At 53.0% G+C, this 69,951-nt stretch overlaps 2 protein-coding genes across 2 annotated transcripts; both read left to right on the top strand.

The window, feature by feature from the left end:
* The first annotated feature begins 27,613 nt into the window (after window positions 1-27,613).
* On the top strand, window positions 27,614-36,836 carry AEN (apoptosis enhancing nuclease). Its single transcript, XM_080807392.1, has 4 exons — window positions 27,614-27,674; window positions 32,153-32,757; window positions 34,273-34,473; window positions 34,929-36,836. Exons 2-4 carry the CDS (start codon window positions 32,218-32,220, stop codon window positions 35,163-35,165), a joined length of 978 nt encoding a protein of 325 aa, XP_080663518.1. The 5' UTR covers window positions 27,614-27,674; window positions 32,153-32,217; the 3' UTR covers window positions 35,166-36,836.
* A 3,358-nt stretch (window positions 36,837-40,194) lies between these two features.
* Window positions 40,195-51,588, top strand: ISG20 (interferon stimulated exonuclease gene 20). Its single transcript, XM_080808051.1, has 5 exons — window positions 40,195-40,276; window positions 40,469-40,593; window positions 40,830-41,081; window positions 49,761-49,961; window positions 51,349-51,588. Exons 3-5 carry the CDS (start codon window positions 40,854-40,856, stop codon window positions 51,433-51,435), a joined length of 516 nt encoding a protein of 171 aa, XP_080664177.1. The 5' UTR covers window positions 40,195-40,276; window positions 40,469-40,593; window positions 40,830-40,853; the 3' UTR covers window positions 51,436-51,588.
* The last annotated feature ends 18,363 nt before the right edge of the window (window positions 51,589-69,951 follow it).

Genomic DNA, 69,951 nt, shown 5'->3' with positions numbered 1-69,951 from the left:
TGGGTGGCTCAGTTGCTTAAACCTCTGCCTTCAGCTCAAGTCATGATCCATGGGGTGCTGAGATCGAGGCCCACACTAGCCTCCTCCCTCAGCAGGAAGCCTACTTCTTCTCCCTTTGCCTGCTGCTCCCCCTGCTTGTGCACTCTCTCTCTCTTTCTCTCTCTCATCAAATAAAATAAACAGAATCTTCCTTAAAAAAAAAAAATATGACAACAAGCTTCAGAAACCCCAGAAGACTAATACAGTCAACCACCTCAGATTAAAAAAAAAAAAAATCTATGTGATAAACACAATGGGCAAAATCAAATGATAAACTAGGAAAGAATATTTGCAACTTAAATCACAAAGGGCTAATTTCCTAATATATAAAGATCTTCCATAAACCAGTAAGAATAAATACTAATTGGGGCACCTGGATGACTCAGGCCATTAAATGGCTGCCTTTGGTTCAGGTCATGATCCCAGCCAGGGTCCTGAGTCAGAGTCCTCCATCAGGCTCCCAAATCAGTGAGGAATCTGTTTCTCACTCTCCCTCTCTCCCTCTCCCCACTTGTGCGCTCTTTCTTGTTCTCTCTCCCTCTCTCCCAAATAAATAAATTTAATTTAATTTAAAAAAGGATAAGGGCTAATAGCCCAAGAGAAAAATGCCCAAAGGATATGAATCAAGAGTTCACAGAAAAAGGAGTTTAAGAAATGGCTTTTAAAACATACAATGTGATATTCCATTGCATGTACAATAAATTTAATTGCAAAATAAGACTACATTGAGATATCGAGTTAAAGAAAAGGACACAGTAGATAATGACCGTTATATTGTTACACGAAGTTCAAAAACAGGCAAAACTAATTGAAGGTGTTAGAAGCTAGTGGCTGTCTCAAGTGGTAGGGAGCTGGAGATATGATGGGGGCTGCTGGAATTCTATTTCTTGATCTGGGTGCTTTTCTACAGATGAATTCACTTTGTGAACCTGAATGGAGCTGTACATTTATGATTTCCACATACGTCTGCATGTATGTTAAATGTCAATAGAATTTACTTCGAAATACTACATTGAATATAACATTTTACTTATGAGTTTGGCTAAGATCAAATCATTTGATGATGCATTATGTTAATAAGGGTGAGGAAAAGGGGGCGCTCCTATGTATTGCTAATGGGAATACAGACTCACAAAGCTTTGACGGGAAGATGATTTATTAATATCTGTGGAAATTATCAATGCACATGCCCTCTACCTAGCATTTGCACCTCTAGAAATTTACCTTATAGATAATACTTGCATCAGGATGAAGATGAAATGCATTGCCACATTCCTGAGAGATCAAAAGATTGAAGGCTCCCTAAAGAGCCATCAACAGGGGATTAATTAAATAGTCCTTACAATGGAATCCTTACAACGAAATGCTCTACCATCATTAGCTCTAAGGAGGAGATTTTTTATGTACCAATATAGAATGATCTCCAAGGTGAATTTTTTTTTTTTTTAGATTTTATTTATTTATTTGACAGACAGAGATCACAAGTAGGCAGAGAGGCAGGCAGAGAGAGAGAGAGAGAGAGAGAGGAGGAAGCAGGCTCCCCCTGAGCAGAGAGCCCGATGCGGGGCTCAATCCCAGGACCCTGAGATCATGACCTGAGCTGAAGGCAGAGGCTTAACCCACTGAGCCACCCAGGTGCCCCATCTATGTAATTTTTAAAAATGTTTTAAGAAACAATGTGTCTGCCGTAATACTTATTGCAGACAAGATAGAGGCTAAAATCAGAGGACAAAAGTTTGGGAAGAAGCAAGTAGAAGCATCATTTCGGAATAGCTCCCCTAAGATATTTATCAATTACAAAGGGAAAAATAACATTATAGTGGCAAAACCTGGCAGCCACCACTTCATTAACATCACCAGGAGTAAGATAACATCATGTACTCTCAGATACAATGCACTGTGAAGGACACAATATCTCTTCTGTAGTATTCTCCCCAGTAATGCTTGACCTTCATCCCATCAAAGAGAAAACACCACATAAAGTCAAACTGAGAGATTTTCTACAAAGTTACTGACCAATGTTCTTCAAAAGTGTCAAGGATGTGAAAGTCAAGGAAAAAATGAGGAACTGCTACAGATCAGAGAAGACTAGGGAGTGATGTCAACCAAACAAGGTGTGAGATCCTAGAACAAGAAAAAGGGGCATTAGGAAGAAAACTGGTGAAACTCAAACCAAGTCTGTAGTTTCATTAGTAGTATTGTAAAGATGTTAATTTTCTGGACTTGATAATTGCCCTGCAGTTATAGAAGTAGTTGACATTAGGGGAAGCTGAATGAGATGCATTAATTCTATTATTTTTGCAACTTTTCTGTAAGTCTAAAATTATTTTAAAATGCAATGAAGGAAGGAAGGAGTGAAGGAAATGGAATGGAATGGAATGGAAGAGAGAGGGAAGTAAGGAGGAAGGAAGGAGGAGTACAAAGAAGGGAGATTGGGGAAATAAACAGAAAAGGAAAAGACCTGGAAAAGCAGAATTTGACAGTGGCTTAGGTACCTGTTGTTTGGTAAGCAATGTTCTAATTTCAGGAAATGACTCAGCCTGCTGGGAATTTTATTCAATTTTAGAGATAGAAATAGTTTTTTTAGCAAATGGTGCTGGAACAACTGGACATTCCCATGAGTGAATCTAGACACAGACCTTATATGCTTCACAAAAATTAAAGCGAAAATAGATCACAGACCTAAGTGTAAAAATGCAAAACTATAAAATGGCTGGAAGGTAACACAGGGGAAACCTAGATGGCCCTGGGCGTGGTGACAACTTTGTCACAACACCAAAGCCATGATCCATATGAGAAATAATTGATCCACTGGACTCCATTAAAATTAAAGTTTTTGGGGCACCTGGGTGGCTCAGCCGGTTAAAGCCTCTGCCTTCGGCCCAGGTTATGATCCCAGGGTCCTGGGATGGAGCCCCGCATCGGGCTCTCTGCTCAGTGGGTAGCCTGCTTCCTCCTCTCTCTGCCTGCCTCTCTGCCTGCTTGTGATCTCTGTCGGTCCAATAAATAAATAAAATCTTAAAAAAAAATTAAAATTTTCTGCTGTGCCAAAAACACTGTCGAGAGGATGAGAAGACAAGCCACGGGCCGAGAGAAAAGATTTGTAAAAGAAATATGTGACAAATATCTCATAAATGTCTGATAAATATCTGTATGTATGTCCAAAATATAAATGAACTCTTAAAAAGAAGAAAAGGAAAAGCCTCAGCAAAACCCTTCGCCAAGGAAGATACAGAGATGACCAATAAGATGTGGAAATATGTCCACATCATTTGCCATTAGGGAAATGCAGATTAAAACAAAAATAAGATACCACTGCGCATCTCTTTAAATGGCTCAAATCTGGAACACTGACACCACCAAAGGCTGGTGAGTGTGCCGAGCAGCAGGAGCTCCCATTCACGGCTGGTGGGAATGCAAAATGGCAGAGCCACTGTTTGGTGCTTTTTTACAAAACTAAACATACCCTTCCCATAAGATCTAGCAATCATGCTCCTCAGTATTTACCCAAGTGAGCTGAAAGCATAACCATGCAAAACGTGCCCACAGATGTTTATAGCAGCTTTATTCTAGCTGCTAAAACTTGGAAGCCACCAAGATGTCCTTCAGTAAGTGAATGGATAAATAAACCGTAGCACACCCAGACAATGGAAGAGTATTATCCAGCACGGAAAAGAAACAAGCTATCAAGCCATTAAAAAAAAAAAAAAAAAAGACATAGCGGAGATTCAAATGCATATTACTAAGCAAAAGAAACCAATGTGAAAGGTCTACATACTGTGTGAGTTCAACTACATGACAGTCAGAAAAGGTAAAACAGGCTAGTAGAGGCAGTAAAATGACTAGAGGTTGCCAGGGGTTGGGAGGGGAGAGGAATGACTAGGTTGAGCACAGGGGACTTTTAGGACAGTAAAGTTATTCTTTGACGATTCTATCATGGAAGATGCACGTCATTATACATTTGTCAAAATGTATAACATAGAAAGCTGTACATTCTATAGTTCACAGCAAGAGTAAACTGTAATGTCAACTGTGCACTTTGGGGGATAACAATGTATCAGTACAGGTTCATCAGCTGAAACAGATGTACCCTCTGGTGGGGAATATGGGCAGAGGGGAGGCTGTGCATCTGTGTAGGCAGGGGAGGTATGGGAATGCTCTGTACTTTCTACTCAAGTTTGCTATGAACCTATAACTCTAAAATATGAAATCAACTTAAAAAGAAAAACAATTAATGAAAAAATGTTTAATTTTTTTAAATTAAAAAAAATAAGACAAAACAAAAACAAAAAGTAAAAAAAAGAAAAACATTTGCATGTAATACAGATTCTGATGGTTGGATGGGAGTCCTTTTTTTTTTTTAAAGATTTTATTTATTTATTTATTTATTTGTCAGAGAGAGAGAGCGAGCGAGAGAGCACAGGCAGGCAGAGTGGCAGCAGAGGGAGAAGCAGGCTCCCTGCTGAGCAAGGAGCCCGATGTGGGACTCAATCCCCGGACTCTGGGATCATGACCTGAGCCGAAGGCAGCCACTTAACCAACTGAGCCACCCAGGCGTCCCTGGATGGGAGCCTTGTTAGTTATGACAGGAATCCCCACTTCACCCGGTAGGCCAACTAAGAGATTATATGTAAAAATCTGCCAGTTCACTCCCGGGCCTCCTGGAGTCAGAAGCTCATCAACGTCACTGAGCCCAAGAGCTTGGAGTAACAAGAAATTTTTCACCAAGGAGAAATCTTATTTTAGAAAGGATCCTGGCTAAGGTGCCCAGGGCTGTGGAACACAAACCCATAAAACCGAGGTCCTTGGAGCATTTAACAAGATTTCCACCTGATTTCTACCTCAATGATTTCATTGAAATTTGTCCAGGAAACTGGTTTCTCCCAATCAATCTGCTAAAAGGTTGAGATCTGCTAAAAGATTTAGAAATAATAATGTGGGAGGGCCTGGGTAGCTCAGTGGGTTAAAGCCTCTGCCTTTGGCTCAGGTCCTGATCCCAGGGTCCTGGGATTGAGCCCCACATCAGGTTCTCTGCTCGGCAGGGAGCCTGCTTCCCCCTCTCTCTGCCTGCCGCTATGCCTACTTGTGATCTCTGTCTGTCAAATAAATAAATAAAATCTTAAAAAGAAAAAAAAAAAGAAAAAATAATGTGAATGAGAAGTACTGGGTCAGCTTGTGCTGAGTCTCCCGTGCATATTAATTAACTCATCAATTTCCTTCCCGGAGGTGGGAAAGATTGAGTGCTCAGAGGCAAGTCTTGCAGGCCTTCCTGCCCCAAGAATGCCAAGAATTCACCTGTATCTTCTCCCACATGATTTGCCTCTGTGACTAACAGATCACTTCTCCAAGCTGCCTTTGGCTGCTGCCTCTGGCATTTTCCACTCTAAGTCTCCTCTGATGGATAGTCTGGTAGATTGCCAAAGGAGTGATTTACACTTATAGTTAAACCCAGGACCTTCTCACCTGCCTCCCCAGGCAAGGGGCCTTTATCTGCACTGCTTAGAACACCCTGGGGAAACATTAAGGTGAAATTGAGTACCTTCCTTTTATCTCTTACCTAATTTAAAATTAGTGTGTGCTCTAACTGTAAATCTCAGACTGAGCCAGTCTTAGCTAATTATGTTTTTGCCATTTCATTTTATGTGATAACAATAGTATCAGCTTTAAGCAGAATTTATAGTTTTCCAAGTGCTCTCCTGAGTGTGAGCGTATTTGATGCTCACCAAAACCCCATCAGGTAGCAAAAGAAGAGTTGCCATCCTCATCTGAGGAAAGAGAACTCATGACCCAGAAATCCAACAGTTCCCCCCTCCCCCCAAGGTCAAACATCAGTCTCTACCATCAAACAACCTTGTGCAGGCCTTGTGTCTACTTTAAAATGAGTCGCTAGCTATTTCAAAGATATGTAAAATACAGAAAATACAAAAGATAGCCCCGTATCTATCTCCTGGTTTTAACAACTGTTAACACACGTGCCTCAGATGCTTTTAAACAAGAAATAAAATGAAACAGGGATGCCTGGCTGGCTCAATCAGGAAAGCACGAGACACTTTTTTTTTTTTTTTTAAATGAGCATGTGATTCATGATCTTAGGGCTGTGAGTTCAAGCCCCATGGCCCCATGTCGGGTGCAGGTGTTGCAGGATTTCTGTCTTTACTGCCCACAGTTCTTGGTCATGCAGCTTTGAAAAATGACCAGATGAAAAGTGGTGGGCAATGAAGCGAAGTTTATTGAGCAACAGTATAAAGGTCCCAGAGAGGGAGGGGACCCAAAAGGGTTGCCCTTGGAGCTTCCAAGTTTAGGGGTTTTATGAGCTCTTTTGCAGAACTACCTTAAGCAATCAGGGTGTGCTGAGTAGTGCCAATCAGGGCACTACTGACTGAGGCAGCCAGGCATACCATGTCTTACTCTTCAAACAGTGCTGCAGTAACCATTTTTCTCATGCTTCCTTGTGACCATGCATGAGAATTTCTCTAGAGTATGTACCCAGAAGGAGGGTTACTGGATTGAAGGATATACATACCTTCGAATTTACTAGATGTTGCCAAATATTAGCAATTTATACTTACAACAAGTGTCTAAAAATTCCTGTTTATCTTCACCAACCCTTGGAATTATTACTCTATAATTATTATTATTAATTTTCCAATTTGCTGGGTGTGCTTGGTTGTCTTAATTGTTTTCACTGGAATACCCTCATGACTAGTCAGTCTGGGCAACTTTCATAAGTCTACTGGTCATTGGAATGCCCTTTTCTATGAACTGTTTGGTTACGTCTTTTATTCAATTTTCAATTTTTTTAATCTTTTTCTTATTTATTTTACAAGTTCTTTTTCAAAATTTTTTATTAACATATTTGTTATTTTACAAGTTCTTAAGGAATTCTAGATATTAATTTCTCATTGTTGATAGGTTTTGTAAATATCTTCTCCCACTTTTTAATTTGATTTTAACTTAGTACCTAACTTTTGCCTCCACTAAAGTTTCAAAGGTAAATGTCATTGAATATTTCTTTTTTTATTTGTGCTTTTTGGATCTTGTTTAAGAAATCATTCACTGTCATGAGTCATAAAGATATGCTCTTGTATATTTTTCTATTTTTTTCTAAAAGCTTAACACATTTTTGTTTTTAATTCTAAATGTAAATTACTTTAGGGTATGGTATGAGATTATGAACTTATTTTATGTTCCTTATAAATGTTTTCATATAAATGTTCCAACAGCCAAACACTCACAGACCAGTCACCCGTATATCCATAGGTCGGTTTCTGGGCTCTCTGTTTATTCTATTAGCCTATTTAATATCTCTATGGCTGTCCACGTAGTATTCATTACTACAGCTTTTTTTTAAAGATTTTATTTTATTTTTAAGATTTTATTTATTCATTTGACAGAGATCACAAGTAGGCAGAGAGGCAGGCAGATAGAGAGAGGGAAGCAGGCTCGCTGCTGAGCAGAGAGCCTGATGTGGGGCTCGATCCCAGGACCCTGAGATCATGACCTGAGCCGAAGGCAGAGGCTTTAATCCACTGAGCCACTCAGGTGCTCCTTAAGATTTTATTTTTAAGTAATCTCTCTACCTAACATGGAACTCAAACTCACAACTCCAAGATCAAGAGTCCCACGCTCCACCCACGGAGCCAGCTGGGTACCCCTCCTATAGCTTTGTTTTAAAACTTGATATTTTATAGGGAAGTCTCCCTCATTAATCCTTATAAGTCTCTTGGCTATTCTTGGCTGTCTTCATATAAAGTTTAACACCAGTTTGTTAAGGTCACACGGGAAAATTTCCAGGATTTTTATTAGAATCACAATAAATTTATAAATTAACTTAGGAAAATTAACATTGTAATGTCATTGCCACATCCACCAACAGGTCATGTCTCTCCATTTACTCAGGTTTTCATTTATAACCTTCAATAAAATTTTAGAATGTCCTCAGTGAGTGCCATCATTACTAGATTTATTCCTTGGTACCTAAAGGGTTTTCTTGTTATTCTGAGTAAGTTCACTTGTTATCTTTTTTAAAATTAGGCATTGCTTCGGAATGCGACTGATATTTTTGAATCGAGGAATTATTCACATACCATAAAATTCTTACCCTTTTAAGGTATACACTTCAGTGGTTTCTAGTATATTCTCAAGGTTGTGCAAACACTACCATCTAATTCCAGAACATCTCTGTCACCTGCAAAAAGAAACCCCATAAACTTTAGCATAATGTTTTCAGCGTGCACCCGCACTGTAGCGTGGGTCAATGCTTTGGTCGTTTTTACGGTTCTGTAATATTCCACGATATGGAGCTATCACATTGGTTCATTCATTTATTGGCTGATGGACAGTGGATTGTTTCCACTGTAGGGCTATTATGAATAACTCTATCATGACCATTTGTTTTGGTTTGGTTTTTTAATTTCTTTTATTTCTTTTATTTCTTTTTTAAAGATTTTATTTATTTATTTGACAGACAGAGATCACAAGTAGGCAGAGAGGCAGGCAGAGAGAGAGGAGGAAGCAGGTTCCCTGCTGAGCAGAGAGCCCGATGCGGGACTCGATCCCAGGACCCTGGGATCATGACCTGAGCCGAAAGCAGAGGCTTTAACCCACTGAGCCACCCAGGTTCCCTAATTTCTTTTATTTTTAAATATTTTTTATTTATTCACTTTTGAGAGAGAGAGAGAGAGAGAGAGAGAATGACTCTGGGGAGGGGCAGAGGGAGAAGCACGTTCCCCGCTGAGCTGGGAGCCCCTGGCAGGACTCGATTCCAGAATCCTGGGATCATGACCTAAACTGAAGGCTGGAGCTTAACCAACTGAGCCTCCCAGGCGCCCCTTTTGTGATTAGTAATATTAAGAGTATTTCTACGGGGATGCCTGGGTGGTTCAGCCCATGAAGTGTCTGCCTTCAGCTCAGGTAATGATCCTGGGGTCCGCGGATCAACCATGGGACCAGGCTCCCCGCTCAGTGGAGAATGTTTCTCTCCCTTCCTCTGCCCTTCTCCCCCCCCCCCCCCCCGCCAGCTCATGCTCACTCTTACTCTATCTCAAATAAACAAATAAAATCTTTAAAAAAAAAAAAAAAAGGGGAGTATTTCTACCATCTTATTTGTTGTTTTCCGTGTAGCTTGGTTTTTTTCCCTTCTTTCTTTTTTTTCTTTCTAATCTTCCCCTCGATTGATCTAGTTTTCCTCATTCCTCCTCTTTCCTCTGCTGGTCTGGAAGTGAAACTTATAATTTCTATCACGTTAGCTGTTAAGATTTATTTTTTTAAGACTTTATTTATTTATTTGACAGTGAGAGTGAGAGAGGGAACACAAGCAAGGGGAGTGGGAGAGGGAGAAGCAGGCTCTCCGCTGAGCAGGGAGCCCGACGCAGGGCTCCAGATCATGACCTGAACTGAAGGCAGATGCTTAAAGACTAAGCCACCCAGGCGCCCCTGAAATTTATTTATTTAAGTAGGCTCCAGCAGGGAACCCAACATGGGGCTTGAACTCACGACCCTGAGATCAGGTCCTGAGCTGAGATCAAGAGTTTGAGGTTTATGGGACGAAGCCACCCAGGCGCCCCTTTATTCCTTCATTTAAAGAACTTACCAAAATTTAGGTCTATTTATTTTTAGACTTTACTGCTTGTCCCACTGCCTCTGTGTGTGAGGCTCCTGCGTATTGTCTGGCACATACCAGGTACTCCATAAACATCTGTTGAACAAATCATTGAAAAGAGTGTAGCAGGGGCAGCTGGCTCAGGCTCAGTCAGTAGAGCGTGGGACTCTCGATCTCAGGGTTGTAAGGTCAAGCCCCATGTGGAATGCAGAGATTACTTAATAAAATCTTAAAAAAAGAAGAGAAAAAAAAATGTAGCAATGTTTAGCATTTGTCCTCGAGTCCTTTTTTGTTCTTTTTTTGCCTCCAAACAGAACAGTTCAAGATTTGCTAGACATTATAACTATAACCACCTCCTTTAAAAAGTTTTTAATTATAGGGTCTCTGGGTGGCTCAGTCGTTGGGCATCTGCCTTCGGCTCGGGTTGTGATCCCAGGGTCCTGGAATCGAGCCCCGCATAGAGCTCCCTGCTCAGTGAGAAGCCTGCTTCCTCCTCTCTCACTCCCCCTGCTTGTGTTCCCTCTCTTGCTGTGTCTCTTTCTGTCAAATAAATGAATGAAATCTTTTTTTTTAAGTTTTTCATTGTAAAATGCATATAATATGAAAAGTACCATCTTAACCATTTTAAGAGTACGGTTGAGTGACACGAAACATTCTCATTGTTGTGCCTACTATACCCACCACCCATCCACAGAACACTTTCATCTTGCAAAACTGAAACTCTGTGCCCGTTAAACAGGAATTGTTCACACCCCTCTCCCAGCCCCTGGCAACCACCATTCTAGTTTCTGATTTCATGCATTTGACTACTTGGGGTACCTCATATGAGTAGAATCATCCAGTATTTGTCTTTTTGTGACTGGATGGTGATCAATGAAAAATATGAATTTTTAAATGATTCCAATACCTGCATATTTTGAAATGTGAAAATGAAGAGGAAACAAAGAAACAACAACAACAAAAAACCCCAGCCTTATTAGCAGGAAACATCCTGCTCCCTGTGTTGTCTGAATGTGGACGGCACAGATGTCTATGTGTCTATCAAAGGTTGGACCTGCAGGGCACTAGCCTGTGAGTAGCGAAGCAAGAATTTCAGCCTGAGTGAAGCCCTTACCAGCTCCTGCTGGATGGGGGGTGGGGGGCACAAACTCACGTGATTATGTGGCCTGATAGGGGATATTAAGGAATTGAGCAAGTGAGAGGGAGTCAAAAATATTTCACTTCCCTCTTTACTATTAAAAGAATAAAAAAGGGGAAATGGTTGATGATGAATGGCCTTGGTGACACTGACACAAAGGAGAGGAAGGCTTCGATTGGACAGGACTCAGCCTTTTCTACAGGGATCAATGCTACTCCACTGCATGTAGAACGTGAGGACTACTTTCAAGGGACATAGAATGCCCAGATTTCTATATGAACATTTATCTTGTTGGCAAGTATGTCATTAAAAAAAGAAAATCTGGGGTGCCTGGGTGGCTCAGTGGGTTAAAGCCTCTGCCTTCGGCTCAGGTCCTGATCCCAGGGTCCTGGGATCAAGCCCCACATCGGGCTCTCTGCTCAGCCTGCTTCCCTCTTTTTCTGCCTGCCTCCCTGCCTACTTGTGATCTCTGCCTGTCAAATAAATAAATAAAATCTTAAAGAAAAAGAAAAAAAAAAACAAAAACAAAATCTGTGAGCCCTCCAGTTCACACTTCTGTGTCCCATGTGGCTCCCTGGCCACCAGCATGGAAATCCTAGATTCACCCTAGATTCAAAGAGGGTTTGCTCTTTTCTCATCTGTTTGGCTGCTTTCTGGAGCAGGGGAGCCTCGGCTTATCCGCCTCCACAAGTGAGGATTCCCGCAGGTGGTTCTGCGAGGGCGCACCCTGGGTGTGCTCAGTCAGGCCGGGGTTTGGGGGGCGGCCTGTGAAGAGTGTGTGAGAGAGAAGGGTGACCCTTCACATTCTTCAGTTCAGGAAGGACAAGCTGTGTGTTGTTAGGTGACCAGGGCTCCGACCTGCCAAGGTGGGGCGGTGGGAGGGAAGGAGAGGCTAGGGAATGTCCCTGCGGAAATGAAGGTTTCTGCATGATCACCCTCTGGGAGTCTCCCTGAGGCCAGGCTGACCCTCTCCTCCCTAGTTTAGCCAGGACAGAGGAATAAGGGCGAGGACAGAGAGGTAGACCCGGGACTAGCTAGCCCTAGGGCTCCGTCCAGTGCGGGTAGGGTTGGCTTTGGCACCAAAGCCTGACCCCACCTCCAGCATTCTACAACCCCCCCTCCCATTCTACACCCCCCTCCCATTCTACACCCCCTCCAGCACTGCCCCAGCAGAGCGCTATATCCCGGAGCCCAGCCACACGGCAGCAGAGAGGAAAGGCTGTGAGCTGCTGCAGCGCAGGCCTCCTCGAGCTGTTGCCATGGCCACAGGGGACTTTTGATGTGAAGCGCAGTGACCACCCCCGCACCACCAACTTCCCTTCTCCACTTGTCCTCTGGATGACGTCACGGACGTCCGTGGCCCTGACAGGCCACCTGTGGGCTGGTCTCGGCTTTAAAGCAGCTGTTCTCCCCTGGTCCCCGCAGCCGTGGCCACTGTGTCTGCTCCCGGAGCACAGCGCGACTCTGGACCTGCCTTCCGCCCTGACGGCGCGGCCACCGCTTGGGACAGGACAGAATGCCCGAGAGAGGCAAGTATTCACGGGGTGCCTCACAAAATATCTTCCTCAAACCCTAACCCCTTCCACCGTGCCCCACATCCCTCCCCGGCTCTGCAGTTCTTGGTGGAGAAGCCCAAGGCGGGGTGGTAAGGGGTTTTTCTAGAAAGAAGTGGGGGGGGGGCAGCTGTCTTCCTTTCTGGCCGTGGCGACCCGTGCCAGGTAAAATCCCGACCAGGGTCCTCCGTGCAATCCTCCCCCGCAGGGCAAGGGCACGGGACTGGAGGAACAGCCAACTTGAACTGAGATTCGCGAGACTGAGCTGCTTCGGAGGGCCGGGGAAGGGGGGGCGGTAGGGCTCAGCACCTGCCAAAGGTGCCTTGCCCGCTGACAAATTCAGGAGGGGGTGGAAAGGTGGTGAGGGCGCCTGGGAAGCGGGAGGCGGCTCCGCAGCCCCACAGCTGAGCGCTCCTACCGGGTGCTCCGGGCCCGCTGGAGTTCTGGGGGGGGTTTGTTCTCACCCACCAGCCAGACGACGCAGACACAGGGCTTGCGGTTTGTCCGGCTGGGTCAGAGGCGCCCGCTCGGCGATGGGCTGCACCAGCCTTGGGAGTGCACGCTCTCCGGACCCAGTCTCCCCAAACCCACCACAGCAACCTGGTCTCCGCTCTGCTCGCCCTTCTGAGTCCAGGTGCAGCAGACCTGTTGCATGTAGAAAAGCGCTGGGGCTTGGTGTTCAGGCGTCCCTTACCAGCCTGGCCCGCCAACAGATCTGTGCACCAGGAGTCCCGGGAGTCAGCCTGCGGACACCCAGGCAACCCAGCGGCCGAAGAGAAAACGTGGGGGGAGTGCCGGGAGGCCACTCGATAATCAACCCAGTGCAAGGGGCTCTTTCTACACGCTGTGACTGTGGCAAATAATTACACAGTTCGGGGAAAGGAAGGGAGAGGCTGGGAGATTAAGTCCCGGAGGGAACCCAGGTTGCCGCGAAAGCACTTCTTTTGTAGACATGTCCTAGCCTCGCCTCTACCCCGGCAAAGGGCGCCTGCTCTTCGGATTCCGACCTCGGGGGGTCAGAAACCTGCAGCTGGAGGTCCCCAGAGCCCCTCCACGGCGAATCCGAGGTTCCAGCTTCAGCACTAAAGGCTGGACAGCGCCTGGACCCTATTGCGTCCCGACTCCGCCGGCGCTTAATTCCTCAACCCTCAGGCGGCGGAAGCCAGGAGGTGAGGCAGGGTTCGTCAAGGGGGTGGGAGGTGGGGGGAGGGAAACACCTCTTCCCCATTTTTCCAGGAGCGTAGGGGTCGGATTCTAGGAGGGAATTCTATCTTTCTATTCGCTGGAATACCTTGGCGCAGGAGAGAACAGGCGTGCCGGAAAAAGGTGAGTTTAGGGGCAAGCTGGACAGTGGATGTGCCGGGAGCACCATCATTTTATCAGCATTTTACTGCTGTGCTGTAAAATATCACCATTTACAATTTACATTTACATTTACCATAAAATACCAGCATTTTACTGCTGTGCTGTATAATATCACCACATCCAAGCCGTGTTCTCGCTCGCTCCCGCCCACCCCCACTTCTTCCTTCTCTCCCTCTCTCCCTGCAACCTCCCGGCGCCCTAACGCGGATGAAGGAGGGATAGAGCGAGAAGATACTGAGGCCGAGGTAAGCAGCACATTTTATCTGGGTCAGGATATCTGGGTGTAGGTGAAATCTGTCCAAAATGAACATCAAGGTCCTCAATTTTAGCCGACGGAGCCTAGAGTGTGCCCGTCACAGGAGGAGCAGAACGACTCTTTTGCCAGAAAGGAAAAAAGCCCGGAGGGGAAGACGTTATCACAAAAGGGCTAACGGAGGTGGGGGAGGAGGAGAGGGGACAGGACCCTGGTGCTAGAGTGTGGTTACCAGGCAACCAGCCCCAGCCTTCTGTTGCCTTGGTTACCATGAGTGGAGGGGTTTTGGCCACTGATTATCTGTGAACACCTTGATTCTTTAAATTATCTGCTAGGGAGCCCCTGCCTTCCCTGGGCTGGATGGGAGTCACAACCAGTCCTGCAAAATCCCAGGGGTTTAAAAGGAAATCCTAGAAGGTGAATTTTTCCTTTTAAGTCAAGGTTCATTGCGAGGCAGCTACCTCCCACCACAGCAACCCTTACCACTCTCCCCCTCCCCTTTCACTGAGGTGAAATATCCTACTCTGGATATTTCTGGATATCATATCCTACTCTGCCCTTTCTCTGGGATTTACAATTAGGGCTTTTTTCTTCCTTTTTTCATCTAGTCCCTTAGACTGACTGGCTGGTCTTCCTCCCCCCTCTTTTTTAACCGTTAAATGAGAAAAACATATTTGTTCTTTGTGGATGAACAGCAGGAAGCCAGGGAAATTGACCAAAGGTGGTACAGAGAGTGTTTCTCCTTGGTTTGGCAGTGCCTCCTCCCTCCCCAAACAACCCCCGCCATGGGAAGAGGGCTGAATTCTAGATCACCCCCTCTTCTCTGCTCTCCCCATAGACCACACAGCACAGGTCTGTAGAAATGCTCCTTCCTTAGCAAATTGCCCCTGGCATCACCTGCCTTTGATTCCCCAAGATTCTCCTCTCTTCATTTCCTCTCCAGCCTGCCTTCATAGCAAACGCAGCTCTCAAGGCTTCTTATCCTCTGATCTTCCTTTCCCTTGATTGACAAACACTGACTCCATTTTTCACCTGTCCGCCTTACCACCTGTGTTCATTTGTGTAGTATCTGTGGGGAATCATTTTACCCATCATTTCCCAAAGGCATTTGTAACAGTCTCAGAATGTCAAGGGACATCACTAGTCAATAGGACAGCTTGTGCTCTGTGCACTATGTCACCTGGATACTTTTCCTTAAGGGCCATTAACTTTCCCTTTCCAAAACGAAATCCTGCTTTAAGCCGAGCTCTGCCTTACAACAGGGAAATCTCTGTTTCAGACAGTAACTCTCATATCATTATCTGTGATGCTCTGCAACTGTAAGCACATATTTCATTTTCTCTTCCTTGTCTTTTCCTTCACACATTGCTAATGTTAAAAAAAAATTAATCATTATAACTTCAATCTAAGTTGAAGGTAAAAACTACCCTCCATTGACTGGCTAGTTTTGGGGGAGATTTACATTAAAATTCTTTTCCTTCATATGTTACTATAGAAACTTCTTTTTAATACAGACCAGACAGCTGGTCTGCTTTTTGTACTTTTCTTCCCAAAGAAGTGCCTCCTTTAGGAATTCTCTGGGGCACCCATCATTGATCGCATCAATAATGTCCCAAAGCCCCATAGCAACAGGGTTTTGTTTTGTTTTTAATTATTATTCCCTTTCTGCTCATTTTCTTTATGGACAAAAGATCTACTTTAAAGAAAAGAACTGAGATCTTATTGGCCAGAAAAGGAGAAACATTATTTCATCCGTTAGTTTGTATTGCCTTGTCAACCAATCAGAGGATGCCATCTATCCTTTTCTGACTAGCTGAGTGAACAGGGTGCCCAGAGTGTTTGAATCTGCCTTAGTCTCATCCAGTAGCAAAGGACGGAACTCAAGAATTCTAGGACCCAGGAATGTTGACTAATCCAGATTACATTTTACATGCAAGAACGAATTTTGCTACCTAGTTATTTATAGTTTCCTTTTCCTTTTTTTTTTTTTTTTTAAGATTATTTATTTATTTATTTATTTTTGGACAGAGACAGACAGAGCAAGAGAGCAAGAGAGGGAGCAGGAGAGGGAGAAGCAGACTTCCCGCCTAGCAGGGAGCCCGATGCGGGGCTTGATCCCAAGAGCCCAGGATCATGACCTGAGCCAAAGTCGCATGCTTAACGACTGAGCCACCCAGGCGCCCCTATTTATAGTTTTCTTGAACAACAACAACAAAAAATTCGTTGTTCTACGATTTTTCTTTTCATTTAAAAACATATCTTGGTGTCACCTGGGTGGCTCGGTGGGTTAAAACCTCTGCCTTCAGCTCAGGTCATGATCCCAGGGTCCTAGGATGTAGCCCCGCATCGGGCTCTCTGCTCAGCAGGGAGCCAGCTTCCGCCTCTCTCTGCCTGCTTCTCTGCCTACTTGTGATCTCTTGTCAAATAAATAAATAAAATCTTAAAAAAAAAAAAAACATATCTTGATCATCTTTCCAAGTCAGTGCAGATTCTTGGTTTCAGCATATGAAAGGTCCTGGATGGCTCAGCTGGTTAAGTGTCTGCCTTTGGCTCAGGTCATGATCCCAGGGGCCTGGGATCGAGTCCAGCATCGGGCTCCCTGCTTGGTGGGAAGACTGCTTTCTCCCTCTCCCACTCCCCCTACTTGTGTTCCCTCTCTCAATGTGTCTTTCTCTGTCAAATAAATAATCAAAATCTTAAAAAAAAAAAAAAAGAAACAAGGAAAAAGAAAAGCCCAGTGAACCTTTGCGATTTCTTCTAAAAGTTCAGAATTGGCTCCCACCCTTAGGGATTCAGTGAAAACTTTGGGGGGTTAAGAGGGGAAGCTAGAAGACGGAAGAGCTGTGTTACATATGATGAACATGTATTTCAGCTTTTGGATTCATTCTGCCCAACTTTGGTGTCCGTGGTAGTGTAGTTTTCTACTTTAATTCTTCATAGCTACTCCTTTGGCTTGCATTTTCAGTGACAAGTGAAACATCTGGATAGGTGGAGATGAAGACTTTCCAGTTCAGTGTAAGGGCACAAACATCACTTCCCAGGAAGGCTTGTGGCAGGCAGGATTGGTGATCCCTGAAATGAGATTATCCTAACCCCTGGTGGCACTGGAGTTGGGCGTTTTTTGTTTTTTTTTGTTTCTTTTTTTCCTCCGTGCACCAAATAGTCCTACTGGGGATTCTGCCCTTATCCTACACTTCTGTAAAAGAAAGGGGCATTAAAGTTCCTCCCTTTCAAGACAGAAACTCTGACAACAGTTTGGAAGAAGGTTTAGTGTGAACACAGACACCCTTGGTCAGTCTTTTCTTTGTTCTTGCCTGGAAGGAACGCTTGGAGTGGACAGGTGCTTGATCATGATGGCGTTCTCAAGGGCCACCTCCCTTAATGGCTCCATCTATGCCAGTGTTTCTGTGGCATCATGACCCCCAGCACTAGACTATAAGCCTCTCAATATTAGGGACTATCTCTTGTATACTTTTGGTTCCCTGGAACTTAGGCATGCTTAAAATGGGGGCCCGACAAATGTTTAAATTGAATCCTACAGGCTAGCATCAAGACAAGTCCCTTGACTTCCTCTTTGTGACAATGGCAGCTCTAACCCTGGGCTCTCCCCCATCTCTTCCTTCCAAAAGCTTCACAAAAGATAAATGAAGGCTCAGTTCGTCGTTACCATGGTTACATGGAGTGGCCACACTGAGGATCCCTATCACCCATTACTGTCAGGAGGAAAAAGAGAGGAGGGGATTGGGGATCATTGTCATGGAGGAAACCATGGAAACAAGCATTGCCAAGGGGATGGCTCTAAATTCAGAGGAAAGAAACTTGAAGTGGGGAGAGGGAGGTGGTGGGCTCAAGGGCAGGCCATGTTTTCAAGGTACATTTCTCTGAGACTGCAATGGCTTCCTTTGCTATTTGCCTCTTTAAAAAAATAATGTATTTTTTATTTTATTATTCTTTTAAGTAAGCTCTATGCCCAACATGGGGTGGGAACCCATGATCCAGAGATCAAGAATTGCATGTTCCATGGACTGAGCTAGCCAGGTGCCACTCTATCTGCATCTTCACCCAACCCAGAAAGAGCTCAGAGTTAAAGAATTTAAGAAAACTGGGGCTCATGTCCATTTTCATTGGTTCTGTCAGGAAAGAGCTAATGAAAATGAATCTATTATATTCACACCTCATGATCAAACTCTGTCTCTGAATCCTGCCTCTTTGCTAAGCAGTTTCATGAGCCAGGCTCTGCGGTAGGCACTGGAATATAATAATGAGCAAAAGAGCCTGTGCTCTCATGGGGAGGGCTAAACAGCTGGAAGGCATTGGGCCTCAGAGCTGGGCACTGCCAGTCTTCTTCATGTCCCCCCTCTGCGCCTCCCAGCAAGCCCTGCCCTACTCTGGATGGAGATAACAAACCGAGGTTGGAGAGCTGGGCTACAAGGGGAGAGTTCGCAATCAAAAAGAGAAAGAATTAAAAGCAGCACCAATAGGGAAGGGTAATTATCCTTCAACTACTGGAGAAATAAAATTATGGCCGTGCTCTCTGAGCCACCAGGATATTGTGCCTTTTGCCAATTAAGAAGCAGATATGTCCTGCTAGGGCAATTAGATGGTGGACTAGACAGGGGGGTAGGGTTGGGGGGGACGGGGATGGACACGACTTGCTTCTCCTCCATGGTTACCTGGGCTGGGGCAATTCCCTGGGGAGCCCAGCACTGGGCCTTGGGTAAGAGGGACCCTGGAACTAGGAAGCCACCCTCCTCCTGCTCACAACCGGTTCCCCTTTTCCTCTCCTTCCTGTTCTGCTTGCCCCAACACCCTCATCCCCCCTCTTCATTCTGGGCTGTGGCTCAGTCAGCACTGAGAGAATTTTCACCAGGAACCATGACCGTGGAGTTGCAGGGCTTGGGGAGAGGGGGTACCTGGTAGACAGGGGTCACCATGACCTGGAACTCTTCCTTTTTCTTCATCCCCACGATAATGCCCTGCTTTATGATTAATGAAGAAAGGTAGAGAAATGAACTACCCACCTGCCTCCCTTTAAAAATAAGATCTCATTAATAAAGTATGTTCATTACAGAAAAGGAAACACTCCGGAGGCAAGAACAGGACAAGAAGTCATCCCTCTCCCTCCCCTTTCTGAGCAGAGGCTGCGGAGGCTTCGGAGGTCGGGGAGGAGGGCTGGGAGGGGACAGACTGGGCGGTGGGCGCGGGGAGCAGCGCTGGCCCCCCAGGAGCGCGGGACTGGCTGCGCATGCGCCGGGAGTCACCTGCGGGAGAGGTGGGGTGCCGGCGTGGACCGGCTCGCCCCATCTGGAAGACTAGTGATTTTGTTGTTGTTTCACTGAGTCCAACAACAAGTCCCAGTCTGCCTCATGGTGCCGGCCACCGCAGCGGGGTGTGGGCAGGGCCGCGCCCCCCTTTCTGGCTCTCCTTCCAAATGTTCTTTTTGTGCTTTCTCTGTGTCCTGGAACACACCTCCGGAAGCCACCCTGCACACCCCGCAGGCAGCACACCTCAAGCAGACTCTTCCAGAAACAAGGGCAGATTACTCCGTGAGCTGAGAGGCGTGGGGGGACGGGTGCGGGGATAGGGGTGGCTGTGCTCCGGAGCGCTGGGCTGCTAACACACCACCGAAGGACCCCGAGAGACAATCCTTCTCATCACTCACGAACTCACCCAACCACGGTCGGGTTGTGTTGGCTGGAGAGAACTCGGGGCAGACGCGCAGACCCTGCTTCGTGCCCCCCCGCAGAGAACACGCCGCCCCGCCCCCTTCCGCCCCTCTCCCCTCCCCCCGGCGCACGTGGAGCGTTTCCGCTGCCTACCCCAGGGCTGAGAGTGGACTCCTGTGGGTGCAACGTCTTAGCCCCAGAATATGCCTCAGTGCCGCAGGGTCCAGAGGCATTACCAAGGGGAAAACCGGGGTAGGGTAGTTATGCTTGGAGCGCTGCCCCTCGCCGCGCCCGCCCCGCGGTGACCGCAGCAGTCATCACATAGACCATTTCCCAGTCCCTCTGCCTGGCTCTGCGTGTGGGGCAGCTTGCCCTAAGGCGGTCGCCAAGTCCCTTGTGATGATGAGACCTTAAGCGGGGACACATTCTTCAAGCGACAATCCCAAATGCCCTCTCGAGACCTTTGCAAGTCTATTCCCATCCTTCCTCGCCCACACGGCAGGCACAAGGCGCCCTGGGACGCTCCGGCCAAGGAAGGGAAGGTTTGGTCAGCAGCCTCGGGAGGCAAAAAGGCTGGAAACATCCCAACACTAAAGCACCTTACCACCTTCAGTTGGGTTGGCATTTGGACTCCTTTGGGGAATGCTAAGAATGCAGCCATTAGTTGAGCTCACCCTTCTTCCACCGCTTGCCAGCTGTGTGACTTTGGCAAAGAACTTAACCTCTCTGAAGGCATCGGGCCCTCACTCCCACCAGAAGCTGCTGCTGTCACTGCTTCAGTCGCTCTGTCAGCTCCTCCAAACCCGCTCACGTCTCCCCCATGTCCTGCCTCTTCAATTTCTCTTTATTCCTGACCCTGCCTGAAGCCAGTGGGCAACCGGTCCTATTAGAAATCTCATTCACACTTGAGAAGGCTGCAGATTGGTGTCACTCAGTGGGGGTCTGCCCTTCCTTGGGGCCGGGCTGGGGAAGGAGAGAGGAAGGAAGTCAAATATCTCCCTGACAGCCCTCAGCCTCCAGGCCTGGTGTGAAGACAGAAGCGAGAGAGATCCCGCCTCAGGGGAACAAACATCTGGGGAGCAAAGTGGGGTGCGCTCCCGAGTTGAGAGATGGGTGGGGGAGCCTTCCTGGTATGTAGCAGAATGTAAACAGGGGCAGCTAGGAGGCACTCCCTGGGGGGTGGGAACGGAATCTGGGCTTTGAAGTCAGACACCCCAGTTCTAATCCTGCCTCCACCATTCACTGGCTGTGTGACTTCGAGCCAGCCACTTCACATCTCTGAGCCTCAGACGCCTCACTTATGAAATGGACTTTATCACAACTACCATGCTAGGTTGTTAATGATAATTAAGCGAGAGAAGTGTCGTCCTACAGAACGGCATATGTAAATACTCAGTAGTAGTCTCTTTGTCTCCTCTTTCATGGCTTTTCTCTTCCCCGACCTGGGCAGCCACAGGTCCCCTTCCCTGAAGTAGGAACACGTGAGAACTACCACCTCCCTCATCTGGTCTCCGCAGTCGGGTAGTTTTATCCCATTCAGATGTTTATCTTTCCCTTCCCCAGATCAGTATCTTGTCCATTTCAGGAGGCTCAATATATATTGAAAAAATGAATATAGGCCATAGATTCCCCCCTCCTTCCCCACCACCACCCTGTTTTGTTTTGTAAGTAGAAACCAAGGATCGGAGAAGGTGTGTGACTTACCTCTAGGTCGTTCAGCAAAACAGACAGCTTACTACTTCTTAATGTAACTTCCAAGGTGTCTCAGAATACAAAAGGGTTGGTGATCGAAGGATCAGGACATCTGGGTCCCCTTTCCTTAACTGCACGGACCCCATTTGGGCGACCAGCGGCCCGCCAGGTTTCCGGCGCGCACATCTGGTTCCCCGGATGAGCAGGGACGCAGCGCCCTCTGCCGGGCTCTATAGGTAACTGCGCTTTAGCGGAGATTCTCGGTCTTGGCCGCACACTGGAATCCCCCGGTGAGCCTTCAAAAACCTGCAGGGGCGCCTGGGTGCCTCAGTGGGTTAAAGCCTCTGTCTTCCGCTCGGGTCATGATCCCACGATCCTGGAATCGAGCCCCGCATCCGGCTCTCTGCTCTGCAGGGAGCCTGCTTCCCCCATCTCTCTGCCTGCCTCTCTGCCTACTTGTGATCTCTGTCAAATTAAAAAAAAAAAAAATTCGCATGTTCAGGCCTCTCTCTAGAACAGTTAAATTAGAACTTTGGGGGTGTGACCAAGCATCAGTATTTCTTAAAGCTCTGCAGGAGATTCCAATGTTCAGCCGAGATTGAGGACCACAAATGTAAGGGCTAATTTTTCTTTAAGATTTTATTTATTTATTTGAAAGAGAGAGAGAGAGATCGCGAGCACGCACAAGGAGAAGGAGAGGGAGAAGCAGTCTCCCTGCTGGGCAGGGAGCCCAATCCCAGAACCCTGGGATCGTGACCTGAGCTGAACGCAGATGCTTAACCAACTGAGCTACCCTGGCACCCCAAGGGTTAATTTTTTTTTTTTTTAAGATTTTATTTATTTATTTGACAGACAGAGATCACAAGTAGGCAGAGAGGCAGGCAGAGAGAGAGAGAGGAGGAAGCAGGCTCCCTGCAGAGCAGAGAGCCCGATGCGGGGCTCCCTCTCCAGATTCTGGGATCGCGAATCGAGCTGAAGGCAGAGGCTTTAACCCACTGAGCCACCCAGGCCCTCCCCAAGGGTTAATTTTATACGTGAAGAAATTTCCTAGTCTAGAATGGAACCAGCAACCGCGGAGGATACAATTCCCCTGAATCATTTCCCCTCCCTTTTTCATTAAAAAAATAAATAAATTAAAAATAAATTAAAAATCGGTCACGTGAGACTTAACCCGTGTATAAGAATCCCAGAAGTTCTCAGAAGTTGACAGAAGGTATGAAGGTACCCTGAATGTCTTGGTGACAGGCTGTGTTTGAGTAAGTCCAAACTCATTGTTCGATCAAGAGTGCTATACAGAGGGAATCTGCTTGAATAAAATGAGCAAATTATTTTCATTTGGTTCCCAGACTTTCGTCAGGTTCATATGCTCTAAACAAGAACTCTGAAACTTGAACATGAACACAAAACCGGTCGGTTAGCTCATTAAAACAGGTTGCTGGGCCCCAACCCTCTGGATTTCTGCCTCAGTAGGTCCAACCAATCCCCAGGACCATACTTAGAGAACCACTGGCCAAAAAAAAAAATGACCAGACTGACACCCACTTTCAAGTCTGCACCTGGCCCAATAGCATGACAATCCCACAGCATCCCAAGTAGTCCTCAAAACAGGTACACAGGCAGGCAGAATGATGCTTTGACCGTGGCAGTGATGATTTATAAACGCAACACCGATCAAGTCCTATGTCTCAAATGCTTCGGGATTGGGAAGGTGGAGGGGGAAAGGTGCGGTCCATAGTGACAGGACTGGGATTATGGGCTTTCTCCCACTAAGCCCAGCTCAGAGGAGTTCTGCTATATAGAAGCTGCAGCCTCTGGGGCTTTTCACTCCTCTGATATTTTCACTCCAGGAATGGGAGGGTGAGATCCCTAAAGGTGGGGCATGCGGATATTGCCATCCACAGTCAAGATGCCAGCATTAGGCCATCTGTGTTGTATACCTGGGGACTTTCAACTTTTTTGCTTGAAAATATATATATGTATATATATATATACACACACGTATGTATGTGCATATGTATATATTTGCATGTATGTATGTGCATATGTATATATTTGCCTGATAATGTATAAAATAAATATATTTATATATTATTATATTGTTTATAATGTATTTTATATTTTATAATTTATAAATTTATAATATAATATATAATATTACATATAATATAATATGTATAATTTATAATTATAAATATTACATATTTACATATTTAAGAAATATATATGTATATATATATAAAGATTATATTGTTTTAAAGTGATCTCTACACCTAACATGGGGCTTGAACTCACAACCCCAAGATCAAGAGTTGCATGTTCCACTGACTGAGCCAGCCAGGTTCCCCTCCTTGATAATATATATATTTTAATATTTATTTATTTTTGAGAGAGAGAGTGCTCAAGTGGGGAGGTGCAGAGGGAGAAGGAAAGAGAGAATCTTAAGCAGGCTCCAGGCCTAGCATGGCTCATCTCACAACCCTGAGATCATGACCTGAGTCAAAACTGAGAGTTGATTCTCAACCGACTGAGCCACTTGATAATATTTTTAACCATCAGTGTATGTAGTTATAAAGGATGTATTATAAATATTGATATCTTGTTTTAAAAATTGTGCTTAAATGAATGCAGTGAAGTCTAAATATTATAGTAATTTGATAATGAAAAAGTCTTACTGACAATGTTGAATTTTACCTGAGCCCTGTGCTCCTGGAAAAAAGCAATGGTTAAGAAATTCTCGAATCCTCTTGCGTTCTGGAAAGGACACCCTGTCCCATTTGACTGAGGTAAGACTCATGGCTTCCCCCTTAGTTTACCTCAAATGAGGCATGGCAGACCCTGCAAATGTCCGTTCCTTGACTCCTCAGTGGTTAGCCGAACTGCCCGGTACACTGGTCAATCAGAACAAAATGCTTGTTAACCAAACTTGGGCTAAGCTTCTCTTCCTTCTCTAGGGTCTTCAACTATGGCCGACCCTCAGTCAGAGCCAGTTTGCAATTCCTCCTTAATGACCCCTCCAGAGAACAGGCCTCAGGGGAAAACAATTTCCCAACTGCTCTAAGACCTACCATCTGGATATTGGATTAGACCACTCCTGTCCATCCCTCCTCCCCATCCCCATTCTTTCTAGCCTTGTCTACTCCTCCCCATAAAAGAAAGCCATTTTCGGGGCGCCTGGGTGGCTCAGTGGGTTAAAGCCTCTGCCTTCGGCTCAGGTCATGATTCCAGGGTCCTGGGATCGAGCCCCACATCAGGCTCTCTGCTCAGCGGGGAGCCTGCTTCCCCCCCCTCTCTCTGCCTGCCTCTCTGCCTACTGGTGATCTCTGTCTGTCAAATAAATAAATAAAAAATCTTTAAAAAAAGAAAAAAAGCCATTTTCACCTCAGCAGTGGGCGTGGGGGGGGCTTTCTGGTCAGAACCCTCCCCCAGGACTATAGTTCTCCCCTGCCCCCACCCTGCCCCCCAAAATCCTTTCAAATAATGTCTCTCCTTACTAAATCCAGATCTGTTTTTCCTTTACATTATATGCAACATTCTTTTTCCTTCTTGAACTTCCATTTCCATTCAGCTGCTATGGAGTTAATCCCAGAATAATAAATTTTCATGCTTGGCAGTATTTTCTGGAGCCACCAATCATACCTTTCTGTCACAAAATTGTATAAATAATTTTGATCTCCTTAACTCTAAAAAAGTGTTCTGTGACCCATCAAGTTCTAGGTGTTCATTTTTCTCTCCTAAATGAGATATTGTTGCATTTTCAGTCCAAGTGATCAAATAACAAATAGGTAGCATTTCATTACAGGAGAGAGCCTCTTTAAACATAAAAAGTCAGTTTTCATTAGAAGCACCGTTGAAAATATGTCTCTTAAGAAGGTAGGTGGAGGGGCACCTGGGTGGCTCAGTGGGTTAAGCCTCTGCCTTCAGCTCAGGTCATGATCTCAGGGTCCTGGGATCTAGCCCCGCATCGGGCTCTCTGCTCGGCAAGGAGCCTGCTTCCCTTCCTCTCTCTCTGCCTGCCTTTCTGCCTACTTATGATCTCTGTCTGTCAAATAAATAAATAAAATCTTAAAAAAAAAAAAGTAGGTAGGTGGAGCCAGTTATTTTTCCAATGAGTTTGTAGGTCCAGGGATGAATTTTAATTTTTCCGGGAACGAGACAGAGTTTGGGCCTTTTGTAAGCTCTGATAAACATTGTCCACATGAAAAGCAGATAGAAGTGGAAGGAGGTTGTTTATTCTGTCAGTGTTTCTCCGTTCTTTTAATTCCTGATAATTACCCATTCTCAAAAAATGTATGTTTTAAATGACCTATTAGCTGACAACATGATTAAATCCTCCTTGGATCAAAGGGAAAGTAAATCAGAAACCATCTGACTTAGGAGTGGGTTTCTTGCCCACTCGTCAGTAATAACCCATATTTAGAACTACCTTCTTGGGGCACCTGGGTGGCTCAGTGGGTTAAGCCTTTGCCTTTGGCTCAGGTCCTGATCCCAGGGTCCTGGGATGGAGCGTAGCTCTATGCTCAGCAGGGGGCCTGCTTCCCCCTCCCCCTCTGCCTGCCTCTCTGCCTATTTGTGATCTCCCTCTCTGTCAAATAAAATAAAATCTTTAGAGCTGCCTTCTTGTTTTTCCTCCCTGGACACTATAATTTCTTTTTTTTTTTTAAGTTAAAAAAAAATTTATTTGACAGAGGGATCACAAGTAGGCAGAGAGAGGGGGAAGCAGGCTCCCTGCTGAGCAGAGAGCCCAATTCGGAACTCGATCCCAGGACTCAGATCATGACCTGAGCTGAAGGCAGAAGCTTAACCCATTGAGCCACCCAGGTATCCCATGGACACTATTATTTCTCCAGGTAAAGCAGCAGGGGCAAGATTTAGCATGAGTGTGTGCATGAGACTTTCCTTTGTAAAGCTGGAAACTTGTTATAAAAGGGGAGCTCGTTATAAAAGGGGAGAAGAAGGCTGAACCTCAAGGACTCCAGGCTTGTGCTCTGGTCCAGCCTCATGGGAGTAGAGGATCTGGATACTGAGTCCCTGAAAACCCTCCTTGCCCCCAGAGTTATATCTCTCATAAAATGTCCATGTCTGAAGACCTTATGTCCTCTTCCCTACCACTCTCTGTCCTATCGCTATTGTCTCCTAAGAAGCTCTAGAATCTGTACCATCCTCTCTACCACACTGACCCCCAGGATCTTATCTTGCCTGAATGTCCACTATCACCCCCAATCCCTCTTTCTCCAGACCTAACCCATTCCTCCCTGCTCTGTGGCCAGAGGGAGCTTCCCCAAATGCAAATGAACCAGCTGGGATTAAACTCCTCCTAGCTCCCCAAAGCCAAGAGAAGTCTGAGTAGAAGGACTTCATCTCTCTAGTGGCCTGTCTTTTGTCCTGCTTCCCTCAAATCTATATTCCAGTCAGAAGTAGCAGATTCCTGGATGCAGGTACCCCTGGCCTTCTGGGTACCTTTCCTATGCCCTCTACTTGCAAGAGGGAGCTAGGAGGACTCAGGCTGCTTTCATAAGGGTCTTTGTTTGGGTCTTAGCTGTTTCCTCTTAATTTCTTTTAGTGTCAATATTCTTAACTGTAAGACAGAAATAATAATAGTATGTATTTCATGGGGTTCTTGTGCAGACTACATACGTATGTTGCCTGGCACACAGTGATGCTCACGTAATAAATGTGAACTGTTTATTATTGTTATGATGCACGTCGCAGAGGGTTATCTGTTACCCAGCCAGACCTTGAGCAACTGGAGATTGAAGGACTGTGTTTATTCTGCATATCCCAGGGCTGAGCCCACAGTAGGAACTTCATACTTAGGAAGAAAGTATTGCAAAGGGATAAATGAGAGACTAGCGCCGAAGGAGCAAACCTGACTTTAAAATCTTTCTTTAGTGCCCCTCATGCACATTATTTCTCTGAATCCCCATGACAGAGAGGAGGTAGGCACTGTGAATCCCCGTTCTGCAAATGTGGGTGTGTCTCCTGTAAGCCATTCCGCGTCTAGCGGCACGCAACTCGTAGGAGGCCACATCCCGACCCAGGGATAGCGGTGGATTGGGGTTGGAGGGACACACAGGGGGACGGGACACGGGAGACACGGTCCCCTGGGGTTGGCTTAAAATTTCTCACGGGGCGGCTCGGCTCTGCTCCCGGCACAAACCACACCCCTTTGGGAGTCCCCGCCCCCTCTGCTGCCCTGCACCTATCCGCCGCGAGCCAGGTCCCCAGCCAATCAGAAGAAGCGTTAGGCGGGCGCTGCGGGTCGGCGAGCCAATGGGCAGGCAGCCGGAGCGGGGCTTGCCCGGGCATGTGGGAGCTGCGGGCTGCTTGGACACCACGTGCGGGCGGGAGGACACGCGCGGCGCTTCAGGTGATCTGGCGGACCCTGCTGGGGTCGGCGGGCTCGGGAGGGCTGGCGCGGCGTCTCCCCGGCCCCGGGGTCCGCGCGCGGTGTCCGCCTCCGGCCCGCGGTGGGGGGGGGGGGGACCCGGAGCCCGGCCGAGCGGCTCTCGGGGCCCGCGGGTGTGCAGGCCCGGCCCCGGGTGCCGCCTGTGCCGCGTCCCCGCCCTGCTCGGGGTTCTGAGGCCTGCGGGGGTGGCGCTGGGGCTCGGCCTGGCGGGCTCGGCCCGGCCGCTACGGCCAGCGAGTGACCACCGCCTGAGTCCCTACCGGGCTGAGGCCCGGCCTCCCCCGCGGCGCTCCTTGGGGAACGCGGGCGGCAGGGGGAGATCGTGCGGGGCTGCTGGGCTCTCCTTGCCTTGCCCGGAACTTCGAGTACCTCGGGGGGGATCTCAGCGAGCCCGGCTTTCTCAAATTCGGGCGCCAGTTAGTACCACGGCTCGGGGGGTGGGGTCGTGCGCTCTGAAAAATGCAGCTTCTCAGATCCCGTTCCCCAAAATGGCAGTTAGGACGGCGTGGGGGGGGTAGGCCTGAGGATCGGCGTTTTAAACAGACGTTCTAACTGCTTTGGGGGGGACCCCCAAACCTCGTTTCACCCTTGGTTTTAATAAACCCTCGTTTTGTGGTCAGGGGATGGTGACTTGGTCCAGGTCATCTAGCTTTTAGGGCCCGGGCACCAAGAAAGGGGCCTTCAACCGCCTGCTGCCTCCCCGATCCCGCGGGTAGCCCTGCCACCGCCGGCGACTGTGACTTCGTGGTTCCTTTGGAGCTTTTGCTCTGGGGACTCTGCTGTTGGAGTCCTTGCCTTAGGCCACAAACCCCCACAGGGAGGCCCAGTGGCTGCTGATTCCTAGGGAGCTGGTTCAGGGCTGGAGGGAGATTTGAGTGTGTTCTTACCGAAACTGTTGTGTTATTTGAGCCAAACTTCTCTCCGAGCTCACTGAGCTCCCACCTGGGGCCCAGGATGGGGCTGACGTGTCCTAGATAATTAATTGTCGGTTCTGATGTGTTGGCAGGGTCAGGGCCTGTAGAAGAGGACTTGCTTTCATCTCTCGAAACCCAAGGCCACTTTTTCTCAGGGAGCTTCACGTCTGGCTTTGAAATCTTGCCAGCAGGGTCAGGGAGGCCACCAACCCTGCTCCTGGGCTCAGCTCCTGACCTGCAGGGCCTGGAGCCCTCGCAGAGAAGGGAAGGGGCCCTGTTCTCCCCATTGCTGGGCTGAGGCAAACTGAGGTTCTGTATGCGTCACCTCTAATATGTGACCTGCCCAGAGGAGGATGTTGATTATAGTTACGCGCACTATTAAAAGGGAGAAGGCCTCTTGGAGAGTGGATGAGCGAGCGAGCCTGAGGGAGGATGAGTCAGGATGGGTCACTGAGCCTGGGCCTGGCATCACCCAGTAGCTCCTCCCCTCGCCTCTTCATCTCTGTCCCTGCTGGTCAGAGTCGTCTCCAGCGCTCTTCTGTGAGGCAGTAGGGATCCTGTTCCCCATCAGTCCCTGGATTATGCCCAGACTCTCGCCGCCTTCCAGACGCAGTGGTCTCTCACCGTTCCCTCCACCCTGTCTCCTCGCCCACGAACGACGTCCTTCTCCAATGTTCCACCGGCCTCCTTGCCCTTTCACAGTGCGGACGCTTTGCCTCCTGGGCTTGCTCTCTGCGCGTTCTCTGGATGCCCTTCCCTTCCTGCGCTCCTGGCGGGTCTTCCCGACACCCTTCAACAGGTCCCTCCACCGCCACCTTTCACTAACCGGGCCTTTCTGTCTGTCCAGTACTCGACCGCTGAGTCTGTCCTTAGGTCACGGCTCCCATCTTGAGCACCCTCTCATGAGAGTCTGATGGCCTCCTTTCCGCGTGCAGAGTTCCCTCAATTCCCCGTCAACCTCCAGCTCTGCGTCCCCACAGTCCGGCAGGTAGCAGCCCCGGCTTCCGCTCCCTTCACACGCCTCTGAAGGGGACCTGCTTGATGCCCGTCCAGGCTGGCTGTTGGGGGAGGGACAAAGACACAAGACACATGTGTCTGGGTCCCCCACCTTCAGAGGGCTGTGAGGTAGGTGCTCTGTAACTGTCGTCTTCAAGTGCAGTAAGTTCCTCTGTGGTGGTGCCATCAGGCCTGGAGGGGTGAGTTTTCTTTGCTCCCCAGCTAGATAGTCAGTGACTCCCGTCGTCGTCGGTGCTCTGGGACTCCCTCAAGTGATCAGCAGAGACCAGTCTGGGGATACCCCCTCAAGGGCTTAGGGGAGGACCACCAAGGTGTGTGGTGGCCTTCCCAGAGTGGGGACAGAAGGTTAAGTGGTAAAAAAGGGAGAGGGACAGTTCCTCCGGCCGGGACCAACCTTGTGCTTTGCACCCCAGGGGCATCAGGCTTCCGGCGGGCCCCTCTTCCTCAGCCCTGGCTTCCTTCTCTTTCCAGCCTTTACCCCTCATGCGGTCACCAGTTCCTCTCGCTGTCAGCTGGAGGGTTACTGTTTCTTCTTCACACTGATTTAATCTCCTCCAGCGAGCCTCCCACAATTCTCCTCCAGCCTGTCCTGCTCCCCTTTTACTTCTGACCCAGCCCTGCACACTCCCTGTGCTTTGTTTCTGTCTCTGCGCGAGGCTAAGCTTCTTGGAGTCCAGGATCCGCCCTTGTCACTCTGTGCTCAGCACCTGGTGGGATAAAGGCTTGTCCCGGCAGGGCTTGCCGGAGGGTGTAGACGGGAGCTGAGGTGTGTGAGGAGGCAGGCGTGTGGTTTGGGAGGGGCAGCGAGTCCCGGGCCCAGGCAGCTTTGGCCTGGGAAGAGCTTGTTAACTGACCTGAGGAGAGTCTTAGCCTCTCTGGGGGAGAGGGGGCGAGTAGTTATTGAGCCCCTGCTGTATGTAATGTCTGCAGAGCGCGCCTGTGTTGTGTGGTCTCGTCTTCTGTAGGAAAGGCGGTAGTAGAGCCATGTCTCATGCGAGGAGGCAGCAGCGCAGCAGGTCAGGTAACTTCAAAGAGCCGAGGGAAAGCCTGCTCTGCCCACTGGGAAGTCCTGGTTTCCTGGGCTGCTGCACACGCACCAGCTGACTCAGCAAGCGAGTGAAGCTTTCCAAGTGCCGCGCCTCCCTCTTGGGCAGCCGCTGGCCTTGTTGCGTGGGATTCGCGAACCCACCCAGATTCCGGACATTTCCAGTGTTCAGTGATGGAGGGACCTGCACACACTCCCTTCTCCGTTTCTCTTTTCTGGGAGCTGAGCTGATTTCCCAGCGCCCCTCTGCCTACAGTCTGTGGTGACTTAGCCACATGTCCCGCTACTGAAAACTCTAGATGCGATTGTGATGAGTGAAGTAGGAAGTCCCTTAGTCAATTACCTTATTTTGGTCAACGCATACCAAAAACACACAACTATTGTGAGCCCCTTGTGAATTTTTTTTCTCCAGTTTCTGAGGGTCTGTCCTTTCACAAAGGATTCTTTTTTAAAAGGGATTGTAGGGACACCTGGGTGGCTCTGTTGGTTAAGCTGCTGCCTTCAGCTCAGGTATGATCCCAGGGTCCTGGGATCGAGTCCTACATCGGGCTCTTTGCTGAGCGGGGAGCCTGCTTCTCTCTCTGACTCTGCCTGTTTATGCTCTCTCTCTCTCTCTTTCTGAGAAATAAATAAATAGATAAATAAACTTAAAAAAAAAACAAAACAAAACTGGGATTGCATTACTCAGCCGGAGCGTCTGACTTCTGATCTTGGGATCATGAGTTTGAGCCCCACGCTGGGTCTCGAGATTACTTAAATTTTAAAAACTTAAAAATGGAATTTTGTATGTGCATCTGTATATATTTGGTTTTTTTTTTTTTTAAGATTTATTTATTTATTTATTTGACAGACAGAGATTACAGGTAGGCAGAGAGGCAGGCAGAGAGAGGAGGAAGCAGGCTCCCCGCTGAGCAGAGAGCCCGATGTGGGGCTTGATCCCGGGACCCTGAGATCACGACCCGAGCCGAAGGCAGAGGCTTTAACCCACTGAGCCACCCAGGCGCCGCGTCTGTGTATACACACACACACCCCACACACACTCTGGTTCTGTAGTCTTTATTTTCCCATATCTGTGCCTCTCTAAAACATGTTGATTCTCCTGCACCTGGAGGTGAGCTGTGGCCTGGAGGCTGAGATGGTGGATTCTGGGTTCGTGTCAGCTCTTGTGTCTTCCTACCTGAGCAGGTTACTTAACCTCTGTGCTCACCTGGGAGATGAGGATAATCATACTTGTTCAGGTTGTTGTGACTATTTAGTGATTCCATGTAAACAGATTTGCCCCGGGGGGCTTGACTGAGGGCGGTGATGATTCAGCAGGATCCTGGACTCCGTGTGCGAGCCCAAGACAAAGCGTAGGGCTCTAGGGCTGCGTGGCAGTGAGCGCTGCGGGGGCCAGCCGGGCACACCTCTCCCCCAGCACCCCCTCTCACCCCACCCCTCTGCCTTGTCTGTTCTCTCTGCAGAGCACCGCCCTGCTGGCAGATCACCCCCTAGGCCGCCCTGGCCCCCGAGCACTGAGCCGACTGGGATGGTACCCCGGGAAGGCCCTGAGTCTGTGCAGTGCCTGTGCCCTTCCCTGGCTAGTCTGCAGGCCAAGGATGCGCTTCGGAGGAAGCACAAGAGGAAGAGCCGACAGCACCAGCGATTCATGGCCCGGAAGGCGCTGTTGCAGGAGCAGGGGCTGCTGAGCATGTCCCCAGAGCCACGGTCCTCCCCACTGTCCACGCCGTCGGGGGCACTGCCGGGCACTGAAGGTACCAGCGGTGGGACGCAGCGTCCAAGGAATGAATCGGGAGGTGTTTCGTGGAGCAGGAAGCCCACCCCCAGGGAATCCGCAGGGCCCTGGCCCAGCAAGTGCGTGGCTATCGACTGCGAGATGGTGGGCACGGGACCCCGAGGGCGGGTGAGCGAGCTGGCCCGCTGCTCTGTGGTGAGTTACCACGGCGATGTCCTCTATGACAAGTACGTCCGGCCGGAGATGCCCATCGTGGACTACCGTACCCGCTGGAGTGGCATCACTCGGCAGCACATGCGCAAGGCCATCCCCTTCCAGGTGGCCCAGAAAGAGGTGAGTGCAGAGGCGGGGGCTTCTGTGGGTGGGTGATGGCCAGGGACGGGCAGCCCTGGGTGCAGCTTTTTTCGTTCACTAAAATGTTTCTCAAAGGCAGAATCATGCATAGGGAAAGGTGAAATTTTGCATTATTCTCAAATAGTGTCCTCATAGATCAGTTGTGTTGGAACACGTATTTTCCAAATAAGCATTACCGCAGAACTGCTTAATGTTTCCGGGTTATTCTTGGGATTGGGTAAATTTGGGAAATACTGGTGCACGTGGTCTTGTGTCCTTTTTCACATGAGACGTGGCCTACGCGTGTCTTTCCCAAAGTTTGGAGATGATTTACAAGCGTGCCGCTTGGGTGTAGCAGCAACAGGGAGGGAGGCCTGCGGCCAACCCTTCAGCTCCTCGGTGCCTCCCTTGGCCTGGTTGGTGGGGCTCTGGGAATGGGACTGTGTCTTGTCAGCTCCGACCCAGCCTATACGGAGTGTGCTTGATCCCTTCCACCACGTGCTTGTTAGGGGGGTGTGACTGGAGTGTGGTGGCGTGTCCCCGCCTCGGAAGTCTAAATGGCACCTTCTTCCTCTGCTCTGAAAGCTGGGTTTAGTGATAAGCCGGACATGGCCAGCAGAAGCACGCCGCGGAAGCCCACGGCGGGTGATCGGGAGAGCCAGGCTCGCTGCCGAGGGCTGGAGGGCGTTGCAGGCCTGGGTGTCCTGGACGTGGCCTCCCTGGGGCCCGAGGAGGCTGCAGGCAGGGAAGAGAGGCACGCACAGTGCAGTTGGTGATCACTGCGCCAGAGAGCCAAGGTTTCCAGGCTGGGAAGTGGAGTCTTGCACGCTAAAGGGCAGAGGGATAGAATCCTGGGGAAAGGGCCCATGTCTGCTGCTGCTTTCGGCTAATCCCCAGGGCCGGGTGCAGTTCCACGGACGCCAGCCAGCGGGTCTCTGTCGGTCACTTCCTGTGTGCTAAGCTTTCACTGAGCATCACTAGTCCAGGCAGACACGGTCGCTGGCGTTTACGCTGAGCTGACTCGGGGGGCGGGGAGACCGTGCCAGCGCTGAAATCCACTCCACCGCGGGAGAGAGCCACAGGGTCCTCTTGTCGCTGGGGAAGTGCTGGGGGAGGCCTCCTGGTGTGGGAGCCGAGCTGAGCCGGGCCACCAGAGAGTTGGGTGGGGAGGTCTCCCGGGCTGAGAGAGGAGGGCCAGGGCCGGCGCCAGCAGGACACAGTCGCTTGTGTTGACTCGCTAGGAGACCCACTCCGCGCGTGACTTCTGGGCTGCCCACAGCCACCCCGTGGAGAGCGCACTTCTGCCGGTTAGAGAGTTGATAAGCGCCGCGGGGTGTAGCAGGCCCGAGGGCCGGGCTTTGGACTCAACGCAGTGTGGCTGACCGTGGGGCTCGGGGCTCCCCTCCCCACGCCGCCCCCCTTTGTGGGGATCCACACCCCTGTGGGCAGGGCGGCAGCACGTGGCCTGGGCCTCCTAGACAGTGGGGCCTTCCCCCCTCCTCTGTCCACTCACAGATCCTCAAGCTCCTGAAGGGCAAGGTGGTGGTGGGGCACGCGCTCCACAATGACTTCCAGGCCCTCAAGTACGTGCACCCTCGGAGCCAGACCCGCGACACCACTTACGTGCCCAGCCTCCTGCAGCAGCCCGGCCTCCACACCCGCACCCGGGTCTCTCTGAAGGACCTGGCCCTGCAGCTGCTACACAAGAAGATCCAGGTGCATGGGGTGGGCGCAGGGGGCGGGCACGAGGAGGGGCCCCGGGCTGGGCGGTGGCTGAGCCTCCAGGCTGCTAGTCCTTCTCCGTCTGCACTGTGCAGGGGTCCTTGTAACTGTCCCACATGTACAGGCTGCCCCGGGTGTCTTCTCCACCGACCCTCGTCCCCAGCGAATTGTGACAGCCGGCCACAGGCTTGCGGGCTGGGCTCTTCAGACCTGTCCCCCACGCAGTTCCCGGCTCTGTCCCTGCACGCCACGTAGAGCCCATCTGTGGCAGCCCAAGAGCTGGGGCCTTCCTTGGGGGCAGCCAGTAACACCCGCTTTCCTGAGTAGCACCCAGGCTTCCCCCCCAACCCCGCCCCCATCCCAAGCCCCACATACCCATTCCGAGAGGACGTGTCTGCAGCCGGCAGCGAGCCGGGACCGTGGGCAGTGACGGGGGCTGTCGCCCGCAGGTCGGCCAGCACGGGCACTCGTCGGTGGAAGATGCCATGACGGCCATGGAGCTGTACCGGCTGGTGGAGGTGCAGTGGGAGCGGCGGCAGGCCGGCAGCCTCCCGCCCCGCCCCGAGGACCGGGACCCGGACAGCAGCACGGACATGGAGCAGTACATGGAGGACCAGTACTGGCCCGAGGACTTGGCCCAGGGCGCCCGCGGAGGAACGGGGGAGCCACAGGACAGAAGGGAGTGAGGCAGGAGAGGCTCCCACGTGGCCTCCGAGTGAAGCGTGGGGGGCGCGGGGGGCCAGGAGAGCCCTGGGCATGTCGTCCCTGGTAGGGCACTGCCGGGGTCCGGGGAGCTGGGACCATCTGTCCTCTCGGCTCCATCCGCCCAGGGCTGTTGTGGGCACTTAACCCCACCCCTGTGGCCTGCTAATGGCACTTTATAGACACTATGAAAATGTCAGGTACGCAGGGACCCAGCTGGGGGAGGGCGCATGCCGACAGACCATCCCAGCTGTCACCCCTCCCTCATGGGTGGATAGCACCCCTGTGCTGTGCTATCTCAGGGTGATGTCTCCTCCCTGGGGTGTGAGCTCAGTGACTTGGGGTACAGCTCTCTTCTCTTCCTGCTCTCTGCCTCTTCCTCCACAGGCGTTGTCAGATTCAGAACGTATGTGCCCTGAACCTGTAGAATTAAGGCCACTCTACGGGACGTTCCTTTCCTTTCTCTCCGAACTAGAACTTGGGCTAGCGCCACAGTAGGACCTCGGTGCTGGGCTGTGACAGACCAGCAGAGCCCCTCCAGGCTCATGGGGAGCTGGCACCAGGAGTCACCAGGCTCTGTTCCGAGGGTGGGGGGAAGTGGGTAGCTTTGGGTGGAGACGCTGGTGTATTGATTTTGACCCAGCTCAGGCAGGAGGCTCTCTTAAGCACAAGCCTGAGAAACAGCACAGCAGTGTGAGTTCTGGGACCCACGTGGGAGCCCCTACCCAGTGTGTAAGGGGGCCGAGTGCGTGTCCATGGGGCGAGGGCCAGGCAGGGAAGCCGTCTCCACACTCGGGCTGGTGTCCCCTCGGGCACTTTGATCCACAGTCATTGTCATTGGGTTGCCTGCAGCTTGCCAGATCTGTCTCTGCCGGGATCTCATCTGCCACCCCTCTTGCCTTCTTTCCCAAAGGGCAGTTTGGGAGTATTGAGGTTAAGCAAGAGCTCAGGTCCACACTGACCTTTGAGCCCCATCTTTGCTTGCCACTTAATAGCTTTGGGACCTTGAGCAAATATGTGACCTCACCCTTGAGCCCATTTCCTCCTCTGTAAAATGGGGCTAATGCCACAGCCTACCTCATAGGGTTGTCCTGGGGGCCAAGTGCCCAATGCTCAGCGTGGTGCCTGGCTCCCTTTCAGCCTCTTCTGGGTAACACCTGAGCCCCACCCCTGGGATTGAGGGGGGCTGCCGACGCTCGGCTGCCCCAGGAGGGGCAGGCTGAGGACACAGAGTGCAGGTGCCGGGTCCTCACTGCTCCCTGAGGCTGGGTGACCGGTGTACCCTCAGCGTCCCCCCGTCTGCGTGCAGGAAATGACAGTGATTTTTATGTCAGTCTGATCCAAGCAGCAGGGCCAGGAACTGAGAGACACTACTGAAACCACACTACTTCCAGGTTGCCTGTCCTCCACTCCCTCCCTGTCTGCGGGGCAGGGAGCCGGCAATGGCATTGACCTCTGCTGGCCTGGCTCCAGCGCTTTGTTCTGGAGTCCTTCAAAGTCTGTAGCTGGTGCCAAACTCCCAGCCTGGCCGGGCTGCAGTTTCGATTCTTTGGGCTACAGACTGAAGGAAGATGAAACTTAGCAGTGGGAAAATGTACTGGGTTTAAGGTCAGCTTTGTTGTAAAACCATTTGTTCTGGAATAAAACGCGATTAGAAAAGTAAGTGAAGTGGCCCTTTCTGAATTCTCAGGCTGGGGTGGGAGGGCGGTGCCGGGCACGGGGTCTTGCTGCGTGCCTTGGCCTTTGAAGTGGGGGGTGCTTTCAAGATGATGCTTTGGGATGTGACAACATTCTAAGCTACGGAATTCATGTGGCTTATTTTTTTTAAATTTTACGACTGTCTTATTGTACAGCACAAAGTTTCTTTGTCCTGAAGCTATGTTCTCACTTTTCAAGACAATGTTTAGTTCTCATTGTGATAAAATTCACATAAGATGCCAGCTACCATCTTAACCGTTTCTAAGTGGCATTAAGTATATTTACAGTGTGCTGCCAATCTCCTGAGCTTTTTCATCGTGCGAAACTAAAACTGCTCATTAAACACGAACTCCCCACTCCCTCCAGCCCCTGGCCACCACCGTTCTCCTTTCTGTCTCTCTGGATTTGACTAGCTACCGCACACGAGTAGAATCATACTTACACATACAAACGCAAGCACTTGGGATTTGCTTATTTCATTTCGCAGACGGCCCTCAAAGTTCATTCAAGTTCAGTATGTGTCAGGATTTCCTTCCTTTTTAAGGCCGAACAGTCATGTGGACTCATAGACCACATTTTGTGGATCTCCGTGAGCACCGGGGTTACTTCCCCCGCTTGGCGGTGAGCAATGTTGGTGTGAACGTGGGTGTACAGCGTCTTTGGGATTCTCCTTTTGGTTCCCATGGGTGTAGACCCGGAAGCGAGACTGCTGGGTCATACGTGGTGGTCCCGTGTTGTAAGTTTTGGAGGAAGCACCACACTGGCTTCCATAGTGGCTGCACCCATTTGCATTCCCACCAGCAGCCCATAAGCTTTCCAGTTTCTCCACATCGTCAGCCACGCTCCTTACTTGGTTTGGTTTCTCGGTGGGGTATCCTAGTGGGTGTGGGGTGATACCTCATTCTGGTTTTAATTTGCATTTCCCTGAGTATTTCGACCTCTTTTTGCATGTTTATGATCTACAGTTCATTTTTACTGTTTATATCTTTTTAAAAACGTATCCCAGTAGTGATTCTGCTTGACCCGCATGAAGATGCTGACATTTGCTGAGACGCCTTCCACCTGTCCCCCAGGATTGAGAAATTCGCACGTGCGCATTTTGGAGCACAGGCCCAGCTGAGACAAATGGACAGGAATTCAAAAGTCAGGGTGCCTGTAGGGCGCGGGGCGACCCACTGTTAGGAATCAGCCACGCGGCCTGTGCCCTGTACCTGGGGCCACACAGTGGCAGCCTCTGTACTTTGTACAGTCATAAGCGGGTCAACTGCGACAGGACATGTGTCTCATAAGGCTGAGAGGTTTGCCCTGAGTGACTCACTTTCCTGCTGTCGCCTGACCTGTGATTGCCAGGGTGGTGTGGTCTGGCCAAAGGGTGAACCAATGAAACCGCGGAAGCGTCCCCTCTAGGAGCAGCCTCTCCCCAACCTCCCCTCCACCTGGCTGGGGTCAGGACTTCCTCCCCTGGGCTTCATGGTGCTTGTGTCGAACCTCAGTGCCCACAATACCTGCGAAAAAAAGTCCACAGGACCCAGGCAGGACTCCAGGTGCTGGGGGCCTTGCAGCAAACCACAGAGTGGGAGCAGGAACAGTAAATGAACAAGTAAAATCATGGTATTTCTGATGGCACTGATTATTCCTGCAGAAGAAATCCGGCAGCGAGAGGAGGTCCAGTTTTAAATAGAGGCCAGAAAAGGCGTTGGTGGGAAGCCTAAGGGAGAGGGAGCAAATTGGGTAGATAACCTGGAGGCAGAGCTTTCCAGGTGGAGATGGAGGTTGGGTAGCAGAGGCCCAGGCCCTGGGGACCAGACAAAGCCAGTGCGGTGGGAGGAGGTGAGAAGGGGTGGTGAAGGCGTGGAGAGGGGCTGACGTTTGCAGCGGGACCAAAGATAGAGACCCGATCCTGCCTTACTGGGCCTATGGCCAAGAATGGGAGGCCCTGGGGGCAGGGGAGGCGGGAGTCTGGGAAAAGGAACCATGTGAATACACAAAGGCCTCCGGTTTAGGTATAAACAGTGATGCCAGATGAGATGGGGAAGGCTGGTGGAGAGGTGACAGAGTCTTGGAAACTGCATGGGAGTTGAGGTTTGCTTTTTTTTGGACGACAGGAAACCACTGTAGGTTCTCTAGCAAAGTGCTGTCCCAAACAGTGCAAGAGATTAGATATGGGGAAACGAAATCTCTTTGGATTTGAAGGACAGTGTGGAGCAGGGCGAGCAGGGCGTGAAGGTGGAGGTGGGAAGACCTGGGAGCCCATGGGCTGGTGGGGAGGGGCCAAGGGGAAAGGCTGGGGGGTGGGGGGCGGTGACCACGGAGCAGGCTCCGGACCGTGGGGCAAAGAGCAGGAGTGGCGGGCACGTGTTCTCTCTGGGACGGGAGGAGGCCAAGCAGGGTGAGGGCGTGAGGTGCGTGGGGTCCTAAGGGGACTGTAGAAGCAGAAACCTCACCACTGAATCTCGAGGGGGTTACTTTTTCAGTTCACTTTCGCAAAAAGTAACACATTCTGCTTCATCTTCTCCCTAAATCAGGGCATAATCCTTCGTGCATTTGAGAAACAAAAAGTCCCCTACCAGCCTGACGTCAAGCCAGAATTGCTCATTCGGGAGGGGACCCAAAATAATCTCCTATCTCAAATTCAAACCCATGGAACGACAGCTGTGAGCTGTGCCCTACCGTTTAGGTGTATTTCAGGACTGGATTTCATGTTTGAGGTGAGGTCCGCTACAGTCAGACGTCACTTGGTGAAAACACCAGGGACCTGGGGAAATTCCTTTACAAGCCACAAACCTCGGTGACCTCTGGGGGAAATCAGATCCCACGGCTCAAAGCTTACTCCTCGTGCCGTCTGGGGCAGAAGGCAAGAATCTCGCCGCCAGTCCATGGTGACGACTTCCTCGCTGAAAGCTGGTTCTGGTTTTGTCTCAGCTGTAACTCATTCATCTATTCGATAAATACCGAGGGCCCTCTGTGTTGTCAGGCACGGTTGTAAGAGGCCAGGGTTCTAGCCTGGGAGGGAGTGTAACCCCTGGAAGTGTAGCCAGGCTGGTGGGGGCTCTATCCAGGCTCTCTTTTCCTTGTCCTCAAACAGTGTCAGCCCAGCTAAAGGCAGAGCCCGTTGAGGGCAGACAGATGGCAGGTTCTGAGACACCCCCGAGGCACTGGTGACTCTAGGGGCTCCCTCCCAGCTCGCCTTCCCTGGGTTGGGGGGAGGGTGGGCCAGCTCCACTTGCACCCAGCCTTCTCATGCCCTCCCTGTTGATAGCCACAATGTCCCAAGAGCCAGCTCCCCCTGCCCCCATTAGAGACTTCTCTAAGTATCAGGTTGGTCGTGGCCCCGGAAGTTGTGGGACATTCCGTGGTCCCCCATCCTGCGGATGTTTATTCTCTGGACAGACCAAAGGTGAGAAACGGAGGAAAGGTGTGGCAAGCCGCTGGCTTCTCATCAGCCCACCATTTGAGAAGAGGAGGGCTCCGTGCACTTGGGTGGGGGGCTGCGGGCAGGGGCAAAGGTGACCTGCGAGGACAGGGAGGCTGGAGCAGCCCAGCCCACGTGCCCAGCCTCCGGCCCCTGACTTCGCCTGATAACAACCAGAAACTGAAACGGGGTCGGGATTCCCGGTGTGAAGTCAGAGATGAGTCACAGCTCGGAGGGACTGTAGTAGCGGAGAAGTGGCACCAGAGAGGCAGATGTGAGCCGAGGGCAGTGGAGGCGGGCAGGTGAGTGGGAGCTGGGGCGGGGATGGGGGAGGGGGTGGCCTGCCCGTCCCCGAAGACCCCAGGACCGCTGGGCTCTGGAAGCCGGGCGGGGTGGCAAGAGGCCCCCTTTGCCTTTTGCTGGGTGGTGTTCGTGACAAACAGGGCAGAGGGCACAGGCTGGCGGGGTGGTGGCTGAGGACACCTGGGGCCACAGTGTCATGTTGAGTTGTTGCCCCCCACCCGCCTCGCCTCCCCAGCACGTCTGAGGGTCCCGCTGAAGCATGGCAAGCAGCCCCGAGGTGGTGGCCATAGACTGCGAGATGGTGGGGCTGGGGCCTGGCCAGGGGAGCGGCTTGGCTCGCTGCAGCCTCGTGGACATCAATGGCACGGTGCTCTACGACAAGTTCATCCGGCCCCAGGGGGAGATCATGGATTACAGGACCCGGTTCAGCGGGATCACGCCTCAAAACATGGAGGCGGCCACGCCGTTCTCCGTGGCCAGGCAGGAGGTGAGTAGCGAGCTGTCCACGGGCCAGGCCGGACTCCCGCACACACACCCATGTGCATACTTCCCTGGCACCTTCTCCGGGCGCCAGGTCTGCGACCTGTGACCCCAGATGTGGCAGGTTCCCCCACCTCTGTGTGAGGGAGCTCTGGGGCATCCCTGTGACAGCCTCCTGACCTCAGCCTTAGACTCACGTCTGGGAGCAGCCTTCAGGGCATCTGATCCGCCCTGCTGGCCCTGTGATGGGGGAACCTGGTCCCACCTGAGGTTCCCCATGGTGGGGTTCTTTTCTCTACCCTGGCTGCCCCTGGTCAGCCTCTTGGTAGGGAGCTTCCGGAACTGGAGGACAGGCCTGGAGCCCCTGGACCGAGGGGAGAGCTTGTGCCCAGCCCCACGGTAGGCCTTCTATCAGCTCGAGGTCAGTATGTGGCCCCGAGATTTCCCACCCTCCCGGTTCACCTAGTTGTGATAACTTGTTTAGGTCCCAGTTTCTGTTTCTGTTTCGCTGAATCACTAGATGGAAAGCAAACGCAACCTCTCTTGCACCAGCTTTAGTCAATACTGGGAAGGTTACAAGGGCACGTAAATTCGTTAGTCTCTAGGCTGCTGGGGTTTGGTTGGGGGGAGTCCCTGAGGAACAGAGAGGAGCGAGGCCTGTCCTAGGTGCACACACCGTACCCCAGGCTCCGGGCGCTGGAGAGAAACACAAAACATAAGCAGTAATAGTTCCTGTTTCCTGCTCACCGGCAGGCCGGAGCTCGCTCCCACCTCACGGGACAGCCGCCGGGAGGGTTCTCGGGGGCTGCAAACTCAAGACTCAGCAGGGCCAGTCTTGAATCCTGGCTGCTGACTGAGCAGCTGAGTTACCTCGGGGAAGTTACTGGGGCAGCCGCTCTGTGTATCCAGTTCCCCACACCTGTAACAGAAACTGGGTGTAAGAATTACAATTTCATAGGATTATCGTGAGGACTGAGAGAGCGCCCAGACAGAGTGCCTGTGTAAGGACTCAAGAAATGTTAGCTGTTACAGTCGATCGTCTCTTATGCCCAAGTTACAGATGGGGAAACTGAGGCCTGCTGGAACTAAGTGTATTGGTTTGCTGGGGCTACTGTAGTGACTTGCTGCAGACTGGGGGCTCAAACAGCAGAAATTCATCGTCCCACCGTCGTGGAGGCTGGGGTGTGGGCAGGCTCGCTTCCTTCTGTGGTGCGGGAGAGTCGGTGCCTCGCCTCTTTCCCAGCATCTGGGGTCGGCTGGCTGGCCTGGCTGTGGCCTGGCTTACAGAGGCATCACCCATGTCTCTGCCTTCAGGTTCGCGTAGTGTTCTCCATGTGTGCGTGCTTTGTGCCCCTGGGGCTCATGTATGAGGACAGCCGTCCTGTTGTATTAGGGCCTCGAGGGTCTCTGCTAGTTACGTCTGCAATGACCCGATTTCCAGATAAGTCACATTTTGAGGTCCTGGGGGTTAGGATTTCAACATGAATCAGGGTGGGGGGCACACAATTCAACCCATAGCACTAAGTGATTCACAAAGGTTCACGTAACGGAAGGTGGTCAGGACTCGGAGCTCAGGCCCAGACCTTTAGAGCTGTGTATCCAATGGGGCCGCCGAGCCACATGTGGCTCTGAGCACGCCAAAATGACTGGTCCGAACCGTGATGTGCTATCAATGTAAAATGCACACGGGACTGCAAAGACTTGTGTTAAAAAATTCACAAAACACCTCAGTAGTTTTTTACATCACTGACATGTTAAAATGATAGTATTTTGGAATCTTAGGTTCAACGAAATATTAAAACTAACTTCCCCTATTTTTACCATTTTAAATATGGCGATTAGGTGATTTAAAATTACACATGTGGCTCACGTTATAGGTCTACCAGATAGCACTGTCGTCTAGCTACTAAGAGGAGGCCAGGGAGCCCGGAGTCCAGAGCGTGGTTCTGGAAAGACTCCGTGAGGCTGGTGGTATTCACGAGGGATGGGCGGAGCCTGTGTCTGCGACCCAGTGGGCCACAGAGAGCCATGGAACATTCTTGAGCAAGAGCATGGCAGGATCCAACCCAAGTTTTGAGGAGACTAGAATGGAGGGTGCTGTGCTGGATATACGGTAGTGAGGAAAGAGATGTCAATAGGGGACGGAGTCAGAGCCCCTGGGGAGGCATCAGCAGACAGAAGACTGGGAAGAAAAAACTGTCAGGTTGGAGGCAGCCAAAAGGGAGTCACCAAGCAGGGGAGGGCAACATAAGGAAGAGGTGGGTTGGCTGTTCAGGGGTCAGCGGGAGGCCCAGGGACATGGCAAGAGCTCCCCACACTCAGATCCCCATTGAGAGGCCGGGTGGACTAAATATCCCCATCCTTCCTCCCCGTCCTCCTCCCCCTCCTTTCCTCAGCCCCCCACCCTCTCGCTGGTAAAGCAGCAGAAAGGACAGGAGAGCCCAGAGCAGGGGAGAGCAGGAGAGGAGGCAGCAGGGAAATCCTGCTCGCATCCCCTGGCCTGGACACGCAGCCAAGTCCCTGCATGCCTTTGGTCCCCACCCAGATTTGGGGCAGAACGCTTCGAATCTCGTTTGCAGATTGTGCTAGGCTAGGCACACAGGCTTCCTGTGTGTAGCTCGGAACCCTGCCCAGAGACTGCCCACTGGGCAGTCATTCAGAGAGGGAGCCAAGAATCTATAGACCAGGCAGACCTTTGAACCACATCTGAGGTTTATATTTCCTGCTCCGTCATTCACCGGCTTGTGTGACCTTTGGCAAGTTCTCGAACTTCCTGAACCGGTTTGCTCATCAGTGACGGGGCTGCTGATGTCTCCTCCCTGGCCCTCGGAGGTTGGGTGGAGTGCCATGGCCTGTAGCCCGAAGCACAGTGCCGGGCCCACGGTGATGGTCACTAACTGTGCCCATGGGGGGAGGAGGGCAGACACCCAGATGATCGGTTTGAGTACCCTTGCTGACTTCCCTTGAGAACTGTGGTCTTAGATTCTGGCTCTCATTTTCTGCCTGAACAGCAGGTAAGCTGTGCCAGAGAAACTTTCCCAGGCCTGGCTCAGATCACAGCTTCCCCATACCACTGTTCAAACACCTCCCATGGCTCCCCATTGCCCAAGGTCCCCCAGTACAATACTTGTGGACCTCCGCACCCTACCAACCTGCTTTTCCTGCCTGCTTTCATGACTCAGTCACTATCCAGCCACACCTGTACTCTCCCCAGCCCCCTTCCCTGCCCCATGCTGGCAGGCCTCACCCCCAGCCCACCCTGCCCATCATTGCCACCTCCCCGCGTGGGGCCTCTAGTTCTCTAGTTCTCTTGCTGTGGCCCCCTTTCAAGCTTGCCTGTCCGCACACCTGGTCTGCCTAGTTCCACGCCGCTGCTGTGTTTACTCTGCCCCCAGACTGGGTGGTGTGCTTTGCGCACAGAAGGTACCCTGAGAATGTTTGTGGGATCGGAGTTGAATTGATTTTCATGAAATACAGGTGTTCCGGTAGCTGCGTGGCACAAAGATGCCTCCGCCCTCATACCGGCCTGGCTGCCAAGAGGCAGTGATGCACACCCAGCCGGGGACTGGAGGGCAAGCACACTGTCATTAGACGTGCATGGACATGGGTGTGTGTCCTCTGGCTTGTTGCTAAACTTCTCTGCGCCCTTTGGTAGGAGTGTCTGGGCCACGGGGAGGGGGGAAAGCGGGACAGGTGTATCCAGCATCGTGTCCTGGCTCTGTTCTAAGCACTTGCCACGCACCCCTGCCTTTGCTCCCCACAGTAGCCCTGGGTGGCTAACCAGCATCGCTGCCCCATTTTACAGATGAGCAAACTGAGGCGCAAGGCTGTGCAGGCTCTCCAACGAAGGCGTAGAGCGGAGACCCAAATCCTGGCTCCAGAATTTGCTCTGGGATATTCAGATCCCATCATGAACGTGTATAAATGTGTCATGTATAATGCTATAATGTCAATGTATAAATGCTAGGTGACCGGCGAATGTGAGGGACAGGGTCAGGCATAGCCTGTGCGTGAAGATGTGGTACAAGGCAACAGCTGTCCTTTGTTTCCACAAACAAGGACACAGAGGCAGCTCGATCCCACTCTGTCGCCCCCATGTTCTAATCCCGAAGTCAGAGACCGGGCTCACGGGTCCCAAGATGTGCTGGGTTGGGGGGTCCCAAAGGGGAGAAGCCTATGGGCCATTTATCGGACCCCCCAGGGCTGGGGGACACCTCTCAGGTGAGCCTAGGGCTCACCGGGCCTTGGTTTCATGCAGACAACTTCCAAACGCTGCTCACCAACTGGTCTCTTCCTCCGATAGGAGCGGTGAGTGGGCCCGGCTCGTGGTGAGCCATAGACCAGCCCATGGCGGCCAGCAGGGCTCTGGGGAGCCAGAAACCCCACCCAGTGCACCCAGGAGGCCACTGAGAATGTGCATGGGATCCCACCACTCCCTTCTTTGTTTTGATTTTTTGTAATGTGGTTTGGTTACTCTGGTTACTTTCATAGTGGGAAGTTACTGCCTGTCATCTTCTGAAACCTCTAGGTCTGACCATCATCTAGAGCAGTGGTTCCCAGTGTGGAGTGATTTTGCCCCCCCCCCCCCGCCAAGGGATGCAATATCTGGAGATGTTTCTGGTTGTCATAAATGGGGCAGGGGGCCTGCTACTGACATCTGGTGGGGAGAGAACAGAGATGGGGCTAAACCATCCTATAATGCGCAGGACAGCCCCTTCCCCCAGCCACACACACACCAAAGAAGCATCAAGAGTGCTCAAGTTGAGCAGCTGGTCTATAGAGCCCCACAGATCAGGCTGTCAGCACAGGAGGAGACAGGTCCAGAGAGGGGCAGCAACTTACTTAAGGACACACAGCAAAGCTGTGATACAACTCGGTGTTCAGATTCCAGCCTCTCACCTGGTAGGTTAATGCTGTTTTTTCTTCTAATAGTAATTTTTAATTGCCTATAGTGTATTTTTGTAAGTTAATGCTCTCTTAGTGTTAACCCAGTCCATTGAGTAGCATCTACCCACGATCAGGATTGGGGAGGGATAATTTCATTTTTAGTTGGCAGACAAACCGGCTGAATCCCATGAAGCCTCTGGGTTTAGGAGGGGAAGCAGCAGAAGGGAGTCCCCCTACAGCTGTTTCTCAGCCGCTGCCAAGGCCACCCTTGCTTGGGCCAAGTGCCCTGCTGGGGCCCTGCCACCGGGCCGGTGTCTCTGGGGCCCGGCCGATGGAGGAGGACGGCTTCACCATCCAGGCTTCCCCCAGCGGAAGCAGCCTTGCGGGATGCAGGCACAAGCTGGGGTGGGTGCACCTGCAGAGCAGGGCAGGGACTGCATGAAGGAGGGGACCGGGGCCACTCCAGAAGGTGACAGGAGGGCCTGGCCCTGTGGATTTTTACCAAAGGTCCCAGCTGATTTTTTCTGATCAGGCACCTCTAGGAAATACTTGGAACGAGAGTGGGAATGCAGCGGCGTCCCTGGCCGTCACCCCCCGCCATGGGACACGGGCACATGCTGCTCTGTGCCCCGCTTTCCCCGTCAGGAAGACGGTGTGATGACTCTAGCCTCACAGGGGCCCCGTTTCTGCTTCAGGAAGTCCTCACTGAGAGCTGACATGGGTCCAGCATCCCTCTCCACGCCCTCCGACATTACTACTACTGAGCTAGGTTCCAGCAGGCGGTGACAAGGACAACTGTAATGACAGGGACAGGGTCAGGCAGCTCCAGACACCACACTGCAGCTCTCAACTCACCAGCTGTGTCCCCTGGGCACACCTTTCCATGTCTCTGGCCCCCAGTCCCCTCCTCTGTGGCAGGGAAATTGAACTCCTTGAGCTGAGAGGTGCCCAGGTGAGGTGAGGAGAGTCCCTGTCCCAGGGCCCTGTGACGAGAGCGGATGGGTGACTGTGTCCTTCCTCCTCCCCACTCAGCTCTCCAGGAATCTGAGACTCTGCCCCTGTGTCTGACAGACCTGCCTCCTGACGCTGACTCAAGGCAGGTCCCACACCCGAAGCAGGTCACACAGCCCCGAGGGCCCCCCAGGTGGCACCTTCCCATGCCCGGGCTCCGGCAGGCCCCCCACCTCCCTCCCCAGCTCTGCCTCAGGAAGTCGCCAGAGCCTCACCTCTCCCTGCCTTCACCTTACACCTGGGGAACCAAAGCTCACATACGGTCTTTGACCTGAGAGCACACAGCGAGGACCCGCTGTCTCTCCCTGCCCGGGGCCCAGCATCCTTGCCCTGAGAAGTTGCTGGCATCTCCCTGCCAAAGACATTCTTCTCTTTTCCCGGTTTCCTCTTCCTACTGCTTGTCCACTCCTCGTATATTGTCTTGTCATGAGTCCCCTGCCCCCGGACCCTCAGGCTCCAGAAGTGACTAAGTTCCCAAGAAGCCACCAAGTCCCAGTGACTCGGTCCTCTTGGCTCCTGGGACCGTGGATGCAGTTTCTGGATAGCAGAGGGTCCCTCGGGGCTCTGTGTGAACTGGGCCCGAGCCAGCTCCTCATGGAGGGCCAACAGACCACATTGTTCAGGAATGTTAAAGGATGTCAGTGAGGAAGGGTATGTGACCCCCGGGTGCCCAGCGCGGCCCTGCGCTTTCCTCCACACACAGGACTCAGCTGCTGCTGAGGCCGTGTGCCCTCAGCACTCAAGTGAGTCCTGGGTCAGCAGCAGCGGCACCCCGAATCCCAGATGTCCGGTGCTTCCCTGGGGGACGCCTCAGCCCACCGTGGTGTCCCCCCGCCCAGCCCAGCTCCATTCCTCAGCGACCCTCCCCAGTCCCCAGGCTGACTGCGGGCTCTGTCCAGCGGTGGCCCGACAACCGACAAACCACGGGAACAGGGGAGGCGGTGATGGGTGGGCTGGTGACACTGCCCGCTGATGGCAGATGGACAGACGCCACAGACAGGTCGCCTCATGTGTCCAAGCCTTGGCTTCCCCTTCTGTGAAGTGGCCGCAGCGATCCTGTGGTGGCCAAGGTGGGGGGGCACGTAATGCCCACGTGATGTCCCAGGAAGCCACTAGAAGCAGAAGCAGGGCACGGGAGGGTGTTAGCCATGTGAGACGTCTCCCCCAGGCGCAGAAGACGGGACAGAAGCTACTAGAGAGCTGTTCAAAGGGGGGCCTGAGCCCCAAGCTGCCCCTCCGGTGAGGACCTGATATGGCTTCGCCCAAGGTCCCCCTCGCATCTCTCTGACGAGACCCACAGTAAAGAAAGGGGACTGGCCCATGGGGCCCGAGGTAGGAGGCTGTCCATGAGGCCACCCCGGGAAAGGAGTCAGGATGGAGGCACTTGTGTGGGTGCCTCGGGCTGCTCCCTCAAAGCTCGGCCGCGTGGCTGGTGGAGGCCTGGAGCCGGCCTGCTCTGAGTGTGGCTTTGAAGACTCGCTCTGCCACTAAGTCACTTGCTGGCTGTGTGACTGTCCCAGTTACCTAATGGTGCTTAGCAAATCACCTCCAAACATAGTGGTTCACAGAAGGTCAATATTTACTGTGCTCGCACGTCTGCAATCTGGACGGGGCTTGGCCCGTGGACTCAGGTGTTCCATAGGCCCGGAGCCGGAATCATCGGGAGCTTTGCCAGCTCACCTGCTGGGGCCCCTCGGGCTCGGCTCTCCGCCTCCCTGTGGTCTCTCCGGCAGGTGGCTTCAGGGTAGCTCGGGGCTGCTGGGGGACTGGCCCCCGAGAAGTCAGAAGTCACGCAGCCGGGCCCGTATTCATTCGAGGCAAGGGCGACTGAGCGCCAGCTTTGGAGAGCGGATGCGCCAAGGGACCCGCAAACTTGCTTTAAAATCCACAGAGTAACCCGGGGGGCAAATTCTTTCCCTTTCTCGGGGCTTCAGTTTTTCTTCTCTGCAAAATGTCCATCGAGGACAGGCCCTCTCCGAGCTCTGTTAGCTTCTTACGGTTCTGCTGTAGCGAACCCATAAGCTGAGTGGTTTGAGGCACCACGGACGTGTTGGCTCGCCGTTTCACAGGTCGGGAGTCTGGCACGGGTCCCAAGGGCCCAAATCGAGGTGTGGGCCGGGCCTCGATCCTTTCTGGAAGCTCGGCAGGAGGGTGCGTCTCCTCGCCTTTTCCAGCTTCTAGAGGCCGCCGTGTCCTTGACACCCGTGTCCTTGACCCCCGGCCCCTGCCTCCCTCCCCCAGGCCAGCAGCTGCCTGTCAGGCCCTCAGGGCTAATCACTGACCTCCACATCCGAGGGCCCTCGCGATGATGTGGGGCCCCCGTGGGCCGTGCGGGCGATCGCCCTTCCTGGGAGGTCGTCTTCTACCTAAAGCCCATCTGCAACTTTAACCTCCCTCTGCCCTGCCGGGCAAGGCGTCCGCATCTTTGCGGGGTCGCTATGCTGCCTGCCGGCGTGAGGGCTGTTGAAAGGGTTGGACGACCTAACGTGTGTGACGGACTCAGCCCGGCCGGTGGGACACGCTCAGCCGCGGCCACTGCTCTTCTCCGTGGAAGCCACTGAAGGGGTCGGGGACTCCCCTTGGGCACAGACCACAACCACGGAGCGTGAGGAGGGGCCCGTCCAGTCTCCCCGTTTTGTAGACGACAGGTTGGAAGCCCAGAGAGGGGGGAACAATTGGCTCAAAGTCCCACAGCACGTCGAGGGGTGGGGGGCTGCTTCCCGCGGGTGGCCCCAGGCCCGCGCGGAGGACCCTGCGTGAGGCGCGGGCTGCGTGTCCTCCCGGCCAGATCCTGCAGCTCCTGAGAGGCAAGCTGGTGGTGGGTCACGACCTGAAGCACGACTTCCAGGCGCTGAAGGAGGACATGGCCAACTACTCTGTCCACGACACGTCCACCGACAAGGTGCTGCTGCGGCAGGCCAACCTGCTGTCCCACAAGCAGGCCTCCCTCCGGCAGCTCAGCGAGATTCTCCTCCGGCGGAGCATCCAGGTGAGACACCCGCCACCCCCCTGCCCCTCCCCGCCGTCCCACTTTTCCGGGCTTCAGAGGCCTCTTCCTCCCACAAGGCTCTCACATCCCCCAGGGGCTCCAGAACCCCCACATTTGACCCCAATGATGCTCTGCCCCCCCCTCCCAGCAAGTCCTTCCCCAAGTCCTGAGACACCGTGGGCTCGCCAGCAAGAAAGGGGTGCTGGCTCCGGGCATCCCCAGCCCCCGGCCCAGACAAGCACCAGAGTGTGGGAGCTTTATTCCAGAGGTGACCCCAGGACGCTCCGGGAGAGCGGGGATGACAGGCAGGAAAGGGAAGGCACCCCATACAGGTTTTGTTTGGGTGCTTTCAAACTCAAGCCAGGTACTGCGTGGATAACCCAAGTTTAACCCCAGCGCGGGCCCCTGGGAAATCCCACAGACCTCAGATTTACGCAGGGAGCGGGGGTCCAGACAGCGCCTCTCGGGTATGGCTGCTGCTGCTCCTGGGGCCCCCACCCCTCAGCATCTGTCACCTCCAGCAAGCCCCGGGCGAAGGCGTCTGCGTGCTGGTTCTCGCGAGATTACCGAGGTGGGCCGCACACTAGCAGGCGCAGCTGCATGTGGGGCTTTCCCCGACAGATACTTACCAGCACCTGCTCTGGGCTGGGCTGGGCTACTTACCAGCACCTGCTCTGGGCTGGGCTGGGTGGGGTGCTGGAGATGCACGGCTGAGCAGGGCTGGACCCACCCCATGCTTGAGCAACTCTTGGTGGGAGGGAGAGTGGCCCATTCGCCTGAAGGGGTGAAGGATGGGTGGGCGGGGAGGAGGGCAGGTGTGCACGAGTCCGAAGGGTGAGTCTTAGTGGAGGGGGCGGGGAGGGGAGAGCAGGAGCCCCAGCGTGAGGGATGAAGCACCACTTGGCCAGGTGACCGGGAATTGTGTAGGTCGCTGGGAAGGGGCCTGAATTTGGGCCCCTCCATCAGCCTCGTGGCCCACAGGACCAGGGACAGAATGGTCAGCAGGTGCAGTCACTGAGGTGGCGCTTTAAAAACATCGTTTCGACCTATTTTTTAAATATGGGCCCGTGCTGCAGGGCTCCCTATGTGTCGGACAGCAAGTCTGCCCCTCCCCCCCCCCACCCCGAGGGCACAGCCCGGCTCTCCGGAGGCTGGAAGTTGGGCTTGGCCACGCCTGGGCCGAGGGCCGCAGCTCCGGGGCTGACAGCCGAGGCCAGGCCTGCTCCCGCCACCCGCTGGGTCCAGGGGCGTCAGAAGCCTGGGGACACTCGCTCACGGACCCACCTTGGTGCCCGGGAACCTGGGGTGTGAGCGGGGAAGGCCCGGGTCACCCGGGGTCTCTGCATTCAGCCCCACCCGAGCCCCCACCCTGCACCTGTGTTTACAGAACAGCCGCTTCGGACACAGCTCGGTGGAGGACGCCAGGGCCGCGATGGAGCTCTACAGGCTCTCCCAGCGGCTTCGAGCCCGCTGACGGCTGCCTGCCCCGGGCGGGAGGGGCTGGGGCTCCGTTCCGCCCCTTCCGCCGGAACGTCCCCAATGTCGTCGTCTCTTCAAGACAGCAACCCCCTTGCTTTTGGAAAATGCATCTTTGGTAATAAAATTGCTCTATATTTTGTTCCACTCCATTATTGGATACTCCTCTAGCCTTTCTCTGAGTCTGCGGGACGCTTAGAGGACGATCAAGACCGAGCTGGAACGGGGGTGGGGTGGGGGGCTGGGGGTATCGGTTTCCACAATAATCTTGACTCCTGTGCGTCCAAGAAGCAGCTGGAGGAATCTAGGTGGCATGTGACTAAACCCTTGCCTCTGCCTCCCTTTTCCTGAGGCAGTGGCTCCTGGCTCACAGGTCCCATCGTGCCACCTTGAAATGGGTGCCACGGCTCTGAAGCGGAGGTCGGGAGAATGTGGTGACCTTCAGCAAGTCATCCCCCGTCTTGTAAAACGAGGAAGCAAAGGTAGTGGATTTTGAAGTCAGAACTAGGATAGAATCTTAGTAGCTAGTAACTTAGTAGCTTAGTAGCTAGAGTGAGTTACTCAGAATTTGGTGCCTCAGTTTCTCCATCTATAAAATGGGAACTTTTTTTTAAAAAAAGATTTTATTTATTTATTTGACAGATGCTTCACTGACTGAGCCAGCCAGGTGCCCCTAAAGTGGGGGACTTGTAACAATTCATAGGGTTCTTGTCCCACACAAAGTCCCTAGCACCACACCTGTCAGAGCTTAAACACCCACCCAGGAAACCTCAGTAACGGTTGGTTACCGTCTCCGACGCTCGCTGATCGAGGAGACCCTGGGGAGAGCAGCTGTGCTCTGCCACAGGAGCCGATCTAGAACCGTTGAGTCACCCCAGATGCTTGTTAAGCAACCCCAGGCCCCAAGCACAGTTCTCACACTGGACCAAGCATCAACCTCACCTGGAGGGTGCTGGACCGCACCCCCAGAATTGCCAACGCAGCAGGTCTGGGGTGGAGGCCCAGAATCTGCATTTCCTACAAGTTCCCCATTGATCCCACTGCTGCTGGTCTCGACCACGCTTCGAGAACCACAGCGAAGCATCGGCTGATGGTTGAGAGCCCGTGGCTTATGGTCAGAGGACCACCAGGGTGGGCTCCTGCTGCCGGCCCAGCTGTGCCCCCTGCCATCTCCCCAGCTGCCTGCTCATGCAGAGAGAGGTCCACAGCCCTGAAGAATAGGCCCTAAATAGCCCCACTACATAGATGAGGGACTCGTGAGGCTAAGGACCCAAGGGTTCAAATCCAGGCCCCTCCGACTCCAAACTTCAGAGCTGTTCACTCAGATCGCATTATCATGGCAGCCCCGCCCATTTGCACACTGACCTCTGGGAATCCGGTGGGTGGGGGGGCTCCGTCCCTCCCAGGTCTGGGAGAGTGGAGAAGGGCAGCTTGCTCCCTTATGGAGCTCTCCTGCCCCATTGCTCATGGGGCGCAGGACTTTCAGGGCTGTGACCCGGCCTTCGGCAGTTGCCCCGCCTCGCTGAGACCGGCCACCAGGTGGCACCCTTGGGCCATCTGTCGGTCCTGGGGGCCTGGAAGGTAGGACCAACCCTGGAACACTAGGAGGCATGAGGTGTGAGGGGCTCTGTCTTTAAAAACGGCTGGGGGCTGCAGCGGGGACTGGCCTGGAAGGTGAGCCCTGGCTCTCGGCCTCCCAGGCCAAGGTCTTTTCCACCTTGAAAGGAAGGGTGAACTGGGATTCCCAGAGCAAAGGCGGTCCCCAAGGAAGTCTCTAACCCAGCCTCCCGCTTCCGGCTATGGTGCTTGGACGTCTCCAGTGAGGAGGCGCCCACCCTACCTCCCAGGTGGGCGCTGAGCTGAGGGCCAGGACCCCAGGGCCGGGGCATGTGCTGTGGGCCCTGGCCCCACTCGTGAGACCCCCACCTTCTGTACAGCCAGTAGAGAGCACCAGCCGCAGAGTCAGGCTGACTTGACTTGTATGTCTCAGCTCTGAGAGAGCAGGTGCCCCACCCACCAGGTGGACGGAGAAGAGGGTGCAGAGCCCATGAGCAGGGTCCCCAGCCCCAGCTGGTGGGGGGTGGGGACCCACGAACGGCGCCGGGCTCTACAGATCATAATAAAAATAAAGGCCTGCCTCTGGGCTGCGGCTCAGGACCCCGGACCCACCTGGGTCCCAGCACAACTGGAGCTGTGGCCTGCAAGTGTCGGTGTCCTTCCATGAGACTGTGAAGTGCAGAGGACAGGAAGGTGGTGTCTGCTGAGTGGCTGCTTCGGGTCGAGGTCTGTCGTCTGCAGCAGACCTGCTCCCAGCGACCCAGAGCGGGTGAAGGCCCATGAGCCCCGCTCTTACCCTGGAGCTAGACTCGGCCTTGCACAACTTCCACCTCAGTCTCCTCTTCTGTAAAATGGGAATATTAGGGGTGCCTGGGTGGCTCAGTGGGTTGAAGCCTCTGCCTTCGGCTCAGGTCATGATCCCGGGGTCCTGGGATCGAGCCCCACATCGGGCTCTCTGCTCAGCGGCGAGCCTGCTTCCCCCCTCTCACACCGCTTGCCTCTCTGCCTACTTGTGATCTCTCTCTGTCAAATAAATTTAAAAAAAAAAAAAATGGGAATATTAGTCCCAACTCCCATAGCTATCGTGGGAGCAGATGGGGCAGGGAAGTGAAACCGCCCTGCCATCTGGCCCGGCCTATACAGGGTGCAGGTGACCTCTCCTTGCCCGGGGAGGCCATTCCGTCCCGCCCTCCAGCCCTCAGTCCGGGCAAGAGCAGGTCGGGCTCCACCCGGGCACATGGGGACAAGGCCGAGCTGGGCTTAGCATCGCCTTGGCTTCTGCTCTCTCCATCCCGAGCTCTTCGGCGGCCCCACTTGGCTCTCCCGGTTGGTTTCCAATCCCCCACCTCCCCAACCCTGCCCCACCTTCCTTCAGACCCACTGCTGCTGTCATTGTCCCCTGTGCCGCCCTCCAGGACCAGGGGTCGGGGGTGCCCTTCCTCACTTTGTCCCTTCCATCTCTTCCCTCCCAGGACCCGAAATACCCTGGGGGACTATCTCTGCTCCAGGGCAGGAAGGTCAGGAGAAGGACTCTGCTGTCCTGGGTGGGAAGACCCAGTCCCCGGGGACCTGGGTGGATCCCAGTTTAACGGCAGCTCGAGGAGGGTGGAGGTGGGGCTGGCGGTGATGAGGGTTTCCAGCAGGTGGAAGTTCTGTCTGGCATCCGAGCTGGGGCAGGGCCGCTCATGGCGTGTGGTCTCTCCTGAGCCCGTGGGAAGGTCCTGCCACCTCCTCCTGCCCCAGACGGGCCTACAGGGTGAGCCAAGAGAAGAAGAAGGGTGGGCCTGGGCAGGGCTTCTTTTCCGACGCCCATAGACATAAATGCATAAGGGACCAGTGCGGGAAATAAAGGAGTGACTCAGCCCCGCCGTGCCGTGCAGAACTGGAAATGCCTGCTCAGCTGGACAGGTGCCACTCAGCCTCAGCTGACTGTGGCTGTACAGAAACGCTGCCCAGTGGAGACAGCTTCAGGCCTGTGTCCGGCCCGCGGGCCACCAATTTGAGACCTGAGTTCTAGTCCACCTCCCACCTGACTCCTTTCAACCAGGGACCTGGATATGTCCCAAAGACAGAGACCTCACTGTCTCGGAAACCCTCCTGGGTGGGGCGGGGCCCCTGATTTCTAAGCGCAGGGCTCGCCCCGAGGAAGCTCTGACGTGGGATAAATCCAATCCCACTTGTACGTTGTGACTTGTCACCCACCTTTACATCGTTTTCATTTCTCTCACCTCTACCCCGAGTCTTTGACTTTCCAGGTTCAATGCCCCCAATTTCTTCCACGGTTTCCTCTTCTGTGAAGCCCCTCCCATTTCCTCTCTGTCCTCCCCCACCCCCTGCCACCCACCCTCCACCCAGCCTGCCTGTCCCTTCTCTGCCCGCTCCCCTCAGCCCCAGTCTCAGCGGATTCTTAGATGGGGAAGAGGTGTGGTGGGAACCAGGACTCCGCCGGGACAAGCGAACGAGTGGCACCCTCCGGCCAGGGCTGGCTTTGGAAAGACCCGTACGTTCACACGGATCTGGCAGAATGAGTGGAGGCACCAAGGATGCAGTCACTTGTTGCCTCCTAACCCTGAGGCATCGAGGGGAATCTGGAGGGGGACAGTCTCGGAATGGCCCCGTTTCCCTGAGCGTACCCGAGTCACCTCTGACTGAGGCCTATTTGTCTGCCGCAGGAGGGAGGGGACTGCAGAACTCTCCAGCCCGCCTGAAACCCCTCAGCCTTCCAGCCTTCCTTTGCCCAGCCCGGCCCGGCGTGCATGGAGGAAAGTGCTTCTGTTCAGGGAAAGGCTTCTCTGGCCTGGCCTGCTAACTGTCTTTGGGCACTTACCCAGGCCCTGCTCCCCACCAAAGGCCCCGTGCAAAGGGCCGCTGTCTTGGAGGGTCAGGAGCCAGCCCGGGCTGGTTCCAATAGCGGTAAGGAGGCTGCCCGCTTCCTGCCCGGCGTGCTGAGGGCTGGGCCGGGCTCTGCCGCCAAGAGGCTTACTCACTCGTGGAACAATTTCTCCTCTATATGGAAAGAACATATGCTTTTCCTGCTGCGGGAAGCGAGGGTTTGGAGGAGCTTTGCCGAGACGTGTAGGAAAAGGCGAACGTTGGCCTGGCTCCAGCAGCCTGATTTCCAGCCACATGCCGTGTGTTGGGTGGCAGAACCCGTCGGCCTCTGTTCCCAGGTGCAAGGGGAGGAGGCCCAGGGGGTGCTGGTTGGGACCTCGGTTTTAGGACACTGAGCTAGTCCCTTGCTCAGGGCTGGACGTCCTCCTCTCTTCATTTTTCCTGTTCTGTTCTCCAGGGTTGAGGGCTCAGACAGAGACAGAGGGACCCTGCTAGCCAGTCCCGGCTCAGCAAATCCCTCCTACCTCCCCCACCACTGCTGTGTCCTCCAACAGGGGCTGCAGCAGCTCCTCCTGGCTTACCCCCACCCAGGACCCTCCGTCCGAAGGAAGAGCTCGGGCCGAGCGGGAGCAGGTAGGGCCTGGCTGCCCAGATCTCCCCGCACCCAGGACCAACGGGAATCTAAAGACAGGAGGCACAGATTCAAAATAAAAATTCTTCCCATGTGAGCTCGCCTCTTCCCTCTAAGGGACAGGAAAAGGCTGGAATCGAGACGCCGAGGCTGGTGCTCATCCGCAGAGAGGAAATCCCAGGAGCCTGGACCGCAGCGCCGCTCGGGAAGGGCAAGGACCTGGCCGGCAGCAGGCTGGAGGGAGCCGCGGCTCGCTCGCTTCCGGCCCCGGGCGCTCCTGACCCCTCCGAGGTTTTGGTTCCTGAACTGCAGATAGAATCCCCGCCCCGTGCAAGGCTCAGAGACAAGGATGCCGAGAGCTGGGCACGGCAGACAGGTGTACCGTGAAAGCTTGCCTTTGAGCAAAGATGCATTAGGGCTCTGAATGGGGTTTAGGGGGCTGGCAAGGGTTTGGGGGGAACCAGCTGTTTCTAGTCCCGTGGGGCCTGCCCATTAAGCTATGAAACTCTCCAACGCTATCAGTGGGACTCCTGGGGTCCTGCCAGGGTCTTAGCAGCCTGGGCCGCCCTAACAGAATACCACGGCCCTGGTGGGTTTCACAACCGACTTTTAGTCCTTCTAGTTCTTCAGGCTGGGAAGTCCAAGCCCCAGGGGGCAGCAGATCTGGCCTCTGCGGAGGACCCTCTTCCTGGTTTGCAGCCATCTTCTTGTGTCCTCTGTGCTAGACACAGAGGCCACATCTCCAGTATCTCTTCTAAGGACACAGATCCCCTTCCCGAGGCTCCGCCCCCATGACCTGACTGCCTCCTAGACACCCCACCTCCAAACACCATGGCACTGGGTGGGGGGAGGTGAAGGGCGCTGATGAGGAAGCCCGGGCTGGCCCAGGGATGTTACTTGACCAGAGTCACGCAGGGATGCAAGGTTAGAGTCGGGACTTGAATTCATCCCCGGGGGAAAAGATGCTTGGAATTCATCACCCGTGGAGGAGATGGATAAGCCCGATCTCTTCTTCTAGAAGAAGCCCCACGCTGATGTGGAGAAGAAAGTGTCCCAGGCCAAGGCGAGAGTGGGGTCAGGCCTCAGGGGTCCTGGCCTTCAGCACCGGGCACCGGAAAACGGAATTAACCAACAGGATTTGCATGTATATTTGCAAGCCTTGCGGTAGCCTCTCCCAGTTTAAAAGCCCGCAAAAGGAAACCCGTGCTCCTACAACCTTGTCCTCCCTCCCCATGAATACCCCTCTCCAGAAACCACTATTCTAATGCCTAAACCTCCATGAGTAGTTTGGCCTGTTCTAGAATGTCACGTAACTGGATCAAATAGTATACATCCTTTTGCTCACATATTTTTTTTTTTTAAGATTTTATTTATTTGACAGAGAGACACAGAGAGAGGGGAACACAAGCAGGGGAAGAGAGAGAGGGAGAAGCAGATTTCCCAGGACCCTGGGATCACGACCTGAGCCGAAGGCAGACGCCCAACGACTGAGCCCCCCCCAGGCATCCCTCAGCATTGGATTTTTGAGATTCATTTCCATTGTTGCGTGTATCCACTGTTCGTTCCTGCAGGGATGGAAATGTTCTGTACCGCCCAATACAGCTGCCGCTACAACACGTAGTTTCCGAGCCCTCGGAGTGTGGCTGGTGTGCCTGAGGGACTGTGTTCTTAAATTCTATTTAGATTTAAATTGTTAAAAATAAAATAGCCACGCGTGGTTTCTGGCTACTGGCTCCTCTAGTGGACAAAACAGACAAAATAAAAAAAACCACTGAAAGAATGAGGAGGAGACACCAGTCCAGCAATGGTAATACTTGGAAATATGAATGTTCTCCTCTCAGAAATGCGCCGATGAAACCACAGGGAGTGGCAGTCATAAGACCCTTCACCATGTTTGCCTTTATTTCCTGTTTTGAACCCCCCAAAAGTTGGACTGTTTTCACTGTTTGATAACAAATAGACATTCTACTATGTACATGACTGATGTCATCCACTGTCCTCATGATTCATGTTTTCGGTGTTAAAAACCATTTTTGCCCTTTGGAACTCAGGGTCAATATTTGGATGATCCATCGGATGGAAGGCAAGACGTAGTAAAGGGCCCTCAGCACACTCATCATCTACCGTCCCTTGACCCTGGGCTCCTCTCTGGCTACTGCCACACCTGTCCTTCCCCTCCCAGCCAGTGCCTGCCCCCGGAGAAGCTTGTATTTACCTAGAGTCTTCTTCTTTGTCCTCTCCAGTGCACTGGCTTCTGTCCTAAGGACTCTGCTGGAAGAGCTCCAACCAACTCTCTCATTGACCTTCAAATGGTCAAGTCCAATGGATTGATCGATCCTCAGGGCTTATCCCCCGTGACTCCTGGGCAGCATCTGACAATGTTGGCCACCCCTTCCTGGAACTCTATTTTTTTAAGGACACGAACCTCTCCTGATTCTTTCCAGCCTGCTACCTGATTCTCTGCCCACCTTCTTTCTCTGCCCACCCCTTCAAGAGGGTGTTTCCTTCAGCTCATCCTCCTCAGCCACGCCCACTTCTCGCTCTGCCTCGTCTCCCTTATGTCCATAACTTCAATTGTCCCTTTAGGTGATGACTCACTAGCCTCTCTCTTAAATTCTAAACCTGTCCAACGGGATTCTCCACAGGCACGTCAAACCCAGCAGGTCCCCAAATTCCGCAGAGCGTCGTCATTCCCTTTAACATTTCTTGTGTATTTTTTAAAAAGATTTTATTTATTTATTTGACAGAGAGATCACAAGTAGGCAGAGAGGCAGGCAGAGAGAGAGGAGGATGCAGGCTCCCCGCTGAGCAGAGAGCCTGATGCGGGGCTCGATCCCAGGACCCTGGGATCATGACCAGAGCTGAGCCACCCAGGCGCCCCTCTTGTGTACTTTTTAAAAATATTTTATTTATTTGACAGGCAGAGAGAGGGGGAAGCAGGCTCCCCACTGAGCAGAGAGCCTGATGTGGGGCTCGATCCCAACCCTGAGACCATGACCTGAGCCAAAAGCGGAGGCTTAACCGACTGAGCCACCCAGGTGTCCCCTCTTGTGTATTTTTATCTTGCTTTCATGATTCTATTCATCCATCCATCTGCCCACCTGCCCACCCGCCCATCCATCCGTTCATTCAGGCGCGTAAGCCACAAACCGGGGCTTACTTCGGCCCCTCCTTCTTGCTTCCACTTTCATGTCCAAACACTCTCCCAATCCTTACCAGATCCCACTTCCCAAATATCTCCTGCATTCACCGGAGTCTTTGTTGCCTTAGCTCATGACCACACTGTCACTCTCCCCGGCTATGTAAATTTTCTTCCACTGGACCCTTACCTACAGTCTTGCTTAGCTTCGCTCCTTTCTTTCTTTCTTTCTTTTTTAAAAGATTTTATTTATTTATTTGAGAGAGAGAGCATGAGTAGAGAGGAGGAGCAGGGGGAGGAGGAAGCAGGCTCCCCGCTGAGCAGAGAGCCCGATGCGGGGCTCGAACCCAGGACGCTGAGATCATGACCTGAGCCGAAGGCAGACCCTTAATCAACGAGCCACCCAGGCGCCCCTCTCCAGAAGCTTTGAATCTCGTGTGGCTTGATCCAAGGCTGCAGGAACCCGGCTCCCCGACTCCAGCAGCAGCAACAACGGTACCACCCTGACCAACCAGGAGTCCTCACGGCCTAGACTCTTGGCACCTCCTAGTTCCTGTTCTTTTCCAGACCTAATTCATGAGCCTTTTTTTTTTTTTTTTCTCTTGGGTCTGTAAGTTACCGGATATGCTTCAGATGAGTCCCTTTCTGTTAAAATTAGCCCAAATCTATTTCTGTTACTTATAACTGGGAAGATGCCTCCCAAATCCAGGCTCATTAATAAGGCAGTGAGCGGCCTCCAGCGTCCCCTGCATTCCCTTCTGTCGCGGTCCCCCTGAACCAAGCACTCCAGCCTGGAAAGTAACATGCCGTACTCTGAACACACCACAGCTAGAAAAGTCCTCTTCCTCCCCTGTGAGTCTCAACTTACGCCACTTCCTCCGTGAAGCCTCCCCTGCTGCCCCCAGGCACTCCACCTACTGGGGGGGCCCTGGTGCCCCCCCATCACATTTTACTGAAACTGACCCCTTTCACATCTAACCCTCCAGAGTGGGACTAAGCAAAGCCTGGCACACAGCAGTACTGTGCTCAGTCAATGCCCCTCTGAGCCTGGCTCTTCCCCGAAATGGAGATAATGATAACAAGTTTCTTTCTTTCCTTTTCTAAGATTTTATTCATTTACTTGAGAGAGAGAGAGAGCGCGCACAAGCGTGGGGGGCGGGTAGAGGCAGAGGGGTAGAGAGAGAAGCAGACTCCCTGCTGAGCAAGGAGTCCAACATGGGACTTGATCCCCAGACCCTGAGACAATGACCTGAGCCGAAGGCAGACGCTTAAACGACTGAGCCACCCAGGTGCCCCGACGCCAAGGTTCTTGCTTACAACCTGCAAAAATGACTCTTAAGCACGGATGCTAGAAGGACGCAGGGGAGCTTGGAGATTCACCAGGGAGGGACCTGGCTGGGCTTGGGCTGCGACCAGGAAGGACAGCCAGGGCACAGCCAAGGGCAGGCTGGTCCAGGCCCTGTGACATTGGTCCCGCTGGACGCTACCGCAGGTCCCAGCAGAGGGAACTCTGATCTGATCCTGTATCTGTGTGCCGCCTGCTGCTTTGGTGTGTGTCCAGTCCTACCTGTGGGGGCAAGTCAAACATGCAGCTGGCTTTTTCAGCTTCTGACTGAGAGTGAGGCCCCGTCTCCCACCCAGACTCAGTGGGGACATCCGCAAATCTGGGGGGGGGGGCATTTCAGGTGCTCAAGGTTTGCCCTCAGTGAAGATGTCTTTCGCAGAAAGCCAGAGGGTTGTAAGGGGGATTCATGAGAAAATGCGTCACCCAACGATCCTCAAATATTTCCCCTAAGGGCAGAAGGGATGAAAGGGATCTCGGTCAGGAGGTCCCGCCTGGAGCCTCGGGCTGCGTGCCTGTGTTACATTCATTCTACCAGCACTTGCCGTGGGGAGCACATCACCGAACAGAAGAGGCAAACCCTACTTGGTGAATGTATATTCTAGTGTGTCTTTGAAACCTCATGTCTTGCTTGAAAGTGAATGCAGACTTATGCCTTCTGTTTTGTAATGGGCCCATAATAATATACCCATGCATACAAGGCTTGTTTCAATACAGAAGTAATGGCTTCCTACAAATTTGTGGCCAGCCTGCTATTTGCTTGAAGATACAGAAAACCATGTCTTTATGTGCCTGTGTTTGGACAAGTTCTGGCTGATACCAAGAACAAAGCTTAAATCAAGTTTGGGGGTGGGGGGAGGGAAGGGAAGCTGGGGAGTCCTGGCACCGTGGGAATGGGGCAGAGGGTGAGAGAGATGCTGGAGGGATCTGGGGCCTGGCCAGCCTCTGCCAGGGTCCAGGAACCATCTGGAAGCCCCTCTATCTGCCTGAGGCACCAGAAAGAACCACACACTCTTTCTTGTAAGGGGTTCCCATAAAGAGCAGTCCCATCTTTGGCAATGAGAGTGCCCTTGTGGGCCAGCGGTTTGGGACTGATGGGCAGCTGGCCCCTGGATGAGTGTGGACTTGGACCCCTGTGGTCATCAGGCACCCCCGGGGGATGGTGAGCTGTGGGCACTAGTGGGCAGCCGGGAGCCTGAGGGGTAGGCAGGCTACAACAAGGACAAGGGGAGTGACCTCCCTTGGCAGCAATGCCAAGAGGGTAGCGGTGGCCCTAAGGTTTGTCAGGGCCAGATGGAGGGTGGGAAGGAGGCCCAGAGGGACCCGCCCACCCCACGAGCAGCCTGGTTGCCCAGATGGGTGGTTTTGGAGGGCTTTGTGGCCTAAGGAAATTCACTGTCCTTCCCAGGCAAACCACTGCAGGAACTGATGAAAAACAGATGGTGGTTGGCATGGGGTGAGGGGATTGGGGTTGAACTGACTTTTCCCTCCCCTCCCACCCTGGGTCAGGAGCAGACCCGGGAAAGACCATCTGGGGTGAACCTCACCAGCCCAGCTTGGCTCCAGGAGAGACCCTCAGATCAGCGCTCCGACGTTTGGTCAGCTAAAACAGGGTCCCCGCGGACGCGGTGCTGCGGCGGGGCATGTGGACAAGACAGTGACAAGAGGTAACACACGGGATGCTCACTGCATGCCAGGCACTGCTCGGGGGCACTGCTCCTCCCTGCAGTCCTCTGGGCGGTGTATGCATTGTCCCCATTCTCACAGGCACAGAGAGGTTAAGTAACTGGCCCAAGGTCACAGAGCGAGTAAGTGGGCGGAGTTGGGATTTGAACCCAGGCAGCTGGGTTCAGGATCTTAAACTAAGACTGACATTGGCCTTGCACTTTATACTCAAGAGGGAGAGGGCGGCTAATGTTTTTTTCAGCACTAACTATCTGACTAGGTGATGTGTTACCCCATTCATTTAAATCTCAGGGATATTGCTAGTGTCATCCCCATCTTATAGATGATGAAGCTGAGACTCAGAGGGTACATCACGGAACTTGCTCAAGGTCGTGTAGTTACTCTCTGACAAATTCTGGATCTGAATACAAGTCTGTCTCACTACAAAGCTCGGCACATAATAGCACCTCAATAAACGCTGAGCCGCTCCCCTCTGCTGAGTCTAGGAGTCTGTCCTGCACTCACGTCCGCCCCGGTCTCACTGCCGTGCCCCACCCAGGGGTCCTGCCAGCGTCCCCATCTCAGCCAGACCACTTCCTGCTGGTGAGCCAGCGAGAAAAAGCCAGACCGAACGCAGACCTCAGACAGGGGCTGATGGGAGCCTCCGCTACCCCCTCTCAGCGCACCCGCCTCCTTACAGGGACCTTCGGACAGGACCCAGGCGCAGACAAGGGCCGTATGCATCAGCAGCCGGCGGCCGGCCCCCAGGGCAGGCAGCCAGGTGCCCACAGCCGCAGGAGAGAAGGGCCCCTCTTCTCTCCACTCAAAGGTGGATTGAGGAAGCCTGGCTCCGTGATTTTTCCAAGAAACTTGTCCAGAGCCAGAGAATGGGAACATCTGTGCCCTGAGCTCTGTTCTGGATGAGACTCAGGCCACAGTCTGGGGCTGGCGTCAGCTGGAGACAGCCCTGCGTGGAGGAGGAGGTTCTGGCTTGCTGGCCGGCGGGTGGGGCCGGTCTGGCTGGCCGGCTGATGAGGGCAGCCGCTGGCCTCCACCCCGGGAGACAGGGAGCCCAGGCCAGGCAGGCGAGCAAGGACAGGGCGGGAGGCTTGGGCGTCGGGGGCCTTCTCCACTGACTGTGTAAAAGGGCTGGGAGGCCGTGGCGTTCCAGCAGGTGGACCTGGGGCCACGGGTCCTCCTGCCCGGGGCCTCCAGCCCCAAGGCCCCTCCCTTTCGAGACAGGCTTTCGTGGGCACCTCTCAGCTCTCCCATCCGCCTGCCTTCTGGCCAGCTGAGTCCTCCTCTAACTCTTGTTTTCCCATTTGGCATATTTTTAAAAATGTAAATTATGTTTTCTTGAAAATGTAATATATTTACACGGTTCAAAGTCAAGATGCTATAAAAAAGACCTTCCCCGACTTCCGGTGGAGTCACACCCTGATAACCCGTCGGAAATGGAAAATATCATATAATGAAAATGCATTTGATACACGGAGCCTACTGAACATCGCAGCTTAGCCTCGCCCACCTTCCACCTGCTCAGAACACTTATGTTATTAGCCTGCAGTTAGGCGAAGTCATCGAACACAAAGTTTATTTTATAATAAAGTGGTGAGCCCCTCATGCAATTTATGGAGCACGGCAGGCCCGTGAGGGCGCAGAACGGCTCTCGGCCTATCGGCGGCGCACCCCTGTGCTTGCGAGCCTGGCTGGGAGCGGTGGCACTGGGACAGAGGATCGTACCCTTACTTTTTTTTTTTTAAGATTTTATTTACTTATTTGACAGACAGAGATCACAAGAAGGCAGAGAGGCAGGCAGAGAGAGGGGGGGAAGCAGGCTCCCCGCTGAGCAGAGAGCCCGATGCGGGGCTCGATCCCAGGACCCTGGGACCACAACCTGAGCCGAAGGCAGAGACCTTAACCCACTGAGCCACCCAGGCGCCCCTTCATACCCTTACTTTAAGAATGTCCCTTCTCCAGGGCACCTGCGGGACTCGGTCAGTTAAGTGTCTGACTCTTGATTTTTGGCTCAGGTCATGAGATCGAGCCCCACCTTGGGCTCCACGCTCAGCAGGGGATCTGCTTGAGACTCTCCCTCTCCCACCGCCTCTTCCCCACTCTCTTGGAAATAAATCTCAAAAAAAAAAAAAAAGTATCACTTCTACCTGTGGCTGCATCCCTACTCCTCCTCCCCTTGCTCCCCAACACCAGGTGACTGTTCCATTAGATCCACGTGTGTCCTTCTGGGGCTTTTATTTAATGCAAATCAAACATATGTGGATCTACTGCTTTCCTCCCCCTTTAATTATATTAAAAACAACATCTCTACATGATTCTGTATCTTCCTGTTTTTACTTGATATATCCTGGAGATCTGGCCTTATCATTACTTTGGACTGTGTCCTCCTTTTTCCTGGCTGTATAGCATTCCATCCCATGGCTGTTGTAGAGCTTAATAACCAGCCTCCTAAAGAGCACGGGTTTTTTTTCCCAGTCTTTCCAACCTTATTTTCAAATGAGTTCTTGGGTGAGAGTTTGATTCATGCCAGGCTGCTCTGGGTAGAGGCAGGGTAGGTGAGACTAACACCCCACTGACAAACTCCACCAATCCTGCCAGGTCTCAGGAGAACCTCACCAGGACCTCAGCACTCAAGGGAACCATGTAAGAACCACGGCTTTCGAATCCCTATCTTATTTTAATTTTATAAAAAGATTTTTTTTTAAAATTCATTTGAGAGAGAGGGAGTGAGATCACGAGCAGGGCGGAGGGGCAGAGGGAGAAGCAGGCTCCCCACTGAGCAGGGAGTCCAAAGCGGGGCTCGACCCCAGGATCCTGGGATCATGACCTGAGCTGAAGGCAGAGGGTTAACCGACCAGGTTAACCAGCTGCCTCCAATCTGCTTATTTTACAAGTGAGAAACAGGGTCAGCCTCACGACAAGGCTGATCCACGGTCACAAGTTACCCTGTGGCAGATCTGGAAACAGAAACCAGGTCTCTGGGGTTCTGTCCTCCACACTAGTCCTGTTTCATCCCCAGGGGTAACGGACTAGGGCTCTGGGGTCACGTGACTGGAGTCAGAGGCAGAGGTTACCGTGGACCCCAGGCCTGCCTCTCTCTTACCCTCGGTTTCCACGGTCTCTCCCACTGCTTGGGGTCAGCCCCGCACACCCCCAGCAGAAGGGGCTCTGGGCGCACTAAAGGAAAGATGAGCCACCCAAACAGGGGGAGGGAATCGGGGCTGCTGAGCCGGACCCTTAAATGGCAAGTCAGGAGGGAGCAGGAGCAAGGGGGTCTGGGAGGCCTCCAACTTCCGAGGCCCGTGTAAGCAATCTGTGTCTTTGAAAAGAATCACCGGAGAGTCTGACTACTGCTAAGTGATTGAGAAAACGTATTTCATGAAAGAGAAGTAGATTTACCGCCCAGCAACTGTTGAGGGGAGGGAGGGTCTGTGGAACCAGGAAAGATTTAACCAGTAAACAGGAGCTTAGAAGGCCAAGAGCAAAACAAGAGAGGGTGGACGGAAGTGGAGGGAGGCCAGGTCACGCCTGCAAGGCTGCGTCTCCAGTGGGATGGGCACAGCCGGGGACACAGGGAAGAGGCAGGGTTTGGAGGGGACCGGGGTCCCTGGCAGCACCTTGCCCCATTCTGGAGACGAGGAAAACCAGCCAGCACAGGTTTGCGGTGCAGTCCCAGCCCCGAGGATGCTGCTGCCACCCTTGTCCTAAGCGGGGTGGGCCTGTGGAAACAGAGCAGACTGGGAGCCAGGAAATCCCGGGGCTCTCTTGGACTCCGCCACACACTGGGTGACTCCAGGCAAGCCACGCCACCTCCCCGGGGCCAGTGGTATCTTTTCTACGACCAGAGGTTTGGACTGAACGGGGCGCCTTTTAAACTTTCTTTTGAGCTCCAAAGTGAGGGGACTGGACTTGTCTTGGAGCTGTAACAAATGGCCCTTAATTGTCATCAGCTGGGGAGGGAGGGAGAGCCACGAGCCAAGCACGAGCCCTTGGACAGGGAGCACCTCCCCTGAGCCCAGGCCTCCGCAGGGCTCTTGTTGAACCCCGGGACAGTCCGAGATGGAATTCCTCATCGTCCTGGGAAGCCAGACCCAGGCTTGCATGCAGTGTGGTTTAGGAAAATAAAAGAATGTGAGAATTGTTTGCACCCAGACTCGCGGAATGAAGGGTGTCCTTAAAGGCCTGTACAATCTTGCTTAAGATTTTCCCACCATGAGGTGCCTGGGTGGCTCAGTCAGTTAGCATCTGCCATCGGCCCCGGTCACGATCCCAGGGTCCTGAGATCAAGTCCCACTTCGGGCTCTTTGCTCAGTGGGGAGTCTGCTTCTCCATCTGCCTGTCCACCCTGCTCGTGCTCTCTCTCATGCTCTCTCTCAAATAAAGAAATAAAATCTTTAGAAACAATAAAAAATATGTGCCCACCGTGGAGACACCTCCCGTAAGCCCTCCCTGTCCACCCAGCCTGCCCCCGTATGAAGAATGCATGCCTCATCCCAGTACAGAGACGAGGGACAGCGGGTGGTCCATCCCTGGCCCCCCCACCCATGGCTCTGCTTGCCGGGCCCCTCTGCCCCTGGTGACTTGAAGGACGCTGTGCCCTGAGGCTTCGTGGCTTGGAGTTTGAGAGGAAAAGGCTGGTGGTTCTTTCCTGGCTACTGGCTACTATATAGAGCCTTGGTCTCACTGCACATGCGCACAGACACACACACACGCAGTGCACACCCGCAAGCACACGCCTTTATCTTGTTTATCTATTTAGAGAGGGAGAGGCAGGGGAGGGGCAGAGGGAGAGAGGGAATTTCAAGCTGACCCCCCTGCTGGGCGCAGAGCCCCACGAGGAGGCTGGATCTCCCGACCCTGAGACCCTGACCTGATTGAAAATCAAGAGTTGGACGCCCAAGTGACTGAGCCCCCCAGGTGCCCGAGGCGGACACCTTGAAAGCAAGGCTGCAGGGCCCTTCCGGAGCCCGGAGACAGGATGCCAGGTGTGGGCTGGTGGGGCAGGTGCGACTGGCCAGGCAGGGGGGAGGGGCTCCCGGAGATGCCGCTGTGGGTGGGGACAGACATGCCCAACACCTGCGGGGCAGCTTCTCAGCTGGAGGCCAATTTGGGGCCATCAGGATCCATTGATTTCGAATCAAGGTATACTGGGCGAATGGCCAGACATTCCAGAATTATTCTCCCCACTCATTGTCCTTGGCCGTGTTGAGAGACTTGCTTTATCCCCGAACCTCACAGCTGGGTTCTTTGGGGCCTCAAAGCCATGAACGTGTTTTAGCTCTTTATGCTGTGTGCCCCTGTCCACGGAGACACCGGGTGGTCCGGTCCTGACCTGAACAGACGTGGGGCGATGTGTAGTCTTTATTTCACTTCGTGTGACTGTTCCAAAGTTCAGCTAAAGAAACACTAATGTGCTGGATTGCAAGGTGCTTTCCGACCCTGTCCGGGTGTTAACATAATAGAATGTGCGCTATACTCCCCACGTGGACCCGAAACGTACTGATTTCTGAAACGCACCCGAACTCAAGGGGTTTTGCAAAAGGGACTGTGGATTGCATGGCTGATGCCATTTTACAAGTGAGAAAACGAAGGCTCGGGGAATTTAAGTGCCTTCCCTGAGAGCACACGGCTAGCAGGTGGGAACGCCAGAAAACAAGGTCAGAACTGTGGCCCTGAACCTGTCGCTCTATAGCCCAGCATTTCGGCAGGCCCGGTGCATGGGAGGCCAGAACCAAAGTCGGAGGCTGCGGGGACCCAGGAAACGCTGCAGAGCCCATGGCCTCCAGCCCACGGCCTCCTTCCATGGCAACCCAAAGAGACGTGTGTCTGGGCCTTTCCTCCCTACAGCCAACAGCAGGAAAAGCTGTCATCTGGGGTGACACAGCCCCACCTGGAGGAGGGTAGGCTTGAAGGTGAGCGGGGACAGGCCCAGAGTAAGAGCAATGTGGTGGTGACAAGATGCTGTGTGAAGTAGTAGCTGTTTCGAATTTCCCCCCAATTTTGCCTTAACCCCCCAATTTTTCTCCTCTGAGAAGGGAGACAAAAAGCCAGCACTACCCTAAGGGGGAATGTCATGGAGGAAACACAGAATAAAAGACTGTAATGCTTGATGCTACGTTTCAAAGCTGTCATCCTGGGGTTAGTCTGGAAAGGGTTAGGTGCGGTATTTACCGGGGTGAGGATTTTCTGGCCCAGGACACAGATTAGAAGCTTCCAGTCTGGGGAGGAGGAGGGGGTTGGACGTGAACAATGGGGTAGTGCCTGGAGGCTGATGTGGGAGGTTTTCCGGAGCATCCCAGGGAAGGGGGTGCATGGAGGGACCGTAGCACCCCCTGACCTTTGAGGCTAGGATCTAAAAGAGGACACCTGTAACTGGGACTTCCAGGAGTGGTAGCCCCGAGGATGGAACCAGGATGGGGCCGGGAGGGGCAGCAGAGTGGAGATGGCTGAGTCGATTCTGGGGTCTCAGTGGCCCCCGAGACGGCCCAGCAGATGTCTTATCATCCGGGAGGGATGGTGCAGGCATGTATGCGTCTTGTCCTCATGACGCAGGAACGTGGCCAACTTTCCCAGTGCTGTGAGTGGGCCTGGAGCATAATTGGCAGAGGGAGAACCACGGGCCTGACGGGTGTCCACGTCATGCCACGGGACTCCATGGCATTGCTCAGGCCACTTGCCCGAGAGGGTCCATCAACCCGGGATGCAGCTAGGCCTCCCACAGGGGCCTCCTCCAAGAGGTGCGGGGACGGGAGTGCCTCCCCCAACCCTGCTTCCTCCCCAGGAAGAGCTGCCCCATTCCAAAGGAACTATTTGCTGAGAGGCGCCTGCCGGGCTTAAGGGCCAGCTCTCGGAGCCAGCAGCCAGCCTCTAGCCACGCGGGGCTCTGTCATTTTTGCTAATAATAAACCCTGGGGAAAAGCTGCGGCTGGAAAGAGAAACAGCAAACCCTGAGAATCTGCCTGGGCTTCCCAGAGTTCCTTCAGCCCCCAGTTGCTTGTGGAGGCCTGGAACCACCTGGCCTTCTAGTGGACATTGGCAGGGCTGGGGTGCAGGGAGATGGGGGGTCACCCTCTCTGTCCCCCAGTATCTCCCTATCAACCTGCTTGAACTCACCCTGTGACTTCCAGCTGAGGCTTAAAGACATTTAATAATGTCTTTAATAATGGATCCATTTGATAATGTCCCAGAGGGAGGGCTTGGAGAAGGAGAGGCATGGGACTTCCAGCTGTGTGACCCTGGGCAAGGTGTGTGCCGCCTCTGGGCTTTAACTCTCCCAACCGTAAAGTAAGAGGTCTGCCCAAGTTTCCAGAGCAGCCCCTCGCCCATGCTA

This window comes from Martes martes, assembly GCF_963455335.1.
Source record: "Martes martes genome assembly, chromosome: 7".
NCBI lineage: Eukaryota > Metazoa > Chordata > Mammalia > Carnivora > Mustelidae > Martes > Martes martes.
Note: the sequence above shows the minus strand (reverse complement) of the source record. Positions and strands in the feature narration are given on the sequence as shown.

Coding starts and splice junctions, on each gene's coding strand:
- AEN (XM_080807392.1), top strand. CDS start 32,218: ATGGTACCCCGGGAAGGCCCTGAGTCTGTGCAGTGCCTGTGCCCTTCC. Junction 32,758..34,272: donor TCCAGGTGGCCCAGAAAGAG/GTGAGTGCAGAG, acceptor GTCCACTCACAG/ATCCTCAAGCTCCTGAAGGG. Junction 34,474..34,928: donor TGCTACACAAGAAGATCCAG/GTGCATGGGGTG, acceptor TGTCGCCCGCAG/GTCGGCCAGCACGGGCACTC.
- ISG20 (XM_080808051.1), top strand. CDS start 40,854: ATGGCAAGCAGCCCCGAGGTGGTGGCCATAGACTGCGAGATGGTGGGG. Junction 41,082..49,760: donor TCTCCGTGGCCAGGCAGGAG/GTGAGTAGCGAG, acceptor CCTCCCGGCCAG/ATCCTGCAGCTCCTGAGAGG. Junction 49,962..51,348: donor TCCTCCGGCGGAGCATCCAG/GTGAGACACCCG, acceptor CTGTGTTTACAG/AACAGCCGCTTCGGACACAG.